Genomic DNA, 68,485 nt, shown 5'->3' on the forward strand with positions numbered 1-68,485 from the left:
TTTAGCTGCCTGAATATTATTCATAGTTGAATTTGTGTTCTTGTGGTTTGGCCTGTGTTAATTTTGTTAATTTCATATCTGATTATGGAGAGTGCCTTTATGGCGTTAAATACTTCAAAGACAAACTGATCCAATAATCTTTCCTCTTTGGTCATTGTGTAAAAATTTGATTTTGTATCGTTACCATAAACTAGTGTTTGTTTCACAAATTCAGATAATGATATTGATGAAGTTGCAGTGTAGCAAGCTGAGGTAGACATCCCTACCACAAATTTTCTTTTAGATATTAAATCTACTATTAAAAAACTTATTGGAACACAAGACCTTTGATATTGAATTTGAGTTTCTTTTTTTTAAACTGAAGCACATTGTTTGTTGAGAGAAGAAATTCCTACCTACTAACATTCTTCTTTTCCTTGTGATATTAAAGATTACTGTACAGTGCCTTGAATGTTTCTCTATCAAGGATATTACTAATTCTCTGCTTAACAAAAGGGGTTGCTCTCTAGAAACAACACAGATAGATTTGATAAATTTACAGTAATACTGTATTATGAATTACCTGGTGTATACTTTACAGTAAATTTTTGCCTTTTGACATACAATGCATCTTAAATATTTTTATGTAGATGTATATATATGTATTTCTAACACAAATGCATGATTAGGTAGTACATTGGAGTACCAGGTACTGTACTCTATAACCATCTAAATACCTACTTACAGTTACCGATGTAATAATTTACCATAGGCCACTGTGACGCAGTACTGTTTGCGGATTACGATGGGACCACCTGACGTAACTCTCTCTGATGTTGATAACCTTTTTGCTCTCTGACATATGATTCATGTTGATGTTGACGTTATTGAGTTTTCTTCCTTAACTGATGCTCTTGTAAATGGGATATACATATACTCCTAACGCCCAATTTCCTACTTCTTTTTTTATACTTGGACTTTGTGGTTCTTTTCTAAACTTTTATTGTTTGGTGACAATGTAATGAGTGAGGATTTCCACCACATTCAGCGACATTTTCATGGACTTTTGGTTTATTTGTCTCCTTTTTGGTCAGTGCTGCCTCCCCTAGACACTTCTTATACTGTCCTTCTACTCTAATGGTGTTAGGTCTTCACGATGATAAGGGTGAATCTGCTTTGGGACTCTTCTTTGTCCACTTTTGCTGACTTGGCGGGTTCGTCTCTGCACTGATGGGAACTCTGATGGCACCGTTATCATACTGTGACTGAGCCTGGTTTGGCCATCCGTCTGTCATTCTAAATTAGTCTAGATACAGTGGTTGAGTTTGGTTACTTATTTATTTGTAGGTTATCAACTTATATAATCCTGATCAGTTAAGCATGTGACTAATGAGTGACTCTTAATTACTTGGTGGTTTATGCAAAGTTGTTACTGTTTTTGTGCGGCCCTAGTACTTTTGAGTGTGAAGAAAACTTTCCTGGTAATGGGAGCTTGGCCTGGTATCAGAGTGAATGCTATTCATCAGAATGCCATTCCTCTCACTCTTCAATTTCCCAAGACATCGTGCGAATGAAATTATTGTAGGAGTATTGTGTTCCGAGCAGCTGCCCCCAAGTCTTCATGGGTGATGGTCAACATCTGTTCTCTCTATTCCCCGAGCTTTTCCTAAACTTGTTGGTAAGGTTGAATGTATGGGAATCTCTTTATGGCCAGACTGGAAAATCATCAGGGTTAATATGCAGGATCACAATGATAATTTTATCTTTTACGTAGTTGGCTGTTGAATTCTCCCACCACAAAGACTTGTTAATCATCTGATTTCCATCAAATAGGAAGCACCTAGAGGCATGAATTCACCTGACAACTTGTATGACTGATGCTAAAATACTTGTGACTGCTGTTTATTTTTTCTAATCACTCGACTCTGAATGGAATGCCTTTTACTTGAGCACCTCTCACAAGCATCCAAATATGTCATCTTATGAGATTGATGGCATTTTGTGTCGTTAAGTTTTTTTTATTTTAACCAGATGCACTGCCATGCAGTTATTCAGATTCAAAACTTCAAATTTTTGCCTTGAAACATTCAACATTTATCATTTTGTTTTGAGGATTAATATACTATATGGTGTCAAGATGTTACTGTCCATAACTTTTTCATTCTTTACAAGACTGGTAATGTCATGATATGTTTTTAAGTGTAGTCATAACCTTTATGCCCTGTGTCTGTTCAGGCATCAATGCCAGACACTGTGACTGTCAATTGGGATTTTAAAACCATTTGTTTATCTCCAAAACAAAGTCATTTTCTGTCACAGTGAGATGGAAAAGAACAGAAATTGAGTGTCTTTCTCTTCCAGTATTTTATTTTTATATTCCTGGATCATCTTCATTTAGTTCAGGACAAGTATATGTATTTTTCCATAATGCTCAGCTATTTACCTCTGCAAGTCTCTATACTCCAAAGGTAGAACTTCATGATACCCAAGAGTTTTAAAGTGGAATGATTATGTAATAGGCATTTCAGAGGTTACAAATTACAGATGGTGTCCTTTTCCCTTCTCATCGACGTCTGTCTTCAGATAAAATAACAGAATTCTTGACTAATGACTTACCTAACAACAGAATCACTTTCTACCCAATTTAGGTTTTACTTTTGAGACTCCAACGACGACTATGACACTGACTTGGAGCTGACAGTGTATTGTACTCATTTTGTTGTCCGTTTTACATTTCCGTATTGTGTCGCGACCACAAGACGATCTACTTACAGCTTGTACCCCCAGCGTCGAGTACTAACCGCTGATACTAACAAGTGCATGAGTGGATTGAAAATCCATAACGTATTAATACCTGTACATTGTTTTCAAACTCATAACTGAATATTCATGAGTACTATAGCCATGATTTATACTTTATTCACGTATGTCATTATACTTTTTCTTTTGTAATTATTTAATTTGGTTTTATTCAGGAGCTCATTCAGTATCTTTCATTACGTTGAGCCGACATTTTCTAATAATTTTTTCTTATCGAACTTAGTGCTGTGTTTGTATCACGTGGCAAACGTCTTCTCCTTTTCAGATACATTTAAGGACAAGGACCCCGAGGGAACTAACAGTGCAACGTTCACCTTGGAGGAGTGGATGGAAGACACGATGTACTCCTAAAAGAAGGGAGTTCCTTCGGGTCACATAAAAAAAAAAAAAAAAGTTGTTGAATTTCTTCCCGATCCACAAATTAGTCCGTAAGATATAGACCTATAATTTGGTGCTGTACTTAACATTGGCGGATGGACGGTACCATGTGCCTATTGTTACGTTGAGAGACGAATGTATATCTTTCTATATTGGCGTAAGAGGTCCTAATAGGTTTCATTTTCATGATGAATATGCATCTGTAGGTAGCTAGTGGTATTATATACATACCGTAAGTTTAAAATTTATGAAAACTCAGAGGAAATATGTTGGGTAGGGGGGTTTACAAGACTAGAATGTTACCTACTGCAAGTTATAGACAATGTGTCTAGCCATATTTTTCAAGTTTTAAAGTCATCGTTTCAGATTTTATGCACTATGTGATTGTTGAAAGAAGTTCCCTCGTCAAGCGAAAAGGTTTAAATGTATTTGCAGTGCTTATATGCGTCCCTTTTATCATTTGCCTGTGTCCCATTTTATATTTTTGTGAATATTTTCCAGTTTTTATATGGAAATATGAAGTTATGCATTAAGATACAGTACTGTGAAACCTTGATTAATGACACATAATCTCGCATGAAGCAGGTGTATAGCCATACAGAAGTTACAAAATACTGCCTGAATTTTCAGTGCCTGTTCTCGTTTATGCCAAAATTTGAAATGAAATGTCTGTTTTTAATGGAAGATAGCCAACGGAGGTGGAAGATCTTTGCTATATTTAATAATATTACAAATGATATTAGTTTTGTAAACATTTTTGTAATGTCTGAATTCCCTTAATCATCTTGTTTCTTTGTAGAAGTTAAATGTAGATTTTGTAGAGTTTTCTACATCTGGATGTATGCTTTAAGGTTGATTGCGAATGCACAGCGAAAAGTACTGTTTGTTTCAGCTCTCACGTTGGCCAGTGATTTTTGCGCAGTGCTTTTGAATTGAAGCTTTAAATAAGTTGTTTCGTCTCTTGAGTTTACAGTGCCGAGGAATCTTGCCTTTTATTATTGTCTTGCCAACACGGAGGTGGGGTACGGTTTAGCAGATGTGTTGTCGATGGATGAAAACAGTATTTTTAAGACTGTAGTATTCAGCTCTGTACTGTATTCGGAAGTGATAGGTGAATTTCAGTTTAAATAAAAAGTATTAACCTGTGTGTGTGTGTTATTTGTTTTTGAACCCCTTTCCAAGTGGAAATCTTGTTTGTTGCCGTGTTTATTTCTTTAAAACATTACCACGAAGTCAGTTTTTTGATGAAGGAGTGCCGTAATGGGCAAAACAGCTAATGACAAATCTCTGGGTTGTCTGTCTTCAGAAGTACTGTATCTGATGAGAGACTTTTAATCAGTTGACCCCTTTGTAGCAAAACTTGGTCTTGCATCAAATTTTTTTTTTTTTACACTGAGGCACATTTCATCCATTGCCTCTCACTTGTTATAATTGAGGCACATTTCATCCATGGCCTCTTACTTGTTTTATTGATAGGTTTTATTACCTGCACTGAGAAACTACTGTATTGGCAATACAGTACTGTACTGTCAAGGGCTTGTAAGCCTGTAGTCTGTATTTTGAACAGTATATTTATAATCTGTATAATTTATGAAATCATACATAAATACAAGAAAAAATAATCAAGTACTACTGTTGTTTGAAATCATGGTATTTAATCTGTAGTAGAATTGGAATTTGACCACACCTAATAACCTAATCTCTTTAATCTTTTGTAGGAAAGAGATTCATTTATCTTTTGTTCGAATGAAAAGCAAGACATTAAATCCCAGAAGTTTGATGGGCTTACTGTATCGGTCATCAGTCTTTCTAAAGAATTCTGCAGTAACTTCTTGTACTCTCGAAAGACAGGTAAATTATGTAATCTTTTTGTAGTTAGAGAGACGACATGCCATTGTACAGGACTGTAGTTCATAATTTAGCGTACACTTTTGGTCCGATGTGTTGCGACGAGCTTGTACACTCCAAGAATGCAACGTAGCAGTGGTCAACTTCTTGGCTACCCAAGTGGCTTGTGGGATAGGGGTCCACTCTCTCACAAGCAGATTCATTCAGATGATTGTATAACGAGCTTGCTGGCGCTCTGTGCGTGCTGGAACCCGGGGCTGCTCTCTCCCCCACCCTCCAATCCCCTGCCCCCACCCTGGGGCAGACAAACAGGTTTGCAGGAGGAGTGTGGATGTCTACCCTACCCTCCCATTCCCCTACCTACCCTGCCCCTACCCAGGGAGGACAAACCAATTTGCAGGGGTTGGGTGGCTGTGTCATGTCTCCCCCACTGTCACCCCGGGGGAGGACAGACAAGACCAGATTCTATCAGATTTTATAATTATAGATTACATAATATTTCAGTCTATCATTCATACTGGCCATTTCAGAATTGTCATTCAAGACTGACAATCCTTTGAGGAGACCAAATAAGTACTCAAAGTGAAGTTGGTGTTGAAAAGATGTATAAAAAGAAGATTGGGCAATGGTACTTTGGTACTCGCAGTACTGTAATTAATATGCCACACTTGGGGCATGATAAAGGTGAGATAACATACCCAGTGCTGTAGCCCTGCCGGTGGGTTTAGTCTTGCAATAAGAGACAAAATAGTTAGGCCTACAGTTTTCCAATCAAATGGATAGCGTGGTATTGCATTTGAGAAAGCCTTGGATGCTCTGAAGAGAAAAACTTTAACTTTGAATGTTACTTAGCTTTGATTTTGAAGTAGTTTTATGCATAATTGATGGCTGATAGATAAAAATCTGAGCCTGTACTTTTACTAAAGGAACGAGTGATGAAAGTAAATATTCATTTGTGTATTGTGGAAAGAAGCACACTGTAAGATCACAGTTGGCCAAAAAAAAAGTATGATTTGGAAATTTTAGAAAGAAGAAGACTTCTTAGAATGAGATGAGAAGATGGAGAATGCGAGATTATAGATACAAAGGCCCTCAGTATATATAGAGACCTCTTTCCAATACCTCTTTCACTTCATCTATCCACTAATCTCTAGGCCTACTTCTTCTCCCCCTCCCCGGTCCCTCTTTCATTGATTTTAAAACGACCTGAACATAGGGTTGCCACCCGTTCTGTAAAATACAGATTCGTTCTGTATTGGAGAGCGAGATGTTGCGTTCTCTATTGAACCAATACAGAACGCCATTTGTTCTGTATTTGGATGTCTGAACGTTATTATTTTAAAATTACATGAGCTTATTTTTCAGTCAATCTTCCCAGACTGCAAAATTATGTGTTTGTCGATGGTTGCCTTCGATACGTGTAAAATACGCGGCAAGATGGCACGCGGCATAATATGACTCATGAGCGAGTGAGCGACGAGAGGTCAGTCTCGCCACCCACTAGCCCATTACCCTTAGCCCCCCACCCCCTTCCCCCGGCAGGGAATGACCGATATCCATAGCCTGTTTCCCTGATTCACTGAAAATTTCTATGATGTTACTTTTCAATGGCTATTGTAGTTTAGCAGTGGAAATAAATCCTGCATTTTCGTATAGTTCTGAAGGAATAAAGTTAAGTATACCTTAGTTTGACCAGACCACTGAGCTGATTAACAGCTCTCCTAGGGCTGGCCCGAAGGATTAGACTTATTTTACGTGGCTAAGAACCAGTTGGTTACCTAGCAACGGGACCTACAGGTTATTGTGGAAACCGAACCACATTATAGCGAGAAATGAATTTCTATCACCAGAAATAACTTCCTCTAATTCTTCATTGGCGGTCGGAGAAACGCAGGCCCAGCAAAGTGCTACCGAGAACGATATCGACCCGTCCAACGAGGAACTGTATAAAATAAACTTGATGGTATACATATATATATTATTTCATTGTCTGTGTCACAGCATGTCATTTAGTTTTGAATTTCTATAGAATTGTCACTTCACTGATAACTGACAACTTGAGAAGTGATCTTCCAGTCCTCATCACATATGAAACATGTCTTCATGTCAGCTGCACAAGCTGCACACAGCCTCAGAATGCCCCAGCTGAAAGGGCGTTATGCAATTACTGTATGTTCTGTATTTTTCTGAGCTCAAGGTGGCAACCCTACCTGAACAGCTTTTAAGCAGCATTGAATAGAAAAGTCACTCCTGACCTATTGCTTTATAGAAAACGAGCATTTATTATGGGTGGCCTGAGCTAGTTTCATTGTTTAAAATTAATATCTTGACTTGTTTTTATTGGAATTTATCCTTGATTTATGTTTAACTTAATCAGGATGTCCATCAAATCATGCATATTATTTTTCTGCCTTATTAAGCATTGTGTTTTGTTTCAGGGCGATCTTAAATCACCAAAGTTTTAATCAAGTTTGGTACCAACTTATTATTTTTTTTTTCTTTTTACAATTCCGGATGAATGACATAAGTCTAATAAACCAAAATGATATTTATTAGGCGATTTAAATTGGGGATTTACGTTTCCTTCGTTTGATTAGCTGATGGGGTGTTAGAAATCTGATTATATTCCGTACAAAATATACATTTATTCACCCCTACAATTAAAAAGCCGAACACGGGGAAGGGAAATTATATTTTCGTTGGCATAAAACAATATTGCGTTCCTGCTGAGCGCAATTTTCAAAATAGGCCTTTATGTTTTTAAGTTTGTCCTTTCATTTGATTTAGTTCAATTCAGCGTTTGTTTTATAATGGGATTTTGATACTATACGATATGTTCATCAAAAAGTTTTTTGAATATTAAACATCTCAACATCAAGATCAAATTCATTGAGAAATTCGATTACTTCATAAAGAATTTTAACGAAAAACATAATTAAAACCATAAAATAATCAAATATATATTGTATAATTTACATATTACCTTAAGTAGATGTAAGCATATTTCATCCCACTAAAAATTGTATATATTAATATAAAAAATCAAAAGTCTACAACCATGACGTCACACGGGACACGCTAGACACCATTACATCATTGATGACGTCACGGGCGCCTCGACCAATCAGCGCCGAGCAACCTTGTTTACAGTCTGGCTTTGACAGGTGACTTCGCAAAGTGAAGTGAATTATGAGGCTTAGGCCTATTTTAGGCCTATTTTATGCCCATTTCAAAGGTCAAAAGTGAGGAAACAAGGCGTTAATTATTATTTAAGTGGTCATTCCGAGTTTAAAATGGGGGAAAGGGTTTAAATAAGGTCGGTTTTACGTCGGGGTAGGCTAGGGCCTAGGTTAGGCCGTGACCCGACTTGACCTCGATTGGTCCGGGTCATTTAAGGTCACTTGAACAAATAACGCCATTTATATATATATTTAGGTATTTAAAATTTTTAAATGTGAATTTAGGGTAGGGTAGAGTAGCCTGGGCTAAGCTGAGCTTGCAAAGTCTTAGGTTAGGCCGCGACCCGACTTGACCTCGATTGGTCCGGGTTATTTAAGGTCACTTGAACAAATAATGTCATTTATATATATGTTTAGGCAGTTAAGATTTTTAATGTGGATTTAAGGTAGGTTATAGTATCCTAGGCTAACCTGAACTTGCAAAGTCTTAGGTTAGGCCGTGACCCGAGTTGACCTTGAATGGTCTGGGTCATTTAAGGTCATTTTAGTGAATTATTCCAGTTATTTATATATATAGGCAAACTAAAATACTTTATATGAATTTAAGGTAGGTTAGTATGGCCTAACCATGTGGTTAGCTTAGGCTGAGCTTATAGTAGGCTATAGGCTACATTTAATTTGGCAAAGGTAAATTTAGGTCATTCTAGGTCATGCTAAGAGCTCGTTTTATAGCCTAGCAAAGCTACACTATTAATCTAGAGGTAAAATCCAATGAATCGTCAAAAAGACGAGGCTGGTAACTTATCGACTAATAGCCTAGACCAGTCATAGGATCGCATTGAAAGCAAAAACGATGATATGCTTGGTTGTATTGCCCTAACCTAGCCTAACCCGACCTGTTGGTCCAAGTACATTTTTTTCACTGGGCCAGATTAAGTCGCGAACGTTCGAGTTGAGATTATGATGCCATTCTTCGTTATGGAACGTAAAATGTAACTTGACGACAAAGTCTGTGCTTACCGAATAATGAAGGAAAGCCTCGTCCTTAGTTGGTGTTTTCCATGAGTTCCTTTATCCCACTTAGTACGTAAGTGATCTATTTTTATTTTACCCTTTGTGTAGTAGATGAATAGAATGGTGTTTATTGTCAATTAAAATGTCAAAACTTTGCTTAAAAATCGAACTCTTTGTTTATATGGAGAAGTTTATAATTGAAGTTTATCAGTTTATATACAGTATTACAAATATTAGGTTAGGTAAGGTTAGGATGTATCCTCGTAAATACCAGTGCTATATTATTTAGCGAAGGTTATGGGGTTTCCACGGGTCCCCATCCAGTTGCGGCATTCAACACCTTGGGTTAAGGTGCGCTCCTGTAATAACCTTTGTTACAGTTTTCATGCATTTTACAATGCATTTATGACATACATAAACTATACATTTTTACATTTGCTGATCTATTATTTATAGGCTGTGGTGCATCACACATTTTGTAGATGTTCCCTTACCCAAAAATTCTGGTTTCCTATTGTGGTCCACAATAATTTTAAATAAAGTGTAGGGGTTAGGAAAATACAAAAGTGAGTGGCTTCCCCATTAGTACTGGTCAGTAAATAAAAACAGGAGATGAGCATTTAGAAAAGTATGTGGTTTGTGAATGGCAAAAATACTTTTTTTTTTTTTTGACCAAGGACTTTTAAAAATAGGGCACTCCTCATTCTCTTTGCCCATGCTGCGGTCATCATAATTACCGCAGATAAGCTTCAGATGTTTTCAATTAAAGTTTAATGTGAGCTTTACTATTCACAGATCGTCCAGGCTTGGGTGACTGAGTGAGCATAGGCTGTACAATGGAATCTTGTGCAGAAGTAACTGTAAATAGTTTGCCAAAGTCTTCAGAGCCATACATGAAGCGAGTGAGCGTGAAAGATGTTGCCGACAGTGTTATTGCGAGCGAGGGTGTGGAAAACAAGGAGAAAGCTCACGCACTCCTACAGTGCCATTCAGCGAGGCCAGAGGCGAATCAGTTACATGGTCTAGTGCAGCAACAGGACAGTTCCCAGGCTTTGCACGTCGCTTTCCCGATCTCCGAAGATGACTTTAGGTCATCCACTCCCATTCAGGTTTCGTTGATTGACGGCCAAGTTATCCACTTGACGTCGAGACCGCTTTTGAACAGTCGCAGGAAAGGGAGGCGGCTTGACTCCGGTGGATGTGATGAGGAAATAAGGTCAGGGCAGGCAGACACAGAAAAATCAATGGACAGGACTCTTTCATTTATTTCATCCAATGAGAAAACATACATTTTGCCTCAGGGTATCAACATAGAGGGAGACTATTTGTTGGCGGAAGAGGTGTTGTGCGAGGGTATCTTGCAGTCGAGTAACATGCTCCCAGAGGAACAGATACTGACCATTCCGTCCCCTTCACACGTGGAGCTTACGGTGGGCGCAAAGCCAGATGCTTTAGCAATCGCAGCCAGTGAAGTGTTCAGCAACGGCTGTGTCAGTCTTCCATTACAAGAAACTAGGTGTATGAGTGATTCTGTCGAGTACCAGATATCTGAGACAAGCTTGGACGCAGTCGAGGAAGTCTCGTGTGAAGTTGTTACCGGTTCCTATAGACCCCAAGAAGCACAGCCGTCACTTTCAGACTGTAACGGTACAAGCTCTTTAAAAAGTGATGCGCAAAATGCAGAAGATGAGAAGGGCAAAGTTGGTCGCATGTGTGTGTCTGTTAAGCAGGTGGAGTCGGGAAAATGCAGGAAGAGCCGATTGCTGAAATATTACGAAACTGGTGACAGGAAGAGCAATTTTCTTGATAAATCCAGCTCTCGTAAGTTGTTTGTCGTCTCAGGTGATTCCCCAGTCAGGTCTGGCCAATCTGTGGACATTGCCTCTCCCCAGTCAGTGGTGATAAGAGAAAGATGTGCGAAAGGGAAAGATAATCCAAGTGAAGTAGTAATAAAAGAAGAAGTAATCAAAGAAGAAGTAGTCATAAAAGAAGAAGTGGTGGTTAAGAGGTTAGAGTCACTGGAAAGAACATCTACAGTTCCCGTCAGCTGTGTTGAAGGAGACAACACAGGCTCGCAACCTGCCAAAACGGAAGGCGTTTCCAAACTGCCTGTCAGTTGTGTTGAAACGAAGGCCGCAGACGAGGGAATGTTTTTTTCAGGGGCAACTTTACGGAGGTCTCCTAGGGTACCCAAGGTCAAAAAGGAGTTTGTTGAAGCAAGTCTGCAGGTACTGTAGCTGCTTAAATTTTGTATGGGTCATGTTAATTAAAGCTTCATAGCAGTTAAGGAATGAATGAATGAATATTTTCCCATAGACTTGAAATGTAATTCAAATGTAACTGTATTTTGGAATATGGTTTTTGTATTTGTTTGTAGTGCAGATATGCATTTTACAGGCTCAGAAGAATTAATCAGCTTTTAAAATTGTGAATTACATTTTTTAATGAGTTAGCAAAGGATTTATCCTAACCATCTCCTTCTCCCAGTCATTATCATCTGATCTACGTGTGGAACGTCTGTAATTTCCATGTATAATATCTCACTCTTTCTTGCCATTTGACTTCTAACATTCCTCTTAAAGCTTTATTCTTGAGTTGGGAACATCTTTTAGATCTGTAGCTTCCTGTCCATGTAGTTTTACAGGTCATACAACACCTAAAATCTTATAATTCATTATATGATTAGAGTGGACCCCTGCCTATTTGCAGTTCTGAATTTGCAGCTTCACCTATTTGTGGAATTTTTCATAGAGAAATATTCACTAATTGCTGTATTTAAGTATTTTCATGACTAAATACATTTTTCATGATAAAACTATTAAAATAGGCAGGTATAAGCATTTTTAGAGGGTGTTTTTGGTGTTTGACCTATCAAAAGAGGCAGTTGTAAGCAAGTATTTGCGGATTTTAGCTCTTCGCGGGGGGGGGCCGGGTTTGTGGTCCCTATACCCCTCAAATCCTGGGGGTCGACTGTGCTTGGAAGACAGGTCCCAATTCAATTGTTTGTTTGTGGGTCGGCTGAAACCTTGACAAGTTTTGAGCTCGTGGGGCCAGGGCATAAAACTTTGCGTCCTATCAGCTATAAATACGCTTGGAAATGTTTGCTTTTTCAGGATGAAAGTTCCTTTCCCGAAGAAATGGATGGTTTCAGGAAGAGGCAGCCAACAAAGGGAGATGTGAAGAGGCCCCTGTGGGACTGCGTCAAGTGTGACGCTATGTTCAGGTGAGAATCCAAGGATCATAAGATCTAAGACTATGATGTTTATTTTTTCTTTGATAATGTCATACCTCAACTACTACTTGTTTTTATTTCTTTTATATTCTTTGAGCTCAGACCTCTCGAATCTTGCAGGACGAAAGCGAGTCGGAATCGACACATGCAGGAGGGACATCTGTTCAAGTGTTACTTGTGCCAGTGGCAAGGTTTGACCAAGACGAGTTACGAGATTCACATTACCACAGTTCACTGCACCCAGAAGGCACGATGTTTGAATTGCAGGTTCGTAAGTTTGACCGATGGTTCATCGTAGTAACTTGTCCATGTTACATTCCAGTTTCCTTTAGAATCTACAATTTGATAGCGAATATTGGACAATTTCCTTAAATTAGATTACCAGATGATGAATATTTTGACGTTTTAGTCATATTTTCTTTCATTCTAACCTGAGGTTTCCTTCATCGACAGGAAAGACTTTGTGAACTACAAGGAATATAAGGAACACATGGAGTCAAGACATCCCCAGGTAATGGCAGACAAGTCAAATGATAATGATTACTGCTCTGAAGGCAGTCCTAGTTTCAAAGAGAGAGTTTTTGAAGAAGAAGAGGAGGAGGAGGATTCTATGTACATGTATGAAACGTAAGTCTTGAATTGCACTTGATTCTGTTTTTCAAGTTTCTTACATTGGAGGGGTTTTGTCTAGTACTGGATCCTTTACTAATGTTTTACTTTATGTTGTAATATTATTGTTGTTATTGTTATTATTATATTTTGAAGATGAACCCTATTCATATGGAACAAGCCCACAGGGACCACTGACTTTAAATTCAAGCTTCCAAAGAATATTATGGTGTTCATATGAAAGAATTAACAAGAGATCACTTATTAGAAAAGAAAAAGTGGATTAAAATATTAATAAATAGATAAAAATGTAAATAAATTATGAATACAAGGAGAATTCATATTTTATATTGTGTAATTGAGTGCCTCGAGATTCATCCACTGCCAGCGTGAAAGTTCAGGTGTACAGTTTTACAAACCGGATGCTAGAGTTGGCCGGCATAAAGCCAGCTTAGCCCTTAGGCTGATCTGCAGACCTTACCCTCTTGAAATTAACTATCTGTGCATTCTACGAGCTGAGGCATTAGGTCATTGAGAATTTTGACAATGCACTCCCAGATCTCCTTTGGTTTTGTTATTTTGATACATTTTAATACATATTTATCTATTTATTCATTTATTTTTTCTTTTTTAATAAGCGACATCTTTCTGTTTTCCTTTTACCCCCTCTTACTTCTTCCTAATGAACGCCATATTCTTTGGAAGCTTGAGTTTCGAGTCAGTGGCCCCTTTGGTGGGCTTGTTCCACATGAATAGGGTTCATCTAATGAACAGTAATATTAATAGCTAAGTAATCCGAGGAATTTATAACAGATGGACCAGATTATTTACAAAAACTTAGCATGTAACTCACACAGGACTTAGTATACTGTATTGGCAACTGGCTTGATTTCCTCCATCTTGACAGTGACCGTAAGGAAATCATAAGACCGGAATGGGAGAGGTTGCAAGAAGGAAAACGTGTCTGCCCGTACTGCGGTAAAAAATTCGAGCGTCACGGCCGTTTCATTCGACACATCAACTTCCACTTGGGAAACAAAGCCTTTAGGGTGAGTTTCATGAACTCGAATTCTTGTAGGAACCCTCCATTTGATTTTTTATGTGGTTTAGGGCATTGCTATGTAGCAATCAGTGGGATAAGGACTTGATTTAAAGTGTCCTCTTATCGTATTACTGTACTGTAACAATATTTTCCCAGTAGTTATTTTGAAGAAAAGACTTAAATACATTTGTTTAGATGTGAGACAAGTTGTCTGTGTTAATATAATAGAAATATTATTGTTTTGATTATAGTACTTGAAGAAAATACCATAATATATCTCTCTATATATATGCAATATATATACAGTATATTTTTTGTTACTTAGAAATATTTATGCAGAAAAGGTAGATCAGTAGCACTGTCGGACGTTGGAGAGATTAGATTTGAAGTAACAAATATTGGAGATTATAATTGTTTTGATATTTTTGATATTTCCAGTGTAAATTCTGTGAAAAATGTTTTGTGGAGAAGAGCGGATTGAAAGCACACGTCATGACGCACAGGCCAGTCAACGAGCCTTGCCCACAGTGCGGAAAGATTTTCAAAACGCATCGCACGTTGACGCGACATCTCCGCACTCATCTGAACATGCTGTACAAATGTGCCCTCTGCCCCAAGGAGTTTCGACACGAAGAGTCACTCAGAGTTCATAAGAAGACGCATCAAGAGGGAGGTGAGACGTTTAATTATTTATAAGATTACAAAACTGAAGTAATGCTAGGTTAAGGTACCCCATAGTTGGCTGGTGCCATCAGTGTACCTCCTGTTGTGCACTGTAGGCATTACTTTAGGTTCTTTGCAGCGTCCGTTCGGCCCCCAGCTGCAACCCCTTTCATTCCTTTTGCTGTACCTCCGTTCAAATTCTCTTTCTTCCATCTTACTGTCCACCCACTCCTAACAATTGTTTCATAGTGCAGCTGCTTTGAGGTTTTCCTGTTACACCTTTAAAGCCTTTTTGCTCTCAATTCCCTTTCAGCACCGAATGACCTCACAGGCCCCATTACTTTAAGGTACAATATTACATCAGTGATTTGGAACTTCTTTGGTTTCAGCTTGCAAGAGACATGTTGGATTCTTCCCAACTTCAAAGGGATGATCTGACATCCCTTTCAAAGGAATCTGAGAATAGGTTTTTCCGATCCAAACAAAGGCTTAAGGCAGTTGTTTGTCCATAAAAAAACACCATGAATTCATTTCTCGCTAAAGTGGTATCTTTTCAGGGAGTGGGAATGTTTGTGGGTACTGTGGCAAGGACTGCAAAACACCCTATTACCTACAGTTACACATGACCAATAAGCACGAGGGACTGAAATACAGGTGCAAGGTGTGTAATCGTTCCTTCGAGTGGAAGCAGAGTTACCACAAGCACATGGTCATTCATAATGAGAATTCGGGTGAGTCTGAATATTACTGATTCTAGCCTTGATACCTGGAAGTCTCTGTTGAAGAGCATTTACATAAATCAAAGCCCTTTTCTTCCCTGTTAAGATATACATGAATTCATTGCAGATGACGCTGTGAAATTCACGCGTGGTGTGGCCTTCCGTAAGCCCCATGAGTACAATCGTAGTAGTCAGGCGAAGAAGTATTCTTGCAACATCTGTGGTATGTCATTTGAATGCTTTTATTGTGCTTTGAGGAAATCTGTGGATTCAAGTGCAGTATTTTATTATTTAGTAGATTGCTTTTCGATACTTACAGTAAACCCCCCCGTATTCATGGGGGATGCATACCACACACACACACACACACACACACACACACACACACACACACACACACACACACACACACACACACACACACACACACACACACACACCCTCTTGCGAATGGCTAAAATCCGCAAATACTTAAAACCCCTCTAAAAACACTTAGAACTGCCTATTTTGATAGTTCAAACACAAAAAAAATCTCTAAAAATACTTATACCTGAGTATTATAATAGTTTTATCACAAGAAGCGCATTTAGTCATGAAAATGATGTGAAAATACAGTCATTAGTTAATATTTCCAAGTGAAAAGTACCGCGAATGGGTGAATTTTCCGCGAATAATGTGTACATATTTCACAGAGAAATCTGCAAAGAGGTGAGTCTGCGAATCGTGAGACCGTGAATACGGGGTGTTTACTACTTTTCGAGAATAGTGTGAATATTACTGAGAATGGAAATGGATATTGTGACTTCAGCTCTGCTTAGCATTTCTGCACTTGGTGTACACACAAGCTGTCCTGTCCAACATACAGTACCTCTCTTGTCCACCTGTTACCACTGACATCACATGGTTCTCAGAACCAGTCTCTTGAGACTTCTGTTCTTGGCAGCTTCAAAATCACTCCTTTTGGTTACTAAATAGGTTAAAGTTAAGTATAGCTTAGTTTTACCAGACCACTGAGCTGATTAACAGCTCTCCTAGAGAGGGCTGTCCTGAAGGATTAGACTTATTTTACATGCCTAAGAACCAATTGGTTACTTAGCAACGGGACCTACAGCTTATTGTGGAATCCGAGCCACATTATAGCAAGAAATGAATTTCTATCACCAGAAATAAATTCCTCTAATTCTTCATTAGCCGGCCGGAGACTCGAACTCAGGCCTAGCGAGTGCTAGCCCACAACTCTACTGACTTGCCAAGTGAGGAACTGTTACTAAATAGGAGTTATGTAGAATTTATGAAGAGAAATAGTCGGTAATTAAATAAACCTCACCTGTCGTGGGAGAAATTTTTACTTTTTTTTTTTTTTTACTATGAATTTGGATGTGACCTAAATATATTTGACCCAGTAAAAGAAAGAAAAGATAGAGGTATCATATATTCTGTTCATGTTTCCTGTAAAATTTCATGGATTGTTCTGCCTGTATAATAAATATGTTAGCCTCTAGCTCGTCCAACATTCTTGCTCGTTTAACTACCTCAGTTATATTCCTTCCAGGCAAGTGGTTTCAGACGGGAAACATCAGAGACAAACATGCTAAAACTGTGCACCAAGAACAGCGTGAGCATATGTGTCCGCAGTGCGGTGCCCTCTTCAAAGCGAAGTCGTATTTGGACCAGCATTTAGTGCAAGTGCATACGACCAAAGAGAGAGTCAAGTGCCAGTAAGTGGATGCTCATTTTTATCATTTTTTCACGCATGTTCGTAGAGTTCTAATTTGTTAAACTCATTTTCATTATGATGGTATTGTCATGCTAATAATTTAGTATTGGAAAGTCATTAGGTCCCCTGAATGGCAGTGTTAACTTGGTGAAACAGGCCAAGAATTTTATCACAACTAGGAGTACACAACAGCATTAAATTTATGTAAGTAAAATGTACGACTTTTATGAAAAATGTTAACCTGGTATTTGGAGGGACAAAACTTCCACTTCCGAAAGAGAGGAAGGTTGTTGCTCTGACAGTTCAACTAATGTCTAGGTAATTTTGTGGGTCTATATATGATCTCCACTATGTTAAAACACACAGCTCTCACAGGGCTGCTACATATTCTCCAAATATGGAAAAGACATGGTTATTTTAACTTAGACTTCATCCATACAGTAAACATCATGAAATGCAATGTACAGAGTTTCTTTAAGTAACTCAACCTACAATAACAGAAGTGACTTATGCTATGAATAAGCTCCTAAAACTTTTTCAGGACTTGCGGGCACGATTTCAAAACGGAGGCAATCTTGAAGAGCCATATCAAGTTAGTTCATAATACCACAAGTGGCAAGTATGCTTGCCAGTTGTGCAAAAAGACTTTCTTCGCTCCAAAAGATCTTGCCCGTCACAACAAGGTACAGTACTGTACAAAATATTTTCTTTGTGTATTTTAATCTTAGTATGACAGTTCAGCAACTGAATCTTTGAATATACAAGTAATGCCACACTTTGAGTAAAGTTCAGTGGACCAAGTTATGGTATAAGTTCAGCTTTCTGGCCCAGGCATATAATTATCATGTTAGTTTCCACAAACTACTCACACAGTTTAAGAATTGTACAGTTTGCTGAAATGTTCTTCAAAATTAGCTGGATATTTATCTTGAAGTTTCACCCAGAAATAAGGTTTGGCTGAATTATACTTATAAGATGTTTTAAAAAAAATTTTAGATATGCATATCCTAAATTGTCTTTTTAAGCAGTAATGAGAAAAAGTTCGTATACGTAGGAGGAGCACTTCTGTATGTATATGAACTTTCGTAAACTTTACTGGGGATAGTATAATTAGAACCAGTAAAAGTTCCTGCTTCATATGTTTTCGATACATTAATGTAATTTGAATATATGATAGGGTCTTATAGTAGTCCTTGCTACAGTCATGTATATTTTAGCCCAGTAAATTCTCTTGTAGTGTGTAACTTTTAAAGCTTTCAAGTTTCTCAGATGGTTTCTAGCACGGCAGGACCACTGTACTTGTAAATGCATTGAATTGTATATAATTATATTCTGATGATTTTTTCAAGGTCCACACCGGCGAGAAAAACCACGTTTGTCCGATCTGTCGCCGTTGCTTTTCACGTAAGGACAACATGACCTCTCACCTTCGCACTCACTCGAGAGAGAGTGCACAGGAGCAGTTGCCGAGCGTTGAGAGCACTGCTGAGGCAGCTAAGGATGCACCGCAGTCTAGCCCTCAAGAATCACTGCAGTTGTTGGGCTTAACGCCCGATGGTCCATCTTCCACTTCGATCAGTGCTTCCAGCAACCTCCAGTCTGTCAGCACACCTTCTTCCAACATTATGGATTCGGTTACATCTCTGGTTTCAGGCAGCATCACCTTCTCTGCTGTCCCTCTACCCTCCATCTCTCTGCCATCCAGCATATCGAGTTCTCTTCTCGAACACCGTCGTGTACTCAAACAGTTCACCATCGTCTGCATGCATCGTCCTGTCCAGCAAACCCTCGTCATCCACGTTACCTGTGGTGGTATTCTCAGGGTCAGCTGTTTCCAACAATCACATGCTTTCACATTCACAGCCTGCTTTGAGCAGTGTCTCCCTTGGTAATATACATTCCAATATGAATGATTTCCCAATAAGCCCTCCTTCAACTTCTCTGTCAAACCTGTCTTCAGTCACAACTTTAACGTACTGCAATAATGGTATTGTTTCTTTGCCACCCTCATCATCCAACACGTTGTACACGGCATCGACTCATCAGGCGACTTCCTCCGCACCCCACCTTTCTCTTTCCTCCATAATGCCTGCGTCCTCCAGTACACACGACACGTGCGTGGAATCGGTGCCGCAGGACACGTCGGTGTTCAATCCAGCTCTCCACGCAGAGCAAATTGTACTCGCTGAAGAGGTCCTCGCGTCAACTTCGGCGATTTCCTCACAGCCTTAACAGTCCCATGTGTAACTAGGGATGCAGCTAAGTAACTTTGGTGAAGAGTTACGACAAATGTCGATCTAACCGAATTATTATTATAACTTTTCCCGGTGGCTTTCCAAAGTAACTCATGTAAAGTCCAGAACATTGTTGACGCTTACTAGATCTTTTAGCTAAAGAGCAGCAGTCTGCCTCTTGTTGAGCTTACCACTTGAGGACCATTTCTGACCCCTGGGCCCATAGCACATTATCAGTAGTCAGTAGTATGTGGTCATTGCAGGAAAAATGAAGGTCATGGAAATGGAATATTTTTTCATATTGAAAAGATTGTCTGTCAGCAAAGAATTGATTCTGTTCGGCTCCAAAAGGCACATGAAATTTCCAGTCAAAATAAGACCACCCGTCTTGGGTAGGCAGAGCCATCTGATTCTCACTTGTCTGTGATTCCGTAAAGTATTTTGGCTGTTTTGAACCCCTGCGCTTGCAGTATCATATAGCTTTGTATTGCAGAGCTTATTGTTTTTAAATATTTATGGCATTTATTCAAAGCCAGCAGACAATTTCTTTTGCTAGTTTATCCCCTGTGATTTAACTTTACTCAATTTTAGGCCATGATCCTGTCAGTGCTACAACTCCCACTGACATGTGTAATGTGGGTTTGGTCTTTGTAATATAACAATAGCATGCTGAAATTTAACATTGTATAGGAAAAATTAAATTGTATATTACTTTCTTCTAGTCACTCTCAGTTCTGTATCTCATATTTTTTTACTATATGTTGTGATCTGTCAAATTTACTTTCATTTGGCAGTTTGGGCCTCAGTGTGGTCTCTCGCCACACCTGCCGTACTCCGAAGGCCCATCGCAAGTTTCAGTAAGGTCACAGAAGCATCTTACGTTCACGGGTAGCTTCTAACCTTCTTACTGATCATTCCCAGATCTTGGTGTTGGGATGATTCACCTGTGGGTTGATCAAATCTCAGTCCAATGTTTTCTGTGAAAAGAATGTTATACTAGAAAACGATTTTATGGAGGGAACTGATATTCTCATTGCAAACTCGGCACGTTACAGTAATCCATGACTGGCTGACATCAGTCCCACGCGAATCTCGTCCATTGCAGGAAAGACGGTCACAATATGTATGAGGTCATTTATGTGGAAATCTGTAATCCTCTTTATGTGCATTTCAAATCCCATGCCACTAGTCTTTTCGTTGCTCTCATCCTGCTTATATTTCCTTGATGCAAAATTGCATCGGGTTAACCCCTGCTTCTTAGTTTTCCTTACCCCTCCTTTTCTTGGTTCAGAATCGGACTGAAAGGCTGTCCTTTTTACTTAGTTATAAATGTTATATTCAATCTTGTGTAGTTTTCTTGAAGGAATTGCATTTATAAAATGTTTTACCTTTTATTGGTGATTTTTACCGGTTGTATATTGGCACAATAAATGTACACATTTATTAATTTTGTAATGTCTGTCTGCTAATTCTTTTTTGTGTTCATTACTTTGAATATTTTTGTGAGGTTCAGTTTTTTAAATTTTTGTCCATTCCTTTAAAAGTTACACCTGTCATCGCACTTGAAGTGTCAGAATTTGAGACAGGCTGTAGTCTATAATGCCAATTTTATTCTTTGTACTTTGTCTTTTAGTGAAAAAAATTGCATTTTCTTTACATTTTATACCTGTGTATTAACCACTACTGTCATAAATGGTTTTATTTCAGCTTCTCCCTGTATGGAATCAAACATCAAGTCTCTGTCTTTCCTGAACTCATATCAGGTCTGGGTCACCATTTTTTCAGATGATTTCCCAGGCCCTCTTGTACTTCCACATCTATCTCTGTTGACTGGTTAATTTGTGAAAGTGTGGTATTATTCTAGATATTCCTGAGGGTTTTCCAACTTCTGCTTTTTGTATTGTTCGTCAGTCCCTTTTGTCATGCCAGCAGCCTCCATTTCATGTTTATTTTCTCTACTCAGGTCTTCAGAATGCTGCCTGAAGTCATTCCATTATTTCTTTAAGCTTTTAATTTCTGCTTTCGAAAATGTCTTTCATATTCTTTTACCCATTTTGCATCTTTCCTCAGATACTTTGCTAACCTGAAGATGTCAGCTTTGTCCCTCCTGTGACTCTTCTACTTAGCTTTTGTCTCCTGTCTTTTAGCCTTCCTCCTTTTTCCCCGTAGGGGGTTAGTAGCATCAGTGCAGCTCATGTGGTGCACTGTGGGCATTACTCAAGGTTCTTTGCACCATCCCTTCGGGCCCTAGCTGCGACCCTTTTCATTCTTTTTACTGTACCTCTTCGTATTCTCTTTCTTCCATCTTCCTTTCCGCCCTCTCCTTACTATTTATTCATAGTGCAACTGCGAGGCGTTCCTCCTGCTACGCCTTTCAGACATTTTTACTGTCATTTTCCATTTCAGCGCTGAATGACCTCATATCCTTCTACTGATGCCCTTTGTATGCCCTCTTTCAGCCGTTTCTCTTGACAATTATTTATGGCTTTTTTCCAGATACCTGTTCTTTATACTCATTAATTATCAAGACATTTTTTGTATAATGTGTTTTTGAAGCATTTCAAGTGATTAATTGCAAACGATAGATGCAGACAGTTCATGCTACTTGTAATAATCTCATAATCTCATGACACAGAAATGTAAACAGATGTTCATTATAGTCACTGCTACGACTAATGTTTGGCCCCATAACGGGTAGATGCTCAAGATGTCATCTGTATTAGCGATTCACAAAGGGAGGTGTATAAAAATTGTACAGACTGTAACCGGTGCTACTTCAAAGAGCTAAAGATATATAGTATATATTTTAAATAAACAGATTTATTGAATTTCTCTTGTAACGTCTTTTGCTTCCTTAAGGAACTGTACAGATTTTGGCTTTGTGAATCCATTTCAGTTTAGCTACTTCAGTACAATAGGTAGTTGCCATTTCTTGGCTGTAATGCATAAAATTGTTGGAGATATGCCAACTATATTATGTGTGATATTTAGTATGGCTACAGTAGTTGTGTCGTCCTGCAGACTTTCGGAATCGAAGCTCATCACAATGTGGTAGAGAATGTGGATCAGTTACACGAGTCCGTGACGTGCACGTGATGAAGACTGGACAAGAAAAAGAACGTTTAAAAATGAGACTGCAAAGAGTACGAGTACAGAATAGATATTCTGACGGTGTGAGGTTTAAAAGAGGACATCTTGAAACACCTGTGCAGGACCAACTTAAAGAATGCAAGATGAACAGTCAGGGACTACCACAACTTAGCCCTAGGACCCAAATAGCGACAAAACTGTTAAATCACAGAGAAGTGTCTGGATCCTGCCCTCTGATGGCTGGACATACCAGTTCACAACTGAAAGAGGAGGGGGTCCAGGTATGAGTCCAAGACCCCCCCACCCCTCGCACAGAGCTCACGAGAAAATTTATGGATGTGTCTGTCTCAGAAATCAAGAGGGTGACAGAGGAAGGGGTGAAGGATATTGGAGTCTACTTGGTGGTCCTTTCTGTAGATAACAGCTGGTAGCAAGCCTGCAAAGAATGCCCCTGGATTCTCTAAATCCTTCACAGCCTGTGGGAGCAAGGAGACTAATCATTGGTCGCCAGTGATGTCTGCTTTGGTAGTGGCAAGGGTTAAGTCAAACAAACACAGTGTTCCTGCGCTATCCTTCGCATTGTTAACCTCAACTACTAGAAAGCACTTCTGTATTCAGGTGATGTGGACATGACACCAATAGGATTGTAATGAAACTGTGGATGTAAGTGCATTCTGACTGACAAGATGAAAAACTTGCAAGTGACCAAATGAAAAATGGGAACTCAAGTGCAGAGGTGATAAATAAGGGAAAAATATTTTTTCATTTTTTATTTTATAAATCAGATATTTACAATACATTAGAGTATCAGAAAACATTTAGGACTTTTCTTTTTGAATAAAAAAAGGTTAAAAAGGAAAAGAGAAAATAAACTCGCAACCTGACACCTCATGCCAGGATTTTAAAAAAGCCACTCCGTAAGGGATAAATAAGTCTATAACTGCCAAAATAATCTAATAGATTCAACTAGCTACGAGTCTAAATATTTCATGCATTGCCATCGCGGCATGATCCGTCGTTCAGACGACCTTGAGAGAATGCATCAAAATTCAAACCCACGTAATCTGCAAAACCAAGTTTGCATGCAGATGCCCTCCGAGGCACCGGCAGCCACACAGTACAGGCTGAAATTCCACTCAAGGAGTAATGCATACCATAGAGAATCTGAAGCATTAAAACATTTATAACTTGTATGAAAACCCAAGTTGGAATCTACGTACAGACATGGGCGCCGCTACGCGTCCCTCTTCTCCGAGTTATTTCTGTAGGGCTTAACAAATATCTCACCATAATAAGGCAAATAGAGACATAGCCAGCGACGTTCACACCCCTTGTTAGAGAGAAGTGCGGGATACTTCTGTCGGTACTTCAGCAGGAGTGTTTAGTAAGGGGCAATGCAAATTTTGGCCACGGCACAGCAAATGTCTCAAAAACCTTCCCTGGCAAATTAATGTGCTCGTTTTCCTTGCGGACACTAACGTTGAGGCCTTTCTCAAATAAACGAAAGCTCGTAGCATTCTCTTTATGTGTCCGAGTTCATCCCTTCCTGCACATCAAAAGCTAAACACGGAAATTATGAATACTGATCATTTAAGCCTCTAATTCCCAATCTATAATATATATATATATATCGGTAAATTCCTGCGTAAGGTTCGCTAATAGAACTATCAAACAAAAAGTGCAATGCCTTACTGAAAACCCCCACCAGATCCTACTATCACATAGGTCATTCATGCTTCCAAAAGAAACGGGTTGTCACTACACCACCTGCAACGGCAAAGGTTTTTCTTCCATTCTTTCACTGCAACTAACGACCATCGTAAGCATCTTTTGTAGAAGTGTAGGGTCATTTGATTGCAATAACATTGCATTATCCTCAACGGTGAATTTCGTGCTTCGCCTCGAGCGTTCAACCCTAAAAAAGCTTGACTACATCCTGGCGATTTCCTAAATCTAGAATTACTGCCTAGCGGTTACAAAGTACCGAAATGAGCTGTCCGTATTATAAAAAATAAATTAAAATCAACAGTGCTACACTGGGCTCAGGTATCTATACTTCTTTTCACTCAACTGTATACATTTAAGGTATGAATGTCAGTCTGTCCTACTTCTGCGATTATTATTATGCCAAATAATTGTACAAGAGATTCTCTTTAAAGAAAAAGGACCTGACGCAAACTAGACTGAAATCTCACTTGGTAAACGCTAACTGTCTTCACAGAGCGTCCAACGGAAAAACCGGAGCGATGAAATCTTTGTGCGACTTCCTACAAAAAAGTAACAATTTTCTTCATAATCTGTCAGTCTTTCAGTGTTGAAAGTATCGGACAATATGATTTCCATCACTGGCATTTCACCAATAAGTTGAAAATAAAATGGAAAATAATTCTGCATGGTTTCTTGAGCAAATGAAACCATGCACAAAAAAAAAAAAAATTGGTAGGATGCACACTAAAAGACATCTGGGAAAGGAAAAGGATAATGGGGTGGGGGGTGGGAGATAAACATTTAAAAAACCACTGCATGTTAAAAGCACACAATACTAACCCTAAGTCGTCAAACAAGGGAAACCTATAACAACGAGAGTTTTAAGTACAGTACTCTATAAAAAAAAAAATATTACGCAAGAGTCACAACGTTAAAATCTGCTGCCACTACGTACCTCGCTTAAGGAGAATCACATTTTGACTATACTTAACTGCCATATGAGAGAATCTACTCGAATTCCTTGAGTGTTCTGTTTAGAGAGAGAATCGCTATGCTTGCTACAAAAGATGCTTAAAACTGCCACGGAGAGCGTAAGTTCAGCCTTGGGAAATTCCACGAGCTACAGCCTCCCTACGACGTCATGCCATCTACACGGGGGGAAGGGAGGAGGGAGGGAGGGACAAACATCGTCTTCGTATGAACCGACCCAACCACTAAATCTGTTAGCGTTCAGTAGTAGAAAATTTGTTTTGCTATTACAATAAGGTATCTGGATGAAGTTTTCCACATAATCATAAAAAAGTGTGACACTTCTGGAACGTTATCCAAGACATAAAAAATATTTGATTGGAATTTTTTTTTTCCCCTAGATTCAAGTACACCTTTACAATATGAAACTGTTAACAGATTTCAAAGGATAAATCCTACGTAATGGTGAGGATAACAATAATGATGACAATGAAATAAAAGACACAGGAGAGGCCTATCTGCCAAACTCGACGTTTGGCTGTAAACTATATGATTTGTACAGATTCCCATTTTTTTTTTTTTAAATTTAAGCTAGGTATGTTTATTACATCACATGTAAATGTGTAATGACTGTATTATTTGTTTATAAAATACATCCATACATTATGCCAACGATAAATGAAACGTGGAATTAAGTAAATTAATTGCAAATAACATGAAAGCTTTGAAATATCATTCAATGTTAAAATTATGTCAGAAAATATTGCTGCGCTGAAGAATGAGACCCTTATTTGTAACAAGTAGAAGGAGGAGTCAGAAGGTAGAGGAGGAGGAGGAGGAGGAGGAGGAGAGAGGAGAAGACAGAGGTAGATGAGACAGTCAAAAGAGGAAAAACCTAGTGTGTCTATATTACTTTAGAGTACTGAGCACTTTCTCTGTCTTCTCTTCATTGGTTCTGGCCGGAGAACTGCTCTTACTGCTTCATCAAATACCTGCAACGGAAAGGAATGCAATATAAAATTTTCTGTATTTTTATGGAATTCTTTGTGTTTACAATGTTGTTGGTTATGCCAGGAGAGTTGTGTACTTACTTCCCTTCAGTGCAGTGCTTGCAAATATACACAATGGAACGTTTTTCTGCGTTTGTTTTGTTTTCTACTTCATACAAAGTGAAGGGGGTTCATTATTGACATTAAAAATACCCAAAAGGGTACGTAGGGAGAAAAAGGTTGAAAACCCCTGCGCTAGGACCTACGAGGTCCTCCAGCACTTGAAGGGAAATTGAGAATAAAAAGGGTTTTAAAGGTGTAACAGGAGGAAAACCTCGGAGCTGCACTATGAGACAGTTGTTAGAAGACGGTGGAAAGTAAGATAGAAGGAAGAGAATATGAACAGAGGTACAGGAAGAGGAATGAAAAGGGTTACAGCTGAGGGCTGGAGGGACGCTGCAAGGAACCTTAAGTAATGCCTACAGTGTACCGTGCGAGGTGCACTGTAGCACTACCCTCTCCTACAGGGAATACCAGGACAGGAACAAGAGGAACCTGGAATTATCGGCAAATGGGAAGGTGACCCCAACAGATGCATGATGACCTCTCGACCTAAAATTGGTAAGTAATAATAATCACTCTTAGAAAACTTGTCTGTTCTTATCATGCATAGCACCAATTTCCAATCAGTTCATAATTTTAAAATCACATTTTTATAAAGTTGTCCAGCTATTTTACAGTACCGCGTCAAAATTTAATTCACCTTTTACGAATCAATTCATCGAAAAATTTAAGCAACTCATTTAGGCTACGCACCAAGTTTAGATTAGTACATTCATCACATACCCATGTGACATATTTATGAACAGAGTTTGGATCCATACTAAATCTATAGATGAAAAAATTTTAGTCTCTAGTTCATGCTGCCCTTTGTGATACCACAGTCAATAAATCCTATCAAACTTCTGGCAAATCTCACCTGTTTTAAACCTCTCTGTGTTAGAGCAGAGCACTCCATGTATTTCACTGCCCGTATTTTATTAGAGAGCTTTTGGCCCGCTTCTCTCTTGACCGGCGACTGACCCTGGTCGGAGAGTAGCGCGAGCGTTTCCTTATCTTCTCGTAAATCCATTTTTGTGCCTGCAAAGTGACAGGTTTCTTTCAAGTTGGTTTGGACATGGAATTACTAAAATATGACGATAAAATTACGACTCAGATGTATCTTAACTGAAATTTATCTACAAATAACTGTCAATGGCTGATTAAATGACAGGTACATGTACTGTACAACTCTCAGACTTGCTGAGAGAACCAGGCCATAAATGTGGGATGAAAACTTGTGTGATAAAGTAAAAGATGTTGGACAGCTACATGGGAAGTTCTTTGTGCCAATGTGAGATTCAACAAAATTACAATACTTATCACCAATTTTCATGCTGTGTGGAATAAAAACTCTAAGCTCATAATCACAAAAGTGAATATTTAGGAAAATATAAAAGAACCTAAGATGTGCCTACGACTTACAGTTTACGTTGCATGAATACATTTAGATCGAGTACTTACCAACAAGTATTATAGGTGCATCTGGACAATGGTGTTTAATTTCGGGATACCACTTAGATGTAACATTCTCAAAAGAGGAAGGGCTGACTACACTAAAGCATATAAGAAAGACATCCGTCTGAAAGAAACAAATAAAAATTCATAGTTTATGTTACACTGTATTACTGAATGGTCAATTTCACGTCAAAAATATCAAGTATACCGACAAAAATAAAGGAAAAAAAATTACATTCCAATTACACAGTGTTAAGCCATTTTCAAATCATATTGCCTACAAAAAATGACAGTCGGAATTACCTGTGGATACGACAAGGGTCGTAATCTATCATAATCTTCTTGACCTGCCGTATCCCATAGACCTAAACTGACTGGGATACTATCTACCACCATTGGTGCTGAATAATTGTCGAACCTGAAAAAACAATTTGTATAAACACACGACACTATACTGTACAATGTTTCTACGCATCTCGTGTTTCTTGTCAATTTAGAGATCAAGTCATAATTCATGTTATCGATTTGCAAAATCACAAATTTAACTTATTGACCTTTGTGGCCATGAACGCAGAAAGCTGGCACCATTCTTAAAAGGTACTCTTAAATTTTTATATTTTCACGTACACAACTTGACATTGCACGCACGTACAATGCAACAACAGTATAGCAATTACAATTACGTGAATCACCCAGCAACTCACACTGTGGGGACGTATTCTTTAGGGAAGGAATCTGTAGTGTAAGAGATGAGCATGCAGGTCTTTCCCACGGTTCCATCCCCCACCACCACACACTTGATGGGACGGCCAGACGACATCTTGGATTATCTCTAGCACACCTGCGAACCAAGAGGACCTTCTTGAAAAACCTAAGAAACAAAAGTCTACGCAATGTCAATTGTCACAGGGACTATTAACTTGAAATACAATTGTATGTCACAGGTTTAAGATAGTATTTCGTGGCTGGCAACACATATCAGGTCAAAGGCACAATTGCTTGAAAGTCATATTAAATTTCAAGACACGTCTGATCTTTCTTCATGAAGGCTCGTGGGGGATCTTTCCCTTTCTAATCCAAACTAGGATTATAACTTTATTGTCCACTAGATTAACCCATTCTTTACTTATTTGAAGCCAATAGGATCCTCAATCAGTCAGTTTATTGTCATTCTTTGATTCGTCACCTCATATTCCATTTGCTTTCAGAACAGTTACAATGCTACCGGGTGGTTCAACTTTTATAATTAACCCTTGCTGCAATTTTCATGTCATAAACAAATCCCAAAGGCCAGCCTCACAAGCGTCAATGTCACATTTACCTCCCCACCCCGATGTTCCTGCTGTATTATCCTTTCATATTTAACCTGCTACAGTCTGTCCTGCATTCTTCCGTTAAAAGCCAATTTTTTCTTCACTTCCCTTACTGGCAAACTCGGAAATTTTGTCCCGCTGGCCCAAGGTGATGCTGGCTGCTAGCTCATCGGTTTACTTGTACTAAAAGCAAACGTAAACTGATGGGTATGCAGGTCAGTAAAGAAAACTTCTGTTCTTAAGCAATTTTTTTTTGTGTATTTGAAGAACAGGTAAAACGAAAACATTTCTCAAGAATGACTCTAAAGAGTTTTAAATGAGCTGTATGTAGTTTAAGAAGGATTGTTAATGAAAAAACTTTGGTATAGGGAGACAAATGTCCTAGGTCTTAATAGTTTTCCTTATGAGTCCTAATAGGTTTCATCTTTAAAATCTCTTTGCATTGTGCATCAATTTGGACCTGAACCTCTGCATATGCAACAAAATTTCCTACTTTACACATACATAGAGTAAAATAAATACCACACTACCATGCCAAGAACACTACCATCATATGCCTACTGTAGCCATCCAAAAACACTATCCACATGAACACTGGGGGTTATACTGTGTAGATATCCAAATAATCATCAATAACGACTCTGCAATCTATTAGTTTTCAACTGATCAATAAGCAGCTCTAAAATAATCATTAGGTTAAAACTTCATGACCAGAATCTATGGATTTCTGTATGATGCTATAAATTAAAGGCGTTGCATCAAAGTTTATGGAGGCAAAGCCCTGGAGACTCAAAATACACCCCAAAACTGTAGACAGAAAAGGTGATGACTCATGAACAGAATCATTATAGAAAGTAGACAATACTTGCAAGAAATATTAGAAATATGCTAATACAAGAAAGTAATGGATAAATACATAAAAATCAAAACATAAAAAGCATAAAAAAAGCAAGATTAAATGCTGGGAGAGTGAAAAGCCCAGCCAAGACGTGCAAAGACCCTCCTATGAATAAATGTTCAAAAAACTGGGAAAAAATATCCAAGAGGTGAAGTCTATGCTAATAAGCCAAATTCTGGTGGAATGGAATGGAATGGAACATAGAATTTAGGCCAAATACTGGGACCTATGAGATCATTCAGCACTGAAAAGAAAACTGAGAGTAAGGTTTGCAAAGGTGTAACAGGAGGAAAACCTTGCAGTTGCATCCATCTTATACAAAAAAGGAAACACCAGTCAACATTCTAGGCTAATTCATAAAGTAACGTCACTACAGAAACAACAGCTATATAAGTCGCGGAAAATACAGAAAATAGATGTAAAGCGACCATGTGCCGAGGGATGACGGCATAGGGCGGCCTAACGCTCAATGAACGAGTTTAGAAGGCAGCGATGCAAAAAGAAAAGCCTATGACTCATCTGTAAGTGATATGTAGCTATATTAGGGATGGGGTATGAGCTTAGTACCCCCTACAATTACAGTGGGGTACAGCATCTTCCCCTGTGGGAACCCCCCCTTCAAGCCCTATATATATATTCATATAATTAAAGACTATTCTTCCAGTTAGGAAATTTGCCAAGTTTAAAATCTAAACTAAAACTATAATATGGGCATGGCTACGATCAGTACACCAAATCAGCGATGCCCAAAATACGAGCAGCAACCGGGGGAGGGGGGGGAGAGGGGGACCTTTAAATACCCTTAGGAATAACACAACAGTCCCTTACCATGACACCTTCAAGAGGACCACCCACTTAAAAACCCCAGGGGGAAGGCGGATCCTCCTCCAGCCACGCGTGCACAGACTCTTAACCCCCACGAGTGACTAACTGTCAATACCGTGTCCGTGCGCCTGTCTGTAACAGCCTGAGAGACAGACTGTCTGTCTACGATGGGTTGGGTCGTCGAGGGAAGAAGAAATTGTAAACAAACGAAGTTGGTCTCACTTCAGACCCAATTCCAGACCCGTCCGGGTCCTAATTCGGGTTCTTTCCCGCCCCGGGGGGTGGCTCAGGGCGCCCCCTTTCAATTCGGGTGGGGGACCGAGGGGGGTGAAACGGGCCAATTCATTTACCATGAAAAGAAGAGACGAGGGCGACCGTCACCAGTTCCTCATGATTCGACCAGGTGGACTGACTGACTAACTTACGGGAACTTGGACGGTGGTTCTTTTCGGGGCTAAAAATAAACAACGGGAAAAATTTATAATGAGAATTTAATCTGCATATCTCTTTAATTAGCATTGTTGAACTTGAGTTTAATTTCGTGCGTTTGACGGCGATTCTCATCGGCCGTGTTTCGTAAAAAATTCGATAACGTAAACATGAGCCATAGATACGTGAAAAGTTACTAGATGCGTCTGCGATTTTACATTTTGCTTTTCGTATTTCCCAAAATCGGCCATAAAATCTTGCCGCAATTAAGCAATTATCTCATAAAATGAACGATTGTTAATCTGTAAAACTTGCAGCTTTAGATTTACGAAGATGCCGTATAAAGACAACGGCCTTTCAGTTTCAGACGCCCCAATGAGTCATTACCTGTCAAGCCAGATAGTGGGTGGAAGAAGAAGGTTACAATGAACGAGTGACTATTTTAGGGGGAGGAAATACTCTTCTGACCTTTTACTTAAGCCAGCTGGAATCTTTTCCGAGTATTCCGCTTCATATTTCCACTGAAACAAGGCGTTCCTTATTACCCTTAACTCCGTTACAGTTATTCTCACGCGAGTTTTGGTCAAAGAAAGTGTTTAAATATGTCATCACCAGTTTTCACCAGTTAGAAACTTGGCTTCAAATTTGTTTCAGTTTGTTGAAATGTCTATCAGATATATATATATATATATATATATATATATATATATATATATATATATATATATATATATATATATATATATATATATATATATCAAACTTCAGTGATTCTGCATTTCTCTGTCTCCACTGAAATAATTTCAATGATATCATCCTTTCACTCAGTGAGTCAAAAATCTTTTTCAACAGACTTCGTATGGAACGAAGGCGACACGATCCCAATAATAATAATAATAATAATAATAATAATAATAATAATAATAATAATAATATAATAATAATAATAATAATAATAATAATAATAATAATAATATTATTATTATTATTATTATTATTATTATTATTATTATTATTATTATTATTATTATTTTGACAGATAATGAATGCACTACTAGGTCTGAGAGCATTGTGACGACCACGAGAAAGAATTCAGATAACATTATAATGTAAGATAAATCTAGACGTGACTAAGATGTGATATATGAAATAACGTCTAACAAAACATTAATATAAATTAAGAGCAACACAGAGTGATTAAGATGAGCCGATGTAACGAATTCACTCTTGGAAATGAATTAAACTATGCGGCAGAAGTCATGACTCATTTAACATTCAATCCTTGCTTCGAAAACATTGTATCCCGAAAGTGTTCGCCATTTTAGTGTTGTGCGTGTGATATAAAGCTAATGAAAGGCTACGATGCTCTCACTTGGCATCAAAGTAATATGTAAGTGACGCATGTTCTCGTATTCTTTCAATTTAAGTTGTTCCTAAACTTTTCTCTTAAGTTAGAGACCTTTAGAAATGAACACCATGGTCTAGACTTCACTAAAACATTATAAGACTTTTATTGTGATATATTTGTTAGTTTTGTTGTTGTATTTTCAAAGGGTTAACAGAGATTCACCAATTTTTGTCATCTTACATACTTAAAGGAGGAATTCCACAAATGGATACTTATGTCTAAAATTTTGATTTAAATTGATCAAATCTCGTCTACATTTTGAGAAGTGGTTGGTTATAGGAATTACTTTTATTACAGGCCTATATTCCCGGTATCTGTACCTTTGGGTGCTTATAAAGTTCTTAATTAGGTCCACCTTCAATGTGTAAAACATATGCAGTGGCCCAAGAAGTTTCAAGTTTTATATACGTCTTGTACATTTTTTTTTTTTACATTGGTACCTTAGCACTTACTGTCAGTCATTATCAGTGAAGCCTCTGTACAGATCTTGCTGTTAAGGAGGTTGCTCGTTTAGTACAAGATTTATCTGTGCAGAGTGTTGGCAGAGAGGCTGTTGTTATGGCTTTCAGGAACCTTACTTCCTCCATGGGGACCAAACTCATAGATATTATAGATATTTCTGGTTTGGGGTTAGCATATCCATTTTTTTTGTCCTTTTTCTGAGGTTCGTCATAGGCCTATTCATGTTAATGAAACCTTCAGTGGCTTCAGCCCCGAGCTCATGGGAGGATAAAACCTTGGACTTAAATTATGTAAGGGCATGGTTCAAGTTCTCTTGTAGCATAGAACCTATTAGAGAACTTACAGAACTCTTTCCATCAACTCAAAAGACTGGATATCAGGACTGAGTCAGAGTACTGGGAAAAAATATGATAACCACAAATATTTTATAAGAATTTTCAGCAGGTGGATGTCATATTTTCTACAACCCTTCTCTGGTGAATGTCTCAGGACCTGACCAAGAGGATAGGCTGCTTCTTCTTCCAGAATTGATGTACACTGTGGTTAAAATTGCCCAGAAATTGGTATAGTTTGTATATTTACTTTATTATTTATAATATTGATGTTATCATTGGTATTACTGGAGGAATAAAACTGACAATAATCTTCTTCTTGTGTAGGCCTAATCCAGTTGTCAGAGGCATAAGATTGTAGAAGTTTACAAGAAAACACACATAGATTTTATGTCTTCCATTTTTTCTTTGTGTAGTAGCCTTCAGGTAATGGACTCCAGACATAACTATTGCAAAATCCTAAACAAGAAAACACGGGGCTATAAGATATAATTTATATGTGAAGAGGTGTAGGAGGCCTGGCGTGGACATTTTGGTCATTCCTAAACCAACAGAGATGCGCTCTCTCTCTCTCTCTCTCTCCTCTCTCTCTCTCTCTCTCTCTCTACAAAGCTTGTATAATGTTTATCTTTCCAGCCAAGGAATGTTTTGGGGTAATATTGGCATTATGCAGTTTCTTAATAGGAAACCCAGAATAGTGGATTTTAGTGTATTTAATGTATTTGACAGATAAATAATGCAGTTTTTCTTACAATCTATACTGTGAAGTCAGTCTTTATGAGAATTAGTGAAATAACACCATATTTGAAGCTCATCTTAGAACTCTGAGACACTTTGGTGGTTAGGTTAGCTTAAGGCTGAGTTTTTTGTTTGGTTGCCACACTTTTTCAGTCAGTGTTGCCAACGATTTTGGAACGTCAGCAACATGGACTGTTAGGAGAATCACGAATGTCAGAGTAACTTACACCAGGATAGGTTATTCACTGGAAGACAAAAGTAAGGTGGATTCCTGGAATATCACTACTGGAAAGGAGGGAGAGTCAAGATATAAGAAGAATGTGTGGTTTACATAATGTCAAGGAGAAGGCTAGGGAACCCTGAGATACTATGGCCATGTAAGAAGAAGGAGGAGGTGGCGCCAATCAAGAGAGTTAAGAACATGCCAGTTAGTGTGGGGTTTCAGCGGATCAGATGAGGAGGGATATGGGTGAGGTGGGACTGGGGGGAGGAAGAAGATGCAAGAAGTAGATATAGATGGAGAAAGTGGGACTGATAAGGGCGAAAGAAGAAGAAGAAGAAGACGACAAAAGTGAGAATTTGTTAAAGAAATGGATTTAAAAAGTGGTTTGTTTACATAGTTGGAAGGCAGAAGGTCTTATCACCTTGTGGACGACCTGACCAAATTTTTGTAAATGAGGTAAATTTATTTTTAAAATGTCATCTGAATTAGATCTGCCAATTTAAATTAATTCATGAGTAATACCCATACCTCTAACTATCTCTTTTAATGAGAATTTAAATAAAATATGAGTGGAGTAGCAGGAGGTAAAAATGTTCATTATATTGTGTTTTGATATGACACATATTAAGGGTCCTGTCACTGGAAAGTTCAGACTGTTGGTTGGTCAGAGGCTACAGGTCCACTTCAGGCTTCATATACTACCCTTTGGCAGTTTGCAACACTTACCAGCTGCCTTGGGGCAAGAGTTCCCGCTGGCAAAAAGCCAACTTAATATAAAACAAGAGAATATTTTGGTAGTTTGTGGTTCTTTTTGGTCAAAGAGGGATTCGTGTTTTTGTTATAATAATAAAAGGGTCCGATTTCCTATACTATAATGAAGCCTGTGGTTATAAGTGAGAATTGAAAACTGGAGAAGTAGAGAGACTGTTTTTCCAAAACGAAGTAGTAATTTGAACTCTCTCTCTCTCTCTCTCTCTCTCTCTCTCTCTCTCTCTCTCTCTCTCTCTCTCTCTCTCTCTCTCTCATTCAGAGATAAAACCAATACACCAATACAGATAGGATGTTCGTTGAACCATATTTGCTTAGAAATTTCTCTCTCTCTCTCTCTCTCTCTCTCTCTCTCTCTCTCTCTCTCTCTCTCTCTCTCTCTCTCTCTCTCTCTCTCTCTCTCTCTCTCTCTTCATACACTCATTCAGAGAGACAAAACCAGTACAAATAGCATGCTTGTTGAACCATATTTGCTTCAAAATTCCAATCTCTCTCTCTCTCTCTCTCTCTCTCTCTCTCTCTCTCTCTCTCTCTCTCTCTCTCTCTCTCTCTCTCTCTCTCTCTCTCTCTGCTAAACTGTCTGTTGCAGTTGTTGTGATAATGGAATACGATCTCATATATGTTATTTTTGTAACTGATATACTGATAATTCAATGCTGTAATTTTGTCTGTTGATTTCTGATGTACTGTAAGTAACTGCTAATATGTAACTTTGTTTGACGTCTCTGGGCGTAATAAATTTATTAAATAATAAAATAATCTCTCTCTCTCTCTCGCTCTCCATAGACAGATTCAGAGACATGGAAAACTTTACTGATAGTATGTTTATTTTTACTGGTGGTATTCGCATTTAAAAAAAATGCAATGAGAGAGAGAGAGAGAGGGGAGAGACTGAAAAAAATGCAACGAGAGAGAGAGAGAGAGAGAGAGAGAGAGAGAGAGAGAGAGAGAGAGAGAGAAAACCAAACCAACCTCGCCATCCCATCGCCAGAACCAAGAAGAAGAAACGTCATTCAAGAAGAAGCTGAGGACGGGAAGGAAAGCGAGTGACAATTGCTCCGCCTTCCATGACTGCGAAAATCTGGTAATTGTTCGCCATTTCTCGTTCCCCCAACGACCCAGCGACTCGAGACTCGTTCGACAGGACGAATTGCGGTCGAAATACGGCGTCGGTCGAGAGAGAGATAACGAAATACGCCGTTGTTGACGTTCCAGGGTCGACCTTGGTCCCCCCCCCAGCCTGACCCAGCCATTGTTTACGTTTTGGGTTGTGTTTTTTTTTTTTATCAGTTTTATGTCTGTCAGTTTAATTTAAATTTTAAAATCTCCTTAAATTTATTTACTGTTGGATTTAAGGTCTGGTCCTGGTCAGGGATGGGTTTTTATTGCTGGGCCTGAATTTTTTTTGGGGGTGCCCTTGGGGCGACTCGTATTTTGTAATATTCGTTTGATTGTATTTTTTTTATTAATTTTATGTCTGTTAATTTAATTTAAATTTAAAAATTCCATAAATTTAGTTAGTGTTGGATTTAAAGGTCTGGTCTTGCCCAGGGATGGGTTTTTATTGCTGGGCCTGAATTTTTTTTGTGGGGGGCTGCCCCGGGGGCGACACGTCTCGAAAATCGTATATTTATATATATATATATATATTTATTTAACATGAAGCTTTGTAAATTTAGTTAATGTTGAATTTAAGGTCTGGTCTTGGCCAGGGAAGGGTTTTTACTGCTGGCCCTGAATTTTTTTTGGGGGGGAGGCCTGGGACGACACGTCTCGAAAATCATATATTTATATATATATATTTATGTAAGGCTGTCATTCTGATTCAGATTCAGCAAACTACAAAAAGTGGCATTACTCCAATTTTGGATCTGAGTTTGACCGCTGGCTGTGGAAGAGTTTTCTCTGCGGCCCTGAATTCGGGGGTGACCCTAAGCCAAGGTCAGTTGTCATATGATTTAGGGGTGGGCTGTGGAACTCAGCTGTCTGGGCCTGTTATATTTGACCTTAGGCCCCGTTTCAGTCAGTATAACCTTGCAGGGTATTGCACTGTTATTCCAATCTTATAACTGCGAGTACTTGACTGGCCCGTGTTGTATTTTCGAGCCTTTTTTCACCATATTTCTTTATTTAGGCCTTAAAATGTCATTTGGTTGGCCAAAATTTTCAGGTGGGCAGTGCATGCAGTTAGGGTGCTGAGTGAAACCCCTAACCACTTAACGTTAGGTTAGGTTAGGTTAGGTTAGGTTACTTGGCTATACCCATTATGTCTGTATCGGCAATTCGTAGCTTTAGACCCGAACACCAATCATGACCAAAGTAATGTCTAAATTCTAAACTTTAGCTACAGACTGAAAAGTTAGGCGTCAGATTGTAAAATGACATAGGCTAACAGTGTACCACTGTTTGCTTATCAATAAGCAAATCTAAAGTCTGCAAGAGACTGTAAGCTACTGGAGGAAGAGTGAAATTTGCATTTTCCAAAACAAGTAAATTTCATACTTTTTCTTTGAAATTTCAGATAATAATTTAAATGATATCCAGAGCTAGCCAGAATCTCTCTCAATCTCTGTCTTGCATATATATAGGTTTGCATTTTTCCAATTTGTACAGAACTCAGTCTTTGTTTCAGGACACCACTAAGATTGCGAATTATACACAGGCTTATTAATGTAGTCATTTATTTTAATTCATACATTCTATTATAAATAAATTGTCTCTCATCTCTTACAGTTTATGATGGTAGCAACCCATGGGTGGAGGGGAGGTGACCCCAAGAACATGCTTATTGTCCCCACCGAGACGGTAATCAGAGTTGCTGCGGCCGACGATTTAACTGTTTTCGTCACAGCTGGGGGAAGGTTATATGTAGGGCAGTACAATGGCCAGGACCGAGGCACTTTGCAACAGGTATCTGTTGGTTATTACTTCTACTGCCCTGTTTTGTTGCACTAGATCATCATAATGAAGTTTTGTGTACTAGAGGAAGAGTATTTAATTTCTTTTCGTAGGTATAAGATGCAGTATATAGTTGAGTGTTGTTTTATTTGTAGAATGGTGTCATGTTTCAAACCAGGAATTTTTTTCTGCAGTTAGTCTGATGTTACCATGAATTTTGCTCAGACCAGTAAAATGAAGTCTTTAGAAATTAGAAAGCATTTCACTGGGAATGTTCGTAATCAGTATATCGATGTGGTCCAGGTTGAATTGGGAAGCAGATGTGTTCGCGATGCGGCAGTTTACAAAGGACAAGTTGTGTTTGTCACGGACGCAGGAGAAGTGTTTACGCAAGATCTAGAGAAGAAAGAAGTCCATCCACTCCCAGTTCTAGAACCCAAGAAGACATGTACACATGGCCAGGAGGAAAAGGGGCGCAGGGTGAGAGTGCGTTCTGTGGCAGCTGGTTCGGACCACGTTCTGTTCTTGAGCAACCAGGATGAGATCTGGGTTCAAGGAAGGGGACCCGCCTTGGGTGGGTAATTTCGTCTAATACGCGTTTAATTTTTTGCATATAAAAACAATTTACAGTAGTTGATGTAATCCAGCATACAATACTGTATATCTGGCTGCAGTGTTTTGTTTGTTCGTAAGATTTTTTAATACAGAGTCAAGATTTCTCTTCAGATTACAGTTATCAGAAGTTTGTATGTGTCAGGTTTAGACTGAAAATGAGATATTTTTTTAGATACCTTCCTCTTTGTAGTCCTTTACTGATATTATAAGCACTGTACAGTGTTGATAATTTCATTCTTCCATGTGATATTTTTAAAGTCCAGCGTAATGTATTGTATGCATATTTTTCTTGGTATCTGTTACTGCTGCTAGTTTTGCAGTTTGTTTCATTAGCCAGAAAATTTATTAGCGGGTGCTTGAAATTGAAACCATGTCCCTTTTGCTAGGATAATACAGTACTTGGTTTTAAGGAGGAAACTCATGATTTTTCTTGTATTTCAGAGGTAATTTTATAGTGAAAAAATAGAAAGGATGATGGTATTTTGTCTCTCCTCATTCAGGTCTCTTTACCAACAAAATCGAGAACGAAATAACAAACCCCGCCAGAGTCGACTTTTTCAAAGGGAGGAGGGTGATGCAGGTCGAAGCTGGAGCTTATTTCACAGTAGCCTTAGTAGAAGCCTTACCGCCTGTCCATCACGACCCTTCCCTCGAGTCTGACCACCTGCCGGACTTTGACTCCTACGTGCGGTCTTGCGAACAGTGCCGGCAGGAAACCGGCGACCGGGTCCTGTTTGAAGACATAGATGAGTTTGATAAGTGTCCTTTGGGGTTGCTTGTCCGGAAAGATGCCTTTACCGACGGGAGATCCGACCTTCTCTCTCCTGCTCCCAGCCGGTCGTCTCGAAACAGTGTTTTCCACGAGGATGGGGAGTCCTCGGATTATGCCCCAGATGAACTCGACCCGACGTCTGGCGAAGTGTCGTGCGACGGGACGACGCTGAACACCCCGGTGGAACAACGAACGGGCATCGAGTTGAAGGAAATGAGCCGGGTTCATAAACAGAGTGAAGGCAGTGACTTTGAGGTGGTAGACTGCAACGACGAGACGGAAATCGGGAAAGAGGTGAGCGATAGGAAACTGAGTTCCAGTGGGACCTCCAGTTTGTTCATCAATGCCGATGCTGCGCGGCAGTTCATCTCGAGGCAGTTGTCCTGGATGACTGCAACAAGCATAGAACAGGGCGAGCTTCTCGCTGACGAGAGAGTGAACAACAAATACCACATCGACAGTGCGACCGAGCTGATCAAAGAAAACGTCGCGAGTGCAGCTAACAGTGCAGCGAGTTTGGTAGCCACGGGTGTGAGGACTGTCAGTGATAAAGTAGGACAGCTGTCCAGACATTTCAGTAGCAGTGAGGTCGCCGACGGGGAGCTGCACGACCTCTCCCCGGACTCGGATCCTTTCATCCTGGAATCTTCCAGCCAGACCTTGAAACCAAAGATGAGTAAGAGTGAGACATTCAACACCAGCACAGGCAGCTTGCCCCGGAAGTTGTCCGAGGAACACAGTCGCAAGAAGACTCACACTCGTACTGCCTCTGGTGGTTTGAGCTTCCCGAAGCTGGGTAGAGACGGGCTTCTAGCTCTTGATAAGGATCCCAAGCAGGTGGAGAAGAACTCGGGCATCATTGTGGATGGAGGACGTCACATTCTAAACACAGAGGTGAGATGCTGAGGGCTTTGTTTCTTCTTGTTTTTGTGGTTTCTTGATTTGACCTTATTTGCGCTTTGATCATTTAGCACTGAGAAGAACATGTAAGTGATGATTTTGTGGATAAAGTGGTTCCATAAATATAAATGTTTTCATGTAGATTTTTAATGTTTATTGTATATAAACAGCTTTTTACAGAGTTAGTTGCCTATATGTCCAGCAAAAAAATTGTTTTCATTCTTGAAATAACTTAAAGCTGTCATTTCCTTTGTTTTTATAATGTATGCTAATGAATTATTGATACATTTGATTAATAAACAGATTTTATTTTAATGTTAAATTATGGAATCGACATCCTAGACTTTTATAACTGATCAAAAGTCTAAAATCTGTAAGATATCATTGTCATCACTGTAGGGACAAGCCAAGCATTGCCTACGTTTTGTATCTCTCTGTTATCAGTTTGTGCTGTTCTTAGTAATATTAGTTTACATTCATCAAACACCAAAATACAGGCAGTCCCTGGTTAACAGCGGGTTGCCGTTCCTGGCTGAGTGCCGATAACCATAAATTGTCGATTTACCGGAACATCATAATTATGGTAATAAATGGCATTTATGATGCTGTAAGTGCTGATCGGTGCTGATAAACTGCTTAATGATGCCGATAAACTGCTTACTGGTGCAAAAAATCACTTAACAATGCCGATAAACTGTCTACCGACGCCAATAAACCACTTACCGATGCTGATAAACTGCTTACCAGTGCCAAAATTGCTTACTGGTGCCAAAAATCTGGTTAACGACATTGTTAGCCAAGCGTCGTAAAATCGAAACACTGTTAACTGATGCCACAGATAATCAGGGACTGCCTGTAATTTGGTGGACTTTTTATTTTATTTTGTGTAAAAAAAAAATCTCTGTCATCAGGTTTGGGCGTGGGGGTCAGCGAACAAGGGCCAGCTGGGTCTCGGTGACCTCAGCCACAGGTCCACTCCTACAAGCGTGGCGACGCTCAACCACATGGGCGTGACTAAAGTGGTTTGCGGCAGCCACCACTCGGCTGCTCTAACCATCGATGGGGAGGTGAGCGATAAGGATTTTAAGATGATATTTTTGATTTCTCATTATTTTGCAGAGATGGCCTAAAATTACAAGAGCTGAGCGATTTCAAATCACAGTCAAGATATATTTCGAACTAAGAAACAACTCACTCAGTGGTCCTAGTTGTTTCTTAGTAAAAATCATTTTTATGATTTTTACTAAGAAACTAGTCACTCTGCAGTCCTAAGTGTTGCATTATAATGATTTTTAGAGAATATTTTCAAGTTTCATTATTTCATGGAGATGACCTAAATGATGAGAACTCAATGATTTAAAATCATAATTAAGATATGTTTTGGGCTATGAATTATGGGTTGCACCTTAAATCTGCATCCTAATCTCTTCTGAAAATTTCAAGTTGGTCCTTACTTTTCCAGGTATTTGTTTGGGGAGAAAACTTCTCGAGTCATTCGGGAGGAACGCAGACCAATGACGTAGCAAATAACCAATCTCCAAACAAATCCTCTACTACAGCTAAGGTTGAGCCCACGGTCGGCACCCCCCAACGGCTGGAATTACCAGAAGGAGCCTTAGTAAGGGATCTTGCGTCGGGCGATAACTTTTTGATTATCATATCGGTCGATGGGCTTGTTTACTACGTGGGGAAGTTGAGGTAATTATCTCTTCGTGACGGAGGCTTGGAATTGTTAGTTTTTGTGTCCTCTTCGTACACCGAACGATACATTATTTGATGCCCTTATGCTGTATGATGTGAATTAGTGATAAAATGTTCTGTCTTAACCAATAGTCTTTGTGTATTCTTAGAGAGGAAGAAAAGACCGCTGTGGAGCAAATCCCTGTCGGGGACGCGGCAATGCGTTGTAGGTCCGTGCTGTGCCAGTGCGACAGCGTCGTTTGTACGTCTGACGAGATGCACCCTCAGGTATGCAGTTGCCGTACGTAGGTGCGCTGCACCTGGTTTGTTTTTTGCAAATATACACTGTACAAACATGTATATTTGCATTACATTAACATATGTGGACTCGGTCATAATCATTTACATTATCCTGTAAACATAGACTCCATCTTATCTCTACTCCACTGCATTACATCATCATGTACAGCTTATACTCTTGTCATAAATCCAAAGCACATTGTATGTAACCATTTACGTACTCGTTTATAAGTTATATACATATGCCAATAGGGCATGTTTGTAAAGTACTCTTAATTGTTGATTCATCCATCATTGGTTACACCATTGTACAATACACATAACACTTATACATGTTACTGTTCAGCTGATTTTTTATGATGGGAAAATTTTTAGGGAAGTAGTTGGATAAGTATTTGGGTTACCTAACTTTTACTGAAGTTCAGGTTATTAGAATTATATGACCTAATATCATATAAGATTATCATTATAAGGTAACTGGTAATTTGTTATTGCATTTTCTGCAACTCACCAAGGATGTAAGTTTCATATAAAGAATGATTGCTCTTTGTAGAGCATTTAAATATTATCTTTGTAACTTTGTTTTACTTGGGAGTCATGATAGCACCAAAGATGATACTGTAAGTGATGTGAAGTTCCTGCGTTTTGTGAGAAAAAAATAGTTGCTTTCATTAGCTGTGGTTAGTGCTTTTGGTATGAATGGCAGACTTGGAATTGTAACAAAGGTCATGTGAATATGATAGCTTTAGATTGCTATGGATCTGTGCTGAGCTTGCAAATAGACAGGAGTTCTGTTGTAGTACTTTTTTAGTTTGCTAAGGACGGTCTCTTTGACGTTGCGTATTCCTCCCATATGCATCAGTATTTTGATATTAGTGTGAGAGTTGTATGCTTCTGATTATGGTAGAATTTTGATGGGGTTGTCCAAAAAAAATTAAATTATGCTTCAGAATAAGACATGTAGATTACTCAAGCCTAATCACAAGCTCTAAAATACAGCACCCACTTGACCATTTTCGTCAGAAGGAACAAGGTCTTTGTGCATGATTTTATATATAGGCTTACTCAAAATCAGGTACTCTATAGCACTTTTTTTTTTTTATAACACGCAGGTAATTACATTTTTACAAGAAGAGATGAAGTATTTGAATCTGCTCAAATTTGTGGCCCAGCACGTGGTCAAGCCCTTCCAGCAAGTGACTGAGCTCACCGTCAGGGGCAAGACCTCAGTGACTCCTTACAGGGACAAAGTCAGTGCCACCAACGATAAGAATTGCCCCAACGGTAAGCTGTACGCACGAATGGAAGGTGAGAGATGGTTCGAAAGCGTTGTGTCGCATCCGTATCTTGAATTGTTTTGAGAAATGACTTGCAGCATGTGTTGAAGTCTTCATTTTATATAATTTTTTTTACATTTTATAAAAATTTAAGGTACAGTTACACTTTCCATTACAGGGGTTATTTTGATATTTTTTTTTTTTTTGCATTTTTAAAAAACTTAAGGCACATATACGCTTTCCTTTCCTGGAGGTACTTTTTACAGTGGGTAAGATGGTGCAAAAACATCTTGGTTTTTTTTTTTTTTGGAAAGATTAGTGGCACCCCTTGGACTAAATTAAAGTCACACTGAATATTTTTGTTCGGTTCCATACCACTTTATTTGACACTTGGGGCATCTTGTCTTTACGGCTTATCACTTGTATTTGCTGGTATTAAAGTAGAAAGTGAATTCTTTCAAGTTAGAAAATACAATTCTTGTTGATCTCAGGTTACATGTTTATTGAACGGACCACAACATACTTTCATGTTTTTTTAAGAGGATCCCAAGTATTGGCAGTCCCCAATTGCCGGTGGCATTGGTTAACGCTGTTTTGGTGTTACGGCGCTTGCCTAGCAATGTCATTAACCGGATTTTTGGCTTCAATCTTCAGTCAACAGCACTGTTAAGCGGGGATTTCGGTGCTATTTTGCCGATTTTCGGTTAGCGGCGTTTGGCCGGCGACGGAACCCCTGCCATTAACCGGGGACTGCCTAATGTCTCTTTATTCATAGTTTTGTCTTTTGTACATGATTACTCTGGTCTGTGGAATCCTGTGTGGCAAGTTTAAGCCTCTTTGGGTTTTTGCATAGTTTAGTTTAAGAAGTTAATAGACACACAGCTTTGAAAGTATGGACCTAATGTTTTGACATTACAGTGTGTTGTTGGGTATTTGTTGCCTTGGTTTTAAAAGTGCAAATGGTGCCTTTTTTTCATTTATCAATAGAGAGCTCATAGAATGTTGTTGAGTGTTTATTATCTTGATTTTAATGTTGAAATTACTCACTGTCTTCTTGATAGCAACGTCAAAGAATGCTGTTGAACGTTTATTGTTCAGGCTGTAAAGTTTAAAGTTATTAATTTCTCTGAGACATAATAGATTATTCTTTGATTTACTGTACTCCTTTTTTTCTTGTTATCATAGACAACTTTATAGAAGGTTACTGAACATTTCTGTTTTGGTTTTAACATTAAAATTTCTTGTTTTTTCTCCTACCGTCAGAGAGCAACCAGCTTCACCAAACCAAGCAGGTTCTCTTGGACTCATATTTAGATGTTACTCACGCGGTTGCAAGTAGCATCAGTGACATGCTAGACGACCAAGCCAGCGACGTCACTGCAGTAATACCAATTATACGTCAGGTGGGTTGGTAGTTTTTACCGCTTTGCCAAATGACTAGGCCTGGTAGCAAGTTACAACCCTTATTTATCCAGGCTTTAAGAGTGCACAGATACCTTCAAGACTGCTTCTTCTCATTTATTTCCTTTTTCTCTCTTATGGTATAGGTTGAAGAGTACAAATCTATATACCAGAAATACATGAACATAGTTTGTGACGCCCTAGCGATCAGTGGACTGACGCTGAGCAGCAAAGAGGCCATCACTGTCATCGAGAAATGTCCGCCTGTCCTGTCCAGTCTCGTCCCCGAGTCAAAGAAGAAAACAAACAGTGAATATTTTGCTCACCTCATCCTTCGTCCTCTGCAGCACGTACACGAATACGCAGACTTCCTCATGAAGATGAAGCAGGACAGCGAAACGTACTATTCCCCATTTACGTTGGATAAGATTAAGATAGCGCACGCTCACTGGAAGCAGCTCTCCAATGCAGCTCACAAGAGCCAGGTGTGTGACTCTGTCTTGCAGTGTTTAGTCAGTGTTGGAATTCTCAGTGGAAGCATGCTTATCAAGGCGATAAGGCGCTTGGCCTGTTACATGAAATCGTGCCTACATTTTTAATGTAAAACTATGTCCTCTATTCGTGTTTTTCCAACATTCATTTAAACCGAATCTTCCAGGTGGAAGCTGAATCGACAAAGGCTTACTGGGAGACTTGCAGTCCGAAAATCATGGAGGCGCTGGCTAATCCCACTCGCAGGATCCTGCGAGATTCCCGCACGAACCCCATAAACGTCCACAATGCAGGTCGATTCTCATCCCACTCGTTTGTGCTGTTCACCGATATCTTAGTACACATCCAGTATTCCAATTTCTCAACTTACTCCCTCAGCACAATGTGGGTTGAGCCTGTTCCTAACACTTCAAATATTCAGGTGAATATAGAAAGTTAGTGTTTCTTATTTAATGCAGAGCCCCTTGGGAAAGTAACCATTTTATCATTTGCAGAAACTGTTTCTTATTTAATGCAGAGGCCATTGGGAAAGTAACCTTTTTATCAGTCGAGTAACTGTTGTTAATTTGGAAAGGAAATTTTTGTGTGGATTTTATATATTAAGATAGATTTTGTAACCGAACCTGATCGTTCTCATTTCAGAACGGCATACATATCACCCTGCCCGAAGAAACGCTGACGCTGGCCTGTCCCACAAGTTCGGACAAAAGCCAGTGGATCTACGCCCTGCAGGAGGGCATTAAGAGGTCGGTCATGTCCAAAGGCGACTCAGGGATGCAAGTGATGCCGAGGGCGCCTCCTCTCATCCGCAGCGCGTCACACACCTTCACCAAAAATGCTCAATACAAGGATGCTACTTATAATGGTCAGTTTTTGACATACAGGCAGTCCCTGGGTTACAACGGGTCCGCCTTACGACGTTCCGAGGTTATGACGCTTTTCAAGTATATTCATCAGAATTGATTTCCCGGTTTACGACACATGTTCCAGGGTTACGACGCTTACAACGTCGGCCCGACAGAAGAAACGTGGCTCCGAAAGGGAAGAATAATCAGAATTTGGAGGTTTTTTTGATGAAAAACTCAATAAAAATGCATTGAAAGTAATGTTTTCTTAGGATTTTTGACGATTTTCTACAATTTTTCGGTTTACGACGATTTTCGTCTTACGACGCGGCGTAGGAACGGAACCCCCGTCGTAAACCGGGGACTGCCTGTACTGTATATACGTATATATTTATTTGTACTGTATCTTTTGATTAATGGTTATTCCTCTTACTTTTCTATAAGTACATTACCTTCTTGCTATTGAGAAATTAATTGAAAGTCATGAAGGGGTCACTTTTCCATGATGCATGGGAGAAGTTTCATACACAGTGATTTTTTTGTAGTGTAACATTTATCTTAGTAACCAGATCATTATTTCAGGTCAGTGGTTCTGTGGGAAGCTTCATGGGGAGGGCACGATGGCCTGGCCTGATGGACGCCGGTACGAAGGCCAGTTTCGACAGGGTGTCTACCAGGGGCTGGGAAGGTTAGAAGTGCCTTCTGCCGGGGGAGTGACCGTTTACGAGGGAATGTGGAAGAATGGCAAGCTAGAAGGAAAGGGGATAATAAGGTATGTTGCAGGTCTGCTTTGAAAGCTGTGGATGCAGTCTAGTCATGTTTGTTTTGCTGCATGAATTGTTAAGCGTTTGTCTTGCTCTTTATTACTGCGCTCTAAATATGCTTCCTGCAGTTATCAGAGGGTACTTCAGTATAATAAACATCTGAGGTCAGGTGTTTGTGGAATGTTATGGTTGTATAGTATTATATTTATCAAATATTTTTCTCAAACTCCTCGGCCTAACACCTCATAATTGCTCAATGAATAAAGGTTATGATGTATGTAAAAGTAAAAGTTACATTCAAGAAGAGACAATTTTCTTTGTATAACAGTAAGGATTTGATGTACTTGGTAGTTTTCCGTATTTTCCATACAAGAAAAATAGGTTTGAAAGGTATTAAGAAAAAGTTATGAATATAATCTTCACCTCTCACTTCTTATTGAGTAAGAAAGCATTGCTTTGTTGTTTGCCAAAGGCATCGTGAGTGAATACTCGTAATGTCTGTGTAGACTTTGCTGTGTGTTTGCTCCCGAGGATTTGTCTAACTCAAACTGTGTTCTCAATGAATTATTGTAGTGTTGTTGCAGTGTGTGATTTTGTGTATACAGTCGACCCTGGTATTCGGGGGATGTGTACCACTACCCCTTGTGAATCTCTAATCCGTGAATACTTGAAACCCCTCTAAAAATGATATAACTGCCTATTTTGATAGTTCAAAACAACAAAAAATCCTCTAAAAATGCTCATATCTGAATATTTTAATAGTTTTATCACAAAATGTGCATTTAGTCACTAAAATGATATGAAAATACAGTAATTTGTGAATATTTCTCAATGAAAAATACCACGAATAGGTGAATTTTCCGCGAATAATATGTATATATGTGCCACAGAGAAATCCGCGGGTAGGTGAAGCCGTGAATCCAGAACCGCGAATAGGCAGTGTCCGTTGTATCTCTTCCATATGAAAAAGAGTGGCTTTATATTCATATTTGCCTAATGGTTGATGTTCTAGGTACGCAAACAAAGATGTTTACATCGGGTACCTGAGGGAAAGTCAGCCGCACGGTCACGGGGAACTGAAAAAAGGGCGGTTCAGTTCCCAGGCAGCGTCTGTGTACACTGGCGAGTGGAGCAATGGAACAAAACATGGCTACGGTGTCTTAGATGAAATTGCTCAAGGTGAGGTTGGATTTCTCCCTAAAATTCATAAGTATACACATTGGCAAACAAAAACATTACAAAAGAAAAACATAGGACGCCTTGGCGAGTAGTATGAGGTGGCTATACGATTGTTTTTCCCCTTTTTCGACAGGAGAGAAGTACCTAGGCATGTGGCAGAATAATAACCGTCACGGCCCAGGTATGGTTGTCACAATGAATGGCGTCTACTACGAGGGGAATTTTTATCAAAACAAATTAACGGTAATTATGTTGTGGTTTATTAAGTATGCTTCCTTTGATGAAGTCTTATTCTATGAAGATTCAAATCTGTGCTGTAAGCAAAGTGTCATCGCTCAGTGAAGGCATTTTCACACATCTTTTTAAGTTATTTTTTTATCAGACTTAATGATGATGGAGGTAAGCTGGACTATGTTGCTGGCTTGCAAATCAGAAATCATTGTTTTCTCGGGAACTTTCCTGTCATAAAGTAATGTTCTTACACTTTCCTACATCTTTGTACAATGTGACATTCAAAAATTTATTATCCCCATGGTATGCATTGCTAATTTTCTGTAGAATCAAAACAACCTTCCCAGAACAAGAGACATTCAACTATGGGATTTCCTCATTTCATGATTTTGAAACTAATTTGATTTCTGTAAAGGTATAATTCTCAAGGCAGTTTGTTGGGAATATTTTGTGTACAGTACTCTTTGCAGAGTCAACTTATAAAGAAGAGGGGACAAACTTTATTATTTTATACATTTTCATTGTCTTTTCTGATTTCTGAAGTTATTTACCTTTTCTCTTGTTTGAACTTTTCAAGAAGAATAGCCAACAATTGCAAGCACTAATTGTTCCTTTTAAAGTTTTCAGCGCTGGACATTGAATATTCCTTCGGTTTTCTCAGGGTTATGGCCTTATGATGTTTGAAGATAAGACGTATTACGAGGGGGAGCTCGGCGCAGGTGGAACTTTTGCCGGGAGGGGAACTCTGCGTTACCCGAGTGGCGACTCCATAGAGGGCACTTTCTCTGGCAGCTGGGAAGATGGTATCAAGATCAACGGCATGTTGCACAAGGGCATCGCACCGCCCGATGAGGAAAACATTCCGAAGTGAGTCCTTGTTGTTACTTTTTACTGCCCAGTCTTGACCTTTTCGTTGCTTGTGGTAAACAAGAAGGTTAATTTTGTTGTTGAACAAGGTTTAAGGCCAAATATGTCAACTGATGTGAATTATAATGGAAATTGTTATTCTTAGAAAGTGCTGTTTATTTTCCTTGATTGGATACTGTATTAATGAATTGTGTTGTGTGAACCACTTCGGTTTAGATTTTTACCTCGAACTTACTTTTTATGTATAATGTGATACTAATGTAATACTGAGCCTTTAGCAAGCCACAACAGTTAAACAGTAAAACGGGTAGAAATTCAATAAAAAACATAGTGCTTTCATGCAGACCTAGACCGAGAAAATGGTAGTGGGTTTAAATATGACAGTATTTCATGTCCTTGCTTTGTACTTGCATATAATTTTTGGGTATTATTTTGAGATTCTAGGTGTATCATTTGCACTTCATTTCTCTTCACAGGTCTTTTGGGAAATTTAGCGTCAGCGCCTCTCAGAAGTGGGAGTGCATCCTGCAGGAGTGCCGAGACAAATTGGGAATCTCCTCTGGTCCTGAGATGAACACAAGCAAGGTATGTATCTAATGTTACAATAACACTGATGGATGTTTGAACCAGCCCTGTTTCTTAATACTGTCAGTGTGTGAAGCAGTTTTTGTCATAGAGAAAATTCAATCAGATGCATTCTATCTGGGTACTTCCTGGTTGGGTGGTAATGCTGCTAGTGCACCTTATGCCATGCGCTGTAGGCATTACTTAAGGTTCTTTGCAGTGTCCCTTTGCCCCCTAGCTGCAACCTCTTGCTTTCCTTTTATGTTACCTCCGTTCATATTGCCTCTATTCCTTACTTTCCACCCTCCCTTAGCAGTTGTTTCAACAATATTTTCAGCACTGCATGACCTCATAGGCCCCAGTGCCTGGCCTTTGGCCTCAATCTTATATTCCAGTTCCAGGTACTTACATGTGGGTGCTTGTTAGTATTAGTTTGAGAGCTTTTACGCTGCTAGAAATCGCAGCTGTCTGGTTCGACTCTCAATAACTTCTGACGAAGGATCGTTTTCTTATTCACCAGCAGTGTTGTACAAACACGTCACGTTTTCAGATTTGGGATAACTTGGCGACTCAGCTGGAGGCAGAGAAGCAGCTGGCGTCGAGACAAGGCGGCACGGTTGAGTTCCTGGACGGGATCGACCGTATACCGGAGTTGAAGGAGGAGTTGGACTATCAGCACTTCATGGATATTCACACGTATTTAGGCAGGGTGAGTGGGTTGTGAGGATTCCTTTTCATTTTTTAACCTTCTTCCATGTCCCTTTTGGTTTCTCTTCACTTAACTGTTTGAGAGGTCTATGTTATTTAAATTACTTAGCTGGAAAAGGATGTGCATTATTGGTTAAATATTTACAGTAAAAGTGGTTAGCTTTCTTTGGGGATGGTTAAAAAGAAATAGAAATGAGGGAAATATAATTAAATTATGATTCATTTGGTAAAAGTTTTTGCAAATTTTCTTGTATGTAGCTTATAAAAATGCAGAAATAGTTGTAAATGTTAATGATGGATAAAAAAGAATCCAGGACATGATTGCAAATGTTTTGAATCTTATAATTATGCCATGAAATACACAGGGGACCATTGTTAGTGCCACTTTTGCAGTTAAAATGTTGACTGCAGTTTTGGTATTATGGCCAGCATCTAGAAACCCAGTCTCAAATATTATGAGCGAATTCATTACAATAGATTCCCTAAATAATCATTGGAAATAAGAAGGAATGACATCGATATAATCACTAGACTCAGCTCACCAAATCCATTTCTTCCAGGCATTTGGTTGCAGACTGCATCCCCTAGGGCAGCTTTTACTCTCCTTGGTTGATGCCTTTAGGGCTACTTACGGAGGGGTTGTCGCTCACCCCCGCCTCCTTCCATATGCAGTCCAGGAGGTAGGCGTTCTCTTTTCATTGTTTGAGTTTATTGAATTAGATTCATCATTGCCGTTAATGGTTATACATCAGGTTTTACTTTTTTGTTGTGGGACGGCTCATTAGTTCTTGGGAAACTTTTACAAGAATCCAAGCCCAGTTAAAGTCTTTCTCCCTGCCTTTCATAATCCAAGATTACCCAGTTATTGGTGTCTTGATGCTTCCATATCCATCAGTTTTGTGTGTTTCTTTCCCCTTTTAATTTTATCCTCAAATCATCTGACTGTAAAAAGAACTTGATATCTTTCTCAATCTGTTTTCTAGTCTCAGAAGGCCACATATGATAGGTTTGTAGTATCAGGTAAAACTTTAGGTGTAGCATAGTGCTCTTAAAATGATTTAATTCCTTTAAGGTGACAGATTAGTTTGATTCAGACATTTTATGGCCATTTTATTGAAAGACTGCTTCCAGTATTCCATGGGGTTCTGTGCTGTCAGCAAACCCATTTACAAATCACTGTTGAGTGTAGTTGGTTGGTGAAGCAGTGGTCTTTTGTCTTTGATCACCAGTTTTTGTGTAGTTTGATAAAGTCTTTTTATTCTTACAGGTTCATTCATTCACATCAAGACTGTTTGAAATTGTTCGGGTCCTGTTTCCCAACCTTCCGGGCGAAAATGAGAATTTGTTGCTTGAGTCGGAAAATGAAGACGAAGAAGATATGTGAGTTGTCTTGGCTGCTTGTTTGCAGTAAATGTTATTCTAGTTATTTCTGATTTTGTGTCCTCATGAAAATCAAAATTTATGAAGCCAAGACCATTTGGCTGAGGTTAAATTTGATTGTCAGGTTTGGTCACTTTCGTCAAGCTCTGTGCTGAATTAGTCTTATGTTTATTTAACAGCAGTGTCTTTTCTGCGGTCACTTCTTAGTTCTTAGCTGCACTGCTTTCATCGTTCTACTTTTCATCCATTTCCTTTTGGTTTCTTCTAACTTATCTGCCTCACTTCTCTATCTCTGCTCCTTTTCTTTCTTAATTCTCATTGAAGAACAAATCCCTTAGGTTAGCCTTGTGGGAAATGTGATTCCGTGGTCTCATTAAACAAGTTTATAGTGATAGTTAGCAGTTTGACGAGTTGTATTATCGTATTTAAGAGCTTTGAAATGTTATCTATTCTGTATAGAGGGTAAACTCAGAGTGCAGATTCCTGTCTTGTAGAACACCTGTGTCATTATCAATAAAATTCTGATTATGGTATTTTCTGCAGCTTATTTCATGTACAGTAAACCCCCTGTATTCGCGTTCTCAAGATTCGCGGACTCACATATTCGCGAATTTCTCTGTGGAATGTATCTACCCATTATTCGCGGAACATGTGCCCATTCGCGGTATTTTTCACTGAGAAATATACACTAATTAGTGTATTTTCATATCATTTTCATGACTAAATGCACTTTCTGTGATAAAACTATTAAAATACTCAGGTATAAGCATTTGTAGAGGGTTTTTCTTGTGTTTAAACTATCAAAATAGGCAGTTCTAAGTGTTTTTAGAGGGGTTTTAAGTATTCGCGGAATACGGTTTGTATACTGTATTTTCTGCAGCTTATTTCAAGTACAGATAAAGACACTTACTTTCAAGACAGAATAGGTCGTGTATTTCCAAACCATCCCTTTTTCCCTCTCACGTTTCACTGGAACTTTTTTTCGCAGAGTTGTCACGCCAGCGTATGTCATTCATCCATGGCTGCTACCTCATTTGTACTCTCCGCTGTCCACTTTGTACGTTTTGTATCACCAGCCCAAGGATGAAGAATACTGGCAGAGACTGCTGAAATGGAACAAGCAACCGGACACAGCTCTCATGACATTTTTGGGAGTAGATGTGTAAGCGTTTGATTTTGTCGTTCTCTTTGCGATAGAATTCGTTTTGAAGTTTAAAAGTTGATTGTATAGGGCAGAAATGTTGGGAGCTGTGACCATGTATGTAATCCGAGTACCACCATCACTCACGACATACTCTTATCCATACAGGAAGTTTTGGTTACCCGAGGGGACCAGCTTGATCGAGTCGAGTAGAACCATAGGCACAGTGAAGGATCAGCATTTTACGGAAGCTATAGAAACCCTCCAGATGTTGTCTACGTCATTCAGCCCCAGAGACAAGCTAAATCTCATCCATCGTACCTTCCAACAAGTTAGCAAGGTGAGTCTTGGTTCCTTGTTAGTTAATGACCAAAAATAATATGGACTTCTTAACTGCAAAAGATCTGGAAGAGGATTTCAGAGCAAGGACCTTTTAGATAAAGTTATCGTACCTTTCAGGCGGTGATGACCAAATTAGGAAGCAATTACTTGTGGAGTATGGATGACCTGTTCCCTGTGTTCCAGTATGTTGTTGTAAGGTCACGCATCCAGCACCTGGGGGCGGAAATTCAACTCATCGATGATTTGTTGGACCCTCATATGCAACACGGGGAACTTGGAATCATGTTCACGACATTGCGGGTGCGTGTTTGGTAGTGTAGTTGCTAATTGCATAGTTTGCTGTTGTTTATTAATATTTGGTTACTATAATTGATGCAGTTTCTTTATGGTATGCTTTTGAACCATTATCACTTCTTCTTCCTTAGTTTTTAAAAATGATAAGAAATTTGTTAGTATTTAGATGATAGCACTAACGTTTTGGAGAAACTCCTGTTTGTTCTCAAAGTAACCTGGTAAGGGGCATACTGCCATCATTATGTCTTGTGCAATGCACCATATTATGATTCTTTTCAGTGTCTCTTCAACCCAGCTGCATCACTTTTATGCCTACTCTGTTTTGTCCAGTACGCAGGTTCCTCTTACCGGATGTTGTTAATTTGAATCCTTACCAATTTTTACCAAAAATTAAGAATACTGTATATACTACTGTAGATCCATTAAGACTGCATAGCTCCTAAACCCCAGAAAGACAGTTCGTTGCTAACTGACCACAATTTGAAAGTGTTAAAGTTTATAGTGCTCTAATAACGTCCTAGGCCTGCCTGCATTAATTTGTTTCTCATTCAGTACATGGCTTTCTGAACACATGCACATTGGGAGGACGTCGTACATGAAAGACGAAGCCTTTGCATATCAATGAAAAGTACAAATTACTTGCAAAATATGGCATTTTTCAAAATTTCTCTCTTACATCAATGACAGGTTCTTTCTTTGCTGCGCTTTTCAGCTAACTCGCTCTCTGTCTTGTCTCTGTTCCAGCCTCTTTTGTTAAATTTTTCTTGTTCCATTTTTTGCCTCACATTCAAACAGATTCTTCGTGCAAGTCCTTTTAGAGTCAAGAAGTGACACAGTGATTTTATTTAGCTATTGTTATGTATTATGACAACAATATTTTCTTAGCCAGCACTAAAAGTAACACCAGGGTTCCCTTTTCAGGCGTGCTACTATCAAATCCAAAACGAGAAAGTGAGCCACATGCTGTGATATTGAAAATGACTCGTGGCAGTGTTTGACATTTATTTAAAGTAAATTGTAAGTATATTTTTACCGATTTTCCTAATATGTTGTCAACTTGGCTTTTGTGTATTTTATTTGAGTGTTTTTTTTTTAGTTTACGGACTCTCTCTCTAACTGCTATTTCAAAAACGGTGTAGTTTTACTTCCTGGAGGAGTTGGTAGATTTCTCTGCATAGATTTTGGTTTTGAAGATAATTTTTCATTAAAAAGAAGAGAACGGAAAATTTTATTATACTGGTCACTTGAATACTTGCTTGATTTATTTTCTAACACCAAATTCCTCTTTAATCTTTCAGAGTGACAAGTGGGAAGCAGAAAGTTTGCAAGTGTGGTGAACAAAGTAAAAAAAATGAGAAATATACTCAGACTCAAAAACTTTCCAAGCTTGTGATAGAGCATCAAAATATGGTAAAAATGCTTTACGTTTAATCCTGTGATGCAGTAGAGGCTTTCTTGAACAACATGTGTTTATGTGAATTAAGGAGTGTTTTAGAGGGAGACGCATACTCCTTTTGAGAAGCTGGTTATCTGTACTGTGTACCGTATGGAGAACTTGTACCGTGCAGGTGGGTTTATCAGTTGCGTAGCGATGAGCCGAAGTAGTTAACGTTTCTAGTTTGTACAAGTAGAGCAAAGTATTGGTATTTTACAAACTCGCCCCTCTTGCCGTTTTTGCGAGTCAGCGTCTTCGGAGGTTGTTTCTTGAGAGGAGAGGTTCTTTACTGGGAAGGGAACCAAGTTCAGTAGAAGCTCTTCTATGCAATGTTGTATCTTGAGGAGAAGGCGCCTATTCAGATGGAAAAGCACGAAGTTCTGTTCTGTTTGGGTAGCTGGCAATCTAGATTTATTAATGAGATACTTTTGATTACTAGAAGCTGTGAGTTCTTCTATATGTTTATACGTTGATATGTCAAGTAAGTTACCTTGAAACTAGAGGGTATATGGATGTGGTATCGTCATTTTTGTGTGGGTTGGAGAAAGTGAGTCTTTTTAAGACTTCGGCACAAGGTGAAAAGGGGTTGATGTAGCTTTAGATTGTTGTCAGTGTTAGCTGTTTAGGAAACAGAAGATTAGAAAGTTATCCCTTAAGTGTGGCAGCGTGATGAAGTTTTTTGTTTCCTCCAAAGGAAATGTGACTTCTTTTTTGCCTCGTCCCCATTCTTCAAATTCTGGTTTGCCATGCCACATGAAATGATGAGTGAAGCTCAGGTCAGTAACTAATGGATTTGGAAGACTGTCTGGCCAAGTTGTACCTCTGCAAGAAGTTCAAGATCTTGAAGGATCCATATGGTTGAGTGTTGGTTCATTATACAAAGTTAACTGAATGAAGAAGCTTTTCTCATCAGAAATTGGGTGTTAAATTGCTTTCTGTTCTTTATAGAGCAAATACAGGAAAATTTGTCCTGCTTCTAAGGGGCACAGTTGTTTCATAGTTCCGTATTCAGTGAAGGTGGTTAAGAAAAGCTTTCTTTTTAAGCGAAATGTTAGTAAGATGATGCTTCAAATTAAACTTCATTCAAGTCCGATGGCTACTCATTTGATAATGCATAGTACTTTCACTGTGTTTTTCTTGTGATCTTGAATGAACACAATCTCTCGTTTTACGCAAGATTTGATCCTGCTAGCTCAGCTGTAGGTACAGCATCTAAGTAGCTCTGATTAGACCAGCGGTACGTGCTTCAGTCTTCAGTTGCAATATTCAAAGCTTCAAGAACACCTCTTTTGGTCAAGCAAGTAGATTGGAAGAAGGAGCACCTATCAGGAAAGTAATCGATAAAGAATTGACAGGCAAACAAGCAGTGGAAAAGCCCAGGAGATCATGGAGATGGGTTGCAGATAATCACTTTGGCCAGATGGGAATTCAGGCAGGAATAGCACAAGACAGAGGGGTGAAAGGAACTCGTCTGATGTCTGTGTAGAGAGTGTAACGAGATGCGGAAGAGTCAGCGACAGTGGTGACAGAGTGTCGGTGGTGGAATTAGGCACAAGAAGTGGAGTTGAGAGAATCTTCTCTAGGAAGGATCTCACTTGATTGCTGTAGAAGTCCATGTAGATCCCTTAAACCTACAATGTTCACAGGGACCTTAGCCCTTGAATTGGCAGCAAGGTTTCCGAGTCCACCAGAGATGAAGGCTTATAAGAAATTGCAGGAATTGCAGTTGGTGTTTTACGATTGAAAATATTCCATTATTGAACAGAAGTTTGTGTGGTTAGTTTGTAACATAATCACCCATGCTTGTTTGCACAACACGTGAAGTTGTGCTTGGTCAGCTGTGAAAGTCGGGTTAGCGTGACTGTATCTTCAAAATTTGCAAGCGTGAGAATACTGATGCTTATACTTGCTTGCTAAAAGCAATGCTTATTTCAGAGCCATTGTTAAAAATATTGCATACTCTTGAAGGATCAAATATCTATGTACTTGATCTCAAACACAGCTTTTTAAGTAACTGGGAGTAGAAATGTATTATAGAGCCTTTATATTACCATGTCCACGTTTCGTGAGTAACTTCTGGAACCTCTGATTCAGCAAGTGGAACTTCCTGTCATGTGCAATGAATGAAATCTACACAGAAAAGTGGGCAAGAGACTTCATCAGTTCAGAGTGTGGTAGAGCACTGTGGGTTTTTGTAAATCAAACTATTTATGAATTTGTTAATGTTAAAATTGTTTTAAAAGGATAAAATAGTTTGGTAATGTTTGGTAGAATGTATGTTTTTTATGCTGTTATACTGTAGCAGTAATGAAGTATTAATAATATGATGTTCAGATAACTTCACAAAAAAAAAGGTAAATTATAACTATTGACGACATTGTCAGATTCTTAATTTCATGCCGGGAACACATCGTCTTTCGTTTGACAGTCTGGCGTAAGCTATTTTTTTTACCTCATTCTGAGAAAATGGACTGAAAAGATTTTGATATTGTTCAGAGCTTCTAATTAGCTTATCTTTTGAGGACATTTGGTTTGAAAATGTGACAACACGGACAGATGAAGTTTTTGTATGTTATAGAGTATCAAAAACTGAGTCGCTTTGGCTGGGAAACACAAAAACTTAAAAAAAAAAATGGATTATGCCAGTTCGTCAAAACAGGGACGATGTGGCAAGGATGACTATGCTAAATGTTTTCCAGTAAGATATAAGGATACGTTATTTTGGCTGAGTTTTGAGACTCTATGGTTCATGTGCCTCTTTTAGTGTTTTGGTTTTTTATACATCAAATATTCACTGTACGGTATAGTGTAACTTGTTAATTTCTGCTTCTCTCCTAAAAGTATTAAAAAAAATCATTTAGAGTGACATGAAATGAGTTGGTTAGCTTTTGTTTTGTGTATAACTCTGTTTTGTATAATTGGTTACAACCTGAAGTCTAAGTCATAATAACATAGATGTAGAATTGATACTGTCATTTTGTATTTAAATACCACTGTTTACATTTAAAGAATTTCAAAATGGAGATTAGAATACAGTCGTGTGTTTGTGGCGCTAATGCACGACTTCTTCAGTTACCTGTGTTTCCCAAGATGTTGACGATCGTGGTTATTTTATTCTTCTCAAGTCACTTTCCTTATCTGAACCTTATACTTCTTTCCCTCATTCCCTGTCACCCTCGTTCTGTTAGCTGATAGATCATAAATATACAAGTGTAAGGATGATAGGTTCAGTTTAGTAGGTGCCCTTAACCACAAAGAAATGCCAATAAATGCTGATGTCAGGAACCTCTTTAGTCAGTTTTTGTAAGTGTTGTCCAAGACTTTGGCATTTTGAATTTCCTGGGCCCAATCAAAGTCAGTTTGTGGCAGCTTATCAGTGTTAGTTGATTGAGAAAGACAGTTGGAAAGAGAGTCGAGTGTTAACAGTCATTAATGAATGATTTTGCTGTTTAAATTGTTCAGGTTACCTGTTGCAAGCTCTTGTGCATTCAAGACTTCAGATGAGGAGTTACTGTACCTTTCTTCCCCCTATTGCTACTGGAACTCATTTTTCGGAACTGAACAAGACCTTTACAGGTATTGAGAGTCTAGTTGCAAGAATATTGGCATAAACTAGAGCTTTCAACAATCTTATCTTTATTTGTAACCTCTGTAACTTGGTTTTCGAAGGTTGGCAAATCCTCAAACTTAGCTTTAGGGTAAACTTAGTTGTTGAAAGGAACTGCGAGGTTGATAACATGAGTAAGGAATAAGATGCCAAGTGATTGTATAAGCCTGATAAAAATTCTTGCATTCAGTATTTAATATTTCAGTACATTTCACTGATTTTAGTATTTGACGTTGATAATGCTTGGAGTGAAGGTTTGATCTTTCTGAAGCCATGGACTGCATTGATTGCAAATGATACTGCCTCTCCATGTAGCTTATACCATGCCTGGTTTTTTTTTTTTTTTTTGCATTGCTGTACAACTTGTACTATCCTTATACAGAGCTGTTTGTCCACCTTGAACTGGTTTAGATTGATAATTGTATTTACAAGTTGTAAGAGATGGCTTGAGGATTCAGTTGGTACCTCCTCCTGGGTTAAACAGTGGCGTGTTGGGGAGATGATTAATGTAGAATGGAAGTAGTGAATAGCTGTCATGAATTTGAATTTGGAAATTTCACTTTATGCTTTACTTTTAAAATCAAGTGTTCATCGTAATATGAGGTCCTCTGTTTCAGATAGTTTGGTAGCAGAGAGGCAATTGCAGTGCCTTGAATATAATTGCTCTGTTCGCTGTCTTGCCAAGGAGGAGGAACTTCTCAGTATAAATTATAGCGAGAATTATTATCTGTCACATTTCTTTGGTGACTGAAATTCGAGCAGGGCATGTCCAGTGTTATTCTTTTGTGTTCTTTTGTAGCAAATTGTGTTTCAGTTTGATCAATGGCTATGTTAGTTTTAGAAATACAGTTAGAGAATTTCAGTTTCAGTGGCCTCATTTTGCTCATGTGAGTTTCAAGGTGTGGTTTCAGATCTCGCTGAATTCATTCTGGGTTTATGTTGATATTTAGGGTGATTAGTTAAAGCTAATGTTTTTGGAATTGTGCAGATGAGCTAAAGATGTTACCCTTTTTCAGCGTTTAAGAATAGAATTATTCTTCTGTAGGTTCGTCTTTGTTATGTGATGGTTTTTGTTGTTTTTCAACTATAGTGTTCAAGGGTTTGCATGGTGCCTGACGAACGATAACAGCAAACTGGTAGGAACCTGACCGTATTAAGTGGTCGAAGGCAGGAAGGACTTTGAATTGGGCATAACGTATTGTAATCGTCTCTAGATAAGTTTTGGTCTCTGGGCATTAGGTCAGGTACTGGAAGCATAATGTTTTGTGAGGTCCAGTTGCATATAGGAATCGGGATGATGGAATTTGAAGTCAGGCCAAGAGACCTAATAGTTTTCAGTAGGTAGAAAGAATGAGAAAATTGGAGTGATTGACTTCTGAATTTGTCATTTTGTTTCAGATTGTAGTTAATATGTTGTATAAAAAACATTTTTCACACAAACCCCATTTATGATATTGAGCCCTTATTTGGAATTGTCAATAAGTGCTCAGTGTAGTCAGTAATTAGACTAACAAACACTGATGTGGACAGTCTTAGTACAGTTGTAGTAATTTAAATTAGCTACAAATATTCTTTAAGAGTATTAGATCTCGTGGGGCATTGTCAGCGTTAAAAGTACTTTCAATTACAGGCAGTCCCCAGTTATCGGTGGCCTCGGTTATCAGCGATCCAGTTTTACAGCGCTTGTCTAGCGATGGCAATAACTGGATTTTTGGCACTGATATGTGCCGATCTCCGCTTATCGGTGCCAATCCCCGCTTAACAGCGGCGTTGATCTCTGTTTGTCGGCGCCAATAAGCATTGTTACCGCCGATTTTTGGTTATCGGCGATTATCAGTCATCGTCATGCCATCACGAACAAAACCCCCGCCGATAACCAGCGACTACCTGTATTGATACTTTCAACAGAAATGGAGTTGTATTTCTTCTGTTATTAGTCTCCCAGAAAGGGGGTCTTTATAAATCAGCTGGCGTGATCAGTTGGGGAAAAACATAAGTCGGGCATTTACGATTTATATGTAAAAGAAAGCAAAGTTATTTTGATTTCCCATTGTGTTTTGAAGAAAGTTTTATGAAGCACGTGGAAATGGAGATGCAACAGTGGAAATGACTGCACATGATTTTACAATTTTTTGTGCAGAATCACTGTTTATTTCAACATTTGTCCGTGCTTGTCAGGTTTCTGTAAAACCATTAGTTCCTTTCCGTGTTAATTGATTCGACAAGTGGTTAGAGTTTATCTTAGCAAGTGCAGTGATTTATTTGTTCAAATAAACTTGTAAAAACCCCATGGTAAATAGGATTAAGTAGGTCATTCAATATCAAAATGTCTCATTTGTAGTTTTAGCAGAGACCTGATTTATTAAATTTGTTTGGTTGAAGTTTCCCAAGCAAATTGTCAGTGAATTTTGGCCAGTGTCACTTGCGCAGAGGACTTTGGATGTCACCAAAGGTTCTGCGCCATTTATCTTGGTTCCCCAGTTTTTGTCAATTAACTTTCTTTCCTGCTCATCTGCCCAGCTTCTCTTAACTTGACCCTGCGTCTGTGGTTTGCGAACAGATTTTGTGGGTCATCCCTATTGTAAAAGTTCAGAAGTATGAATTAGTGTATGGGTTGAACTATATGATAAAAATAATGTGGATTTCCTTGGAACTATGTGGGTTTGTTTTGTCCCAAAGGTAAAGTACTGTACCAGATTTGTGTTCTAGTGGTAAACAGATCTTGGTCTGTTACCTGTGGGCAACTTTATCTCTTCATCTTATATTTCATGGTGCTTTTATTTTCCAGACAGTTTCCAGCCTGGGAAGTTTTCGTTGCCTAACTTTTCATTGTTGAAGAAAGTTATACACTTTGTTATTTTTTCTCTTTTTATTTTTTTTTTTTTTCTGGAGCATATTTTGTGATATAGGCATTCTGATTTATTGTTAGTGTAAGATGTAAAATATATATGACTTATTTCAAGTAGCATAAAGGAAAAAGGGTGGAAATGAACGTCAGCCTCTTTTAAATGTCTCTTTTTCCATGTCGATTTGTTAAAATGGCCTGGTTAACCGAGCTCAGTTTGTGATATACATTTATACATTTTTAGTGTGGATTTAGACATATTGTAACATTATTCTGGCTAATGACATACATTTGGCTGTTTATTTTTTAGAGGTATTCATTTGTTGCTTTGTTATAGCATTTAAGCGTGTCGTTGTGTGTTTGCATTAAATTGTATGTGATCCTTGAGACTTGTAATGTGGTGTACGTTTATTTGCAAAACAACATCTCTGTCTGGGAGGTTCTGTTGATGCCGTTGTAACATAATATGTTCGTTGTTTGTCACTTGACTGATATGTGAGACTTCACCTTTTTTTAAATTGAGGACACTTACTTTAGCTTTTGGGGGTTAAGATGGTCATTTTTAATATTTGACAACTTGCTCAAATTCCGGCCCCTACTTTGCAGTTCGTGTGAGTACTTGTCTTTATTACCATGTCTTCCTTGTTTCTTGGCATTAAGGAAAGGTAGCAAGCCGTTCAGCTTCATCATATCGATACGTTTGGACACTGATTTGAAATCTTTGCAAAAAATAGAGCCAATCTTTCTGTTCATCGGTTGGTTTTTGTGGCTGTGGAAAAGGTCATTTCATGTGGAAAAGTAAGTCTTTAAACATGACTTGGTAACTGTTCAAGATGTTTTTTTGCCACGTCGATGAAAGGCTATCATTTGGGAAATATGTACATAGCAAAGATTTTTATTTAACGTTTAGCTTAAGCCTCCATGTATTGTGTGGTCATTGGTAATGAGGTGTTTAATGCAATTGACATGCTGTCGTAAATGACGCAGGAACAAGTATGGAGAGGAATTCTGGTACTGTAGTTTTAAATATTTTTAAAAGTACGGCAATGGTTTTGAGAGTGTGGTCACGAAGCCATGCACTGGAAATTACAGAGTACCGTTTTCAGAGACATGAGGACAGCTTTGGAAAGATTTGGAGCACTGCGTTTGCCGAATAGTGTGATTCAATGTTGCCAGAATAGGCTTTTTACGTGTGCAGGGCTTGAAAGCCGTCCTCTGGAACCAAATCATCTCTCTGAGGTGTTTTTCAAACATGCTGATATATGTGCTTAATTAGACTGGAGCTTGGCTGACCAGTAGCGCTGTTCGTTCGTCGTAGAGAGCTGTCCTTAGCTTAGGATTCATAGGTACGTGACAGACATGCCCGTGACTACTATCGCTGCTTAGGCATCACTTACTTATTTTGTGATTGTATGTAATCACAACAGAACTCAGACAATCATTAGATAAGTTTCATGCCCTAAGACAACAAATCCCAGGTAGTAACGCATATCCACCCTGGTTAGTACAGGTTACAAGTTTGTTTTTGTGATTTTCAACAAAACGGAAAGTCAGAGCTCATAACTGTATGTATAGTGATTGTGTATATACCAAAGTCATTGTTCAATTCAGAACCAAATTTGTTTTGATAGATTTTTGTCGGAGGGACATTGTAGATAGAGCTTACTGTACAGTATTCGGGCCCCTTGTGAAACAGATGCTGTCTGTAGCTTTCTCGCAAGGCAACCCTGTTAGATGCTCGCTAGGTTGATGCCAGGAGTGAAATGCTTATGACGCAGAGCTGCCTTCACTTTGCGAAGGGCAGCGGCCTTTTTTTTCCTCAACCCACCAGTTCAAATCGAGCACAAAGCGATTCAGGCTTCTCCGAGCAGCTGCTGTCGTGTGGTTTCCGAACTAACGAGCTTTCTGCGCAACCAGTGGATCAATCTGTTACCCAGTCTCAGAATTGTATTCTGCTAGACCTATTTTATACAGAGAGAGAGAGAGAACTATCGTTGTTAACTTTTTTTTTTTAAAGATTTCATTACCCTGTTTGGTACTCACCGTTTCTCCTTCATTCTATTTGCATTTTGTGCAATACTTCTCATATCATGGTTCATATCATATTCTTGTATTGAATAACGTGCGTGTTTTATATGTTGTGTATATTTGGCTTGTGAGGTCGCTCTTTTGTACATAGGTCGTGAAAGGTTAGTAGTCGTACTTGTGTAAATTGCTTGAAAATCTATGTATTGTGGATGAATATGTACATGATAGATGAATATATATATATATAAAGTATATATACATATATTTTTAAAACAGAAGATGCGGTTTTGGATAACGCATGGTAGCCAAAGCAATACCGTTGACCCAGAATATGACATAACCCTTTTATATAAAAGAATTATTATATACCCTCTTCAGTTTTCAGTTGAGTTCCCATTATCGACATGAAATTTTTGTATCAGAGGAAAACTGTACAACCTTCGGATATAAATATATATACTCTTAGATAATCCTGCGTTTTATTTGCCCGTAGCGTACTGTGTTCCTTCTCTTGCGGAGACTCAGATTTTTTGCCGCACTCAGCATTTTCCTTTGATCGAGTTGTCTTCTTTTTAAGAGTTGTAGTTCGTTGGGTAATGGTAAATAACACGTGTTTTTTATTTGTGAAATGAAATTATGCTGAAAAGCTCCTCTAGACCTAAGAATTTCAACTTCGTGGTACAAATAGATGGTAATCTTTTACTCAGTTCCTTTATGTTTTTGCTGTATTGTATTATCTGCCAGATATTCAACGCATGTGAGCATATATTGCGAGGAGTTTCTTTAACTCTTAATGAATGCTTTATTGTAAAATATTAGAGGGTATTTTGTAACTATCTTTAATCAGATTCAAAAACAACTGCAAGATTGGTAGGCACCTTGTCTTTCAATAGCAATGTTGCTAGAAGAAAAGAATCTCTATCACCTGTTGAAATATGCAATTAGCCAGGTTATTAGGTCTAGGATAAGACTTATTTATCGGCATGAATGGGGATTGTCCTCGCTTTTTGGAGATGTCTAATGAATCTACGAGTAATATGAAAGGCTTGGAGGTTACTTTGACTTCCCAGGACTAATATAAATTAGAATAGACTTATTTACTGTTAGTGCAGTCACTGTCGTTAGCATAGGCTTATTTTTGATGAAGCATTTGTACAGGACGAATATAAGAAAGTTGTCTGGCATTCCAGAGGGACAGAAGGAAGAAATGAAATGGAGATGACATCCTGATCAAGCAAATATTGGCTCTGGTCAGTACTTGCGCAGGTGACTTGCCAATGGAGGGCAGATGATACAGGTACTGTACGTGACCTTCCGCGACGATATTTGTTGCATAGAAACTTTTTAACAGACCTAGAAAATAGTTGTTATTTGTGTGCTTAATAGAATTCCAGGAGGCCAACGAACAGTAAGAGTTAGCTTAGGTTAAGTCAGGTGTAAAGGCTTATGACTTGGAAACGTCTGCGTGTATGTAATTCGGTTGGGGTACGACGCAGTACTTGTCCTGAATTTTATGATTGATTGTTACTACTGTTACTGCAGCACCATAATATTATTGAAGCATGAAGGTGAATGTAGAAGAAAGTTGACCTTGATGCTGACTTCCCTAAATGTGGCTAAGGCATGTCACATGAGCCTAGGCCTTGCGTAGTGCAGATTTGATGGATTTTAAGAAGTTATGGTGAGAAGTAATGCTGTAGCTTGAAGAGTTTTAGTGATGGGGGAATACACAAGCAGGAAGAGAGTTCACAAGCTTGGAAGCAGAGGGCGAGAAACAGTCACAAAATCAGAAAATTTGTGGTTGACTTTTGCATGAACATAAAATGCAGTTGCTTGTATAGAACGTAGTTTGTCAATTAATACAAAATAAGTTTAATATTATGAATCATAACTCATTCTTTAGCCATTACCGAATCAATGGGTATAAAAATCTCTGATTAATAACTGCTTTTGAATCACTGGTAGATGAAAATTGTAAATATATATTTTTTACAACATCCCAAAGTTATAACCCGGCTCTGTCCACAGGCATAACGATGTAATGAAGTATCCGAGTGGCTTTGGTATGAAAGTGAACAGATTTCGTAATGGTAGGTCTATGAGGTAAGTGTTATTTCTATTTTTAAGTTATGCGTTATTATAGGCCTAGTACAAGCGGTGTATTCATTATGTAGGCCTAGTGCAAGTGGTTTATTCATTATATAGGCCTAATGCAAGTGGTTTATTCATTATATAGGCCTAGTGCAAGTGGTATATTAGTGCGCAGTTTTGTTGTTGTGTTTGAGTAAAATAAATGGTAATAGTAGTACTTATTAGAGTAATAGTAACAGTAATATTAATAATAATAATTAAAAGAATTGTTGTGGAATTCAGGCTTAATTTATACCATTTTGTTATATCATGGTACTAATATCTATACTTTTCTCAGCTCTGTCAAACTTTACGTAATGAGCTTTTGACATTGTTGGGTCTCGTCAGAAATTTTGTGAAGAATATTTGATAAAAGAAATAATAAATAAAAATTCAGAACAGAAAAACAAGTAAAAAATTCGCCGAAGAAACGAGTTTTACCGAAAATAGATCTATCTTTTATAATGCTGTATGAGCCGCGGCTCATGAAACTTAACCACGGCCCGGTGGTGGATATCCTATATCGTTGCCAGAAGCACGATTATGGCTAACTTTAACCTTAAATAAAATAAAAAACTAGTGGGGCTAGAGGGCTGCAATTTGGTATGTTTGATGATTGGAGGGTGGATGATCAACTTACCAATTTGCAGCCCTCTAGCCTCAGCAGTTTAAAGATCTGAGGGAGGACAGAATAAAGTGCGGATGGACAGACAAAGCCGGCACAGTAGTTTTCTTTCATAGAAAACTAACTACTGTAGACACATCAAGCTTTTTATTTTATATTTGTTTTACTGATTGGTTCTATCAAGTGTTTTAAAATGGCACCATAACTTTATGGACGCCATTTATATATATATTTTCCATGACGTATCTATTTGTGATGGATTTTCATATCACGTAATCCAAGGACATGAATCTTTCTAGCTTAGTTTTGTCATGTCGAGTTGAAAGCAATTTTATATTGATATATTTCGAAGATTTAGCGCCAAACGGTATAAAAATTTTGATAAATTAGACCTAACCAAAATATATTTAAATATAATAAAGAAATTGTGTAATGAACTCTGGGGGAAAGTATGAAACAGCAATAGGCCTATAAAAAGGAAAGTGAATTGTATAGAAGAATTAAGATTTGTAGGCCGTGTTAAAATTAAAATTTTTTGTCATTTTAAACAAAACCAAGGTTACAGGAGCAACTCTTTATTAAAACAGAGGCCTGTGACCTCAAGAAGAGTGTAATTTGGAACCCGCAAGGAGCAGTGGAGAGGAACAGTGAGCCAGAAAAGAAACAGATTCGAAAGTAGCGGGAACAAAACACCTGCAGGAAGACAGGAATTCCTTTTGGGAAAAGATAGAAACGTCGGGACGAAAGAGAGTGGATTTATCTATCGGCTGCTCCAGCTGGCGATTACGGAGTAATTGAAATAGAGAGAGAGAGAGAGAGAGAGAGAGAGAGAGAGAGAGAGAGAGAGAGAAAGTAAGTCCCCGGTACCCATTCGCCTTGGCGACTCGCAGATAATATACGTCATCCTTGCAATAGGGTGACCTCGGGCACTTGGACGCTGCACGCTGCTGCCAGACGCAAGAAACCCCGCCGGCATTTCCCTAACAAACGCTCAAAACTCCGCGAAAACCTCTATACACACTCTATATCCCCTCTGTTGATTTATAGGATGGCATCTACTTCGTTTAAGAGCCGGCCAAGCCACAGGAAGCGGCGCAAACGTAGGAGTTTTTAAGAGTCGGATGTCGGTAACAGGTGAACTGAGCTGCCGGTATCCCCCGCTGTTAACAAGGTGCTGTAAAATGCTGTTGTCCCCGCCGGAGTAGCAGCAGTAGTCGGCCATCTGTTGGATAGAAAAGGTTGTGTTTTGTGTGTGCGTGTGTCTGTGGGTCCGTCACGACGTTTGTGAATCGCATAGCGTGTGGGATTCGGACGAAGTGGGGTGCTTTGGAAAAGATTGTTGCTGTGTTGTAAAGGAATTGCTGTTGTGCTTTTGGGTAATTTATTGCAATGCATCTTGCTCGCTGGTAATTTATTATAACGCGTTTTGCTTTGTGGTAATGCATTTGTAATGTATTTTGCTTCATACATGCATACATCAACTTACGCAAAAGATTTGTAATTACCTCATTGTGGTGGGATTTTGCATTTTGCGTTATTTTTAATCTTGTACCTTGCTTTTGCGTCATTTATTATGTTGTATCTTGCTTTTGGGTAATTTATAACAATACATTTTGCTTTTGGGTAATTTATAATAATACATTTTGCTTTCGAGTAATGTATTCGTAACGTCTCTTGCTTAATACATGCTTACAGCAACTCTTAGGCCTGTGATTAACGAATTGTGAAAGTTGTAGGTTCTAGGTGTATATTGCCATGGTAATCGTGCTTTTACAATGTGATTTACTAACCTCAAGGTGGTGATTAGTTGCATTTAAAGCTATTTAAGGAAGCATTTAGTGATCAATCAACATTTTTACGCCAAAGAATTTGCAAATTGTCTTGAAAATGTCAAAATGGCCGACCTGGTTCAAGATGTATTTTGCAGATCAGATATAGACCAAGTCGATAAGGTTTAACTTTTCAAGGTCACCCAAAAATAGGACGTGAAAAATTATTATTATTATTATTATTATTATTATTA

The 68,485-nt window shown here is 38.7% G+C and overlaps 5 protein-coding genes across 16 annotated transcripts in view; 4 read left to right on the forward strand and 1 right to left on the reverse strand.

Annotated features, from left to right (window-relative positions):
• The window catches only part of LOC136852678 (calpain-A-like), an 84,110-nt gene extending 79,788 nt beyond the window's left edge, over positions 1 to 4,322 (forward strand). Inside the window, 1 exon segment of the mRNA XM_067127590.1 lies at positions 3,065 to 4,322. The gene's annotated coding sequence lies outside the window, so the exon portion shown is untranslated.
• A 3,800-nt stretch (positions 4,323 to 8,122) lies between these two features.
• Positions 8,123 to 22,262, forward strand: LOC136852890 (uncharacterized). Of its 5 annotated transcripts, none has more exons than XM_067127824.1 (12): positions 8,123 to 8,189; positions 10,014 to 11,446; positions 12,332 to 12,441; positions 12,571 to 12,717; positions 12,904 to 13,077; positions 13,967 to 14,108; positions 14,540 to 14,774; positions 15,322 to 15,495; positions 15,611 to 15,706; positions 17,036 to 17,201; positions 17,742 to 17,883; positions 18,550 to 22,262. In XM_067127824.1, the coding sequence occupies exons 2-12, from the start codon at positions 10,055 to 10,057 to the stop codon at positions 19,090 to 19,092; spliced, it is 3,321 nt and encodes a 1,106-aa protein (XP_066983925.1). In that variant the 5' UTR covers positions 8,123 to 8,189; positions 10,014 to 10,054; the 3' UTR covers positions 19,093 to 22,262. The 5 variants fall into 5 exon arrangements, with proteins under 5 accessions (XP_066983925.1, XP_066983923.1, XP_066983926.1 ...); XM_067127822.1 differs by having other exon boundaries at positions 8,148 to 9,291; XM_067127823.1 differs by having other exon boundaries at positions 8,155 to 8,267.
• Positions 22,263 to 23,279: 1,017 nt separating this feature from the next.
• Positions 23,280 to 31,225, reverse strand: Mtl (Rac family small GTPase Mtl). 2 transcript variants are annotated; one of them, XM_067127827.1, is made up of 6 exons: positions 31,133 to 31,225; positions 28,451 to 28,587; positions 28,050 to 28,164; positions 27,753 to 27,870; positions 27,169 to 27,329; positions 23,280 to 26,192 (listed from the first exon to the last, which is right to left on the reverse strand). In XM_067127827.1, the coding sequence occupies exons 2-6, from the start codon at positions 28,564 to 28,566 to the stop codon at positions 26,115 to 26,117; spliced, it is 588 nt and encodes a 195-aa protein (XP_066983928.1). In that variant the 5' UTR covers positions 28,567 to 28,587; positions 31,133 to 31,225; the 3' UTR covers positions 23,280 to 26,114. The 2 variants fall into 2 exon arrangements, with proteins under 2 accessions (XP_066983928.1, XP_066983930.1); XM_067127829.1 differs by having other exon boundaries at positions 30,786 to 31,196.
• Positions 31,226 to 32,489: 1,264 nt separating this feature from the next.
• Als2 (Amyotrophic lateral sclerosis 2) lies at positions 32,490 to 57,860 on the forward strand. Of its 7 annotated transcripts, none has more exons than XM_067127830.1 (25): positions 32,490 to 32,601; positions 37,876 to 38,052; positions 38,344 to 38,614; positions 39,156 to 40,321; positions 41,239 to 41,394; positions 41,790 to 42,025; positions 42,178 to 42,295; positions 43,420 to 43,615; positions 44,848 to 44,987; positions 45,132 to 45,470; positions 45,644 to 45,898; positions 46,120 to 46,342; positions 46,905 to 47,094; positions 48,099 to 48,265; positions 48,399 to 48,508; positions 49,158 to 49,363; positions 49,840 to 49,948; positions 50,448 to 50,636; positions 51,196 to 51,315; positions 51,903 to 52,015; positions 53,004 to 53,177; positions 53,325 to 53,496; positions 53,616 to 53,798; positions 54,714 to 54,809; positions 55,091 to 57,860. In XM_067127830.1, exons 2-24 carry the CDS (start codon positions 37,879 to 37,881, stop codon positions 54,759 to 54,761), a joined length of 5,055 nt encoding a protein of 1,684 aa, XP_066983931.1. In that variant the 5' UTR covers positions 32,490 to 32,601; positions 37,876 to 37,878; the 3' UTR covers positions 54,762 to 54,809; positions 55,091 to 57,860. The 7 variants fall into 7 exon arrangements, with proteins under 7 accessions (XP_066983931.1, XP_066983937.1, XP_066983936.1 ...); XM_067127836.1 differs by lacking the exon at positions 32,490 to 32,601 and adding an exon at positions 36,129 to 36,226; XM_067127835.1 differs by lacking the exon at positions 32,490 to 32,601 and adding an exon at positions 36,146 to 36,226 and having other exon boundaries at positions 43,420 to 43,591; positions 50,478 to 50,636.
• Positions 57,861 to 67,581: 9,721 nt separating this feature from the next.
• sbm (sobremesa) overlaps positions 67,582 to 68,485 on the forward strand; it is a 79,863-nt gene continuing 78,959 nt past the window's right edge. Inside the window, exon 1 of the mRNA XM_067127842.1 lies at positions 67,582 to 67,700. The gene's annotated coding sequence lies outside the window, so the exon portion shown is untranslated. The remainder of the gene's footprint in view (positions 67,701 to 68,485) is intronic.

The sequence above is a fragment of the Macrobrachium rosenbergii genome, chromosome 26 (genome assembly GCF_040412425.1).
Source record: "Macrobrachium rosenbergii isolate ZJJX-2024 chromosome 26, ASM4041242v1, whole genome shotgun sequence".
Lineage (NCBI taxonomy): Eukaryota > Metazoa > Arthropoda > Malacostraca > Decapoda > Palaemonidae > Macrobrachium > Macrobrachium rosenbergii.

What these genes read in the sequence shown, in the direction of transcription:
- Als2 (XM_067127830.1), top strand. Translation starts at nt 37,879, where the DNA reads ATGATGGTAGCAACCCATGGGTGGAGGGGAGGTGACCCCAAGAACATG. An exon ending in ACCGAGGCACTTTGCAACAG is followed by an intron (nt 38,053 to 38,343) that starts GTATCTGTTGGT and finishes GATGTGGTCCAG; the next exon opens with GTTGAATTGGGAAGCAGATG. An exon ending in TCATGTTCACGACATTGCGG is followed by an intron (nt 53,799 to 54,713) that starts GTGCGTGTTTGG and finishes TTCCCTTTTCAG; the next exon opens with GCGTGCTACTATCAAATCCA.
- LOC136852890 (XM_067127824.1), top strand. Translation starts at nt 10,055, where the DNA reads ATGGAATCTTGTGCAGAAGTAACTGTAAATAGTTTGCCAAAGTCTTCA. An exon ending in TGGGAAACAAAGCCTTTAGG is followed by an intron (nt 14,109 to 14,539) that starts GTGAGTTTCATG and finishes TGATATTTCCAG; the next exon opens with TGTAAATTCTGTGAAAAATG. An exon ending in AAAGAGAGAGTCAAGTGCCA is followed by an intron (nt 17,202 to 17,741) that starts GTAAGTGGATGC and finishes AAACTTTTTCAG; the next exon opens with GACTTGCGGGCACGATTTCA.
- Mtl (XM_067127827.1), bottom strand. Translation starts at nt 28,566, where the DNA reads ATGTCGTCTGGCCGTCCCATCAAGTGTGTGGTGGTGGGGGATGGAACC. An exon ending in AAAGAATACGTCCCCACAGT is followed by an intron (nt 28,165 to 28,450) that starts GTGAGTTGCTGG and finishes TTGTTTTTTCAG; the next exon opens with GTTCGACAATTATTCAGCAC. An exon ending in CACAGAGAGGTTTAAAACAG is followed by an intron (nt 26,193 to 27,168) that starts GTGAGATTTGCC and finishes TTTCCGTTGCAG; the next exon opens with GTATTTGATGAAGCAGTAAG.